Consider the following 72,089-nt stretch of genomic DNA (forward strand, 5'->3'; position numbering starts at 1 on the left):
TATCTGATGAAGCTGTCGGTATTAAAGTTGCCGAAGGATAGTAAGCCATTGATTCTATACTTGGCCTTAGAAAAGAAAGCCATGGGGGTAATGATAGCGCAGTGTGGGCCTAATAACGTGGAATATGCGATCTATTATCTCAATAAGAAATTACTACCCTATGAGTCGAAGTATAACCTTGTAGAGAAGATGTTTTTGGCCATTATATGGGCTATGAGGAAATTGAGACACTATTTCTACTCTTATAGGGAAGCTAGCTAGATGGTTAGTGCTCTTAACAGAATTCAACATCGAGTACGACACTAAAAAAGTAGTCAATGGTAGGGCTATAGAAAAATTCTTAGCACATAATACAATCGAGGGAGATGATCCTTGGGATCTAGAGTTTCTTTATAAAAATCTAGGGGTAATCAGGATTGAAGAATGGAAGATGTACTTTGATGGAGCAGTGAACATAAGAGGTACATGATTAGGAGTAGTCTTGATCATGCTGGAAGGAGAAATGCTGCCAATGGCCAAGAGATTAGACTTTAAAGTAATATGGTGGAGTACAAGTGGTCATGATAGTAGAAGAAAAGCAACTAATGGTTTATGGGGACTCCATGCTGGTAATTCAACAAGCCATTGAAGAGTGTAAAGTGAAAGAAGAAAGGTTGAAGCCATATGTCAACTATCTCAAGACTTTGGTTTGTAACTTCTCCAAGTGTTCATTTATAAACTTGCCATGAGATGAGAACCAGATGGCAGATGCACTGGCTATCCTATCTTCTTTATAGGACAACCCCTTGCATATTTTGATGAAGCCGTTGGTGATTGTGAAATCAAGAGCGCCTTGTTATCAAGGAGACTAGATAATGCAAAGCCTTGGTTTTATGATTGGAAGAAGGAATATTGGGAGGAATCAATTCAAAGAAAAGTATGCATTGTGGATCTAAGCCAGGAACTACTTCAACCATAAAGGAGTGTTCTATAAAAGGATGACTCCAAGTGTCCAGCTTTGGTGTTTTACTAAAGCGAAAGCGTAGGTTGTAATAGAGGAGATGCATAAAGAGGTATGCGGGCCTTACATGAATGACATCGTATTAACCAAAAAGATTATACGTCAAGGTAATTACTAGTTAACAATGGAGAGAGATTATATAGCTTTGGCAAGGAAATCCATGAGTGCCAGCTCTACAATGACTTGAGTCACATACCTCTTATTGAACTTCTCAACCTGACATCCCCATGGGCCTTTTACAGCTTGGGGAATTGATGGTTCTTTATGCAACCTACACCTAAGGCAGTGAACCTACCGATGCAGCCTAGCACTAGTGAGTATCAAGGTCGTATCCCTGGAGATCGAGTGAACCTAGACTTACTACTGTTTGCTATGTTATCTAGTCTGAAATAGGGTGTGAAAGTTCTAACGTACCAGCTAATGGTTATGAGTGCAAATAAGTAAATGAAGAACAATGGATAATCAAAAGACAATTGCAAAGAGAGAAACAAACCCAAAAGGGAGCCTAAGTGATGGAATTCTAAAGATGGATTTTATGGATTGCCAATCCTGCTACCCGTGCCTAAATCCTGAATTGAATCCCGGTTCCTCTCTCGAGCTTACCGGATTCCTAACCCTGCACTAACCTAATGGAATCTCTTCCTATCAGATTACTACAGATTAGCATTAAGTATGATTTAAAACTATTAAGAGTTATTAGTTCTTAATCCGGCGAGTAAATCAACCTTATCTCTAAGTGTTAACTACCGCCTACTATTCAATGTCCAGTTGTAATAAGCATTTCTCAATGTCAAGAAACAACCTAATAAACAATTAATCCAACGTCTCAAATTAACTGAATCAAACTTTTATTACTGAATAGCAAGAAGATTGCAAGAATGACAATTATAAAAACTAACAATTAAGCATAATCCATCAACAAAGGTGAACCCTAAGGGATTCAAAAGATCTAGCTACTCATGTTCATGGTTAAAGCAATTAGGGAACAAAATAAGGAAAAACAAATTAAAGGCATGTACACCCTTTTCTTTCAAGCTGAATGAGAAACCCTAAAATTGCAAAATTTGAAATCTCAAACCCTAGTTGCCTCTTGAATGCTCCCAAAGTTTGTCTTGATCTTCAATTTGATGTTGGAACAAGTGAAATCCCCCCTTTAATTGATGAATTTTGATCTCTCAAGGTCTACAATTGAGGTATAGGAAAATAATTGATTAAGTGTGTGTCTTGGAATTGAGTCCAAAAATCATCTCTCTTCAAAAAGAATTCAAAATCGCCTATATAGTTGATTCAAGATGGCCGAGTCCAGTTTGATGATTCAAGACGCGAGTCCAGTCAGGTCAACTGCGGAGTCTGTCAGGCCGACTCTTCCAGCCGCGGCCTAAGCTCGCTGATCCATCACAGTCGGCCGGAGGCCGTGGTGGCTACCAAGTCGTACGAAATGGCACAATTGGGGATAGCCTCTTGTAATTCAAAGACGGCCGAGTCCAGCCGGCTGGTGCTACCTCGCCTAACTGATGGATTTTGGTCCGTAATTACACGTATGTCCCTTGATTACTGATGATGTCCTTCGAAAATGACCTGAAATGAGAAAGGAAACAAAAGACAGGTGATTCTAGCATAAAACGGGATAATCATGCATAAAAAATGTAAACAATCGGGCATGAAAACATGTGTATTATGATACTTATCAAATTACCCCATACTTAAAATTTTGCTTGTCCTCAAGCAATTTACAACTCACTCCTCAAACAGATACCAAATAACTCAATCAAATGCATTGCAGGAGGTTAGCTCAAAACAAATTTCAAAACTCCGTAATGATTTTTCCCAAAATCCCCAAATCACTAAATCCTTAAGAGAGAGAACAAACTTAATAAAGTTGCTAAAGTTAAAATGATAAACCATCTAAATTGAGAAATTGAGAACCATGCCTCACAAGATGTCACTCAAAACACACAAGTGTATATAGGTGAAAGAAGATCGCCAAGCTCTTAACGCAAAAATACAGAAAAAGTGCTTACCATAGGCTTACTTATGGATTCAATCTCCACTACTACGAAATAATCAATAATCATGATCAAAGGGTCTTGAGCCAGGTTGTAATGGGGTTAAGGTAAGGTACGTATAAATATGGAAAGTAGGCTACAAGTTGCTGGAAGTTAAGCAAGTAATGCAAGAAAGTAACGAAGGATCAAGTGCTGTACCAAAATGAACACTAAGTTGCTCTAAAAATAAGATGATGCTCGAATTGAACTAAATTAATACTTTCTTCTTCTTTTTTTTATATAATTATATATATACTATGTATATATATTACAACAGCTTATGTAGGAGTTGTTGGTTATTGACACATACAATAATTGAAGGGAGCATCTATGAAAAATCTAGCAACTTAGTGAAATATCTGAATGCAGATTGATCCAAAGTAAAATGCAGCATAACTTATATAATTTCCAGTAACAATGGTAGAAAGAATGGTCAAATGAATAGAAGTGATACAATGAGTGTCACTGTTATTATTGTCACGAAAGGAATGGCTAAGGCTCAAAATTGGTTCACTAAGGGAAAAACAGGGTTAGGCTTTTTGGCCAAATTGTGTAAATCCTAAGTGCCCAAATCATCTCACGATTATTGACAATTCATGTAATCTCAACAGACATCGAAAGCAAGTTCTAGAAACAGAGATTCTCATAAAATGCTCACTAATGAAAGAAAAGGGAGCATAATAGTGATGCACCAATTGGCTCAAAATCTCACCATTTGAGTGGGTTAAAATTGCATGAATTCTCAACCCAAAGTTTAAACAGTCAATCACAATAATAAGCAGCAATATTAATGTTGTTCTATATCTAAGATAAAGTAATATGGAAGAATTAAGGAAAAATACCAGTTTTACCTGGCTGGATTGTAGTTAAGAGATTTATTCATTGCTTTCTTCCCAACAAGGTTCGATAAAAGCTATAAGGGAATCCATTCAAAGGAGAAAAAGTCATCAACTACTTAATTAAAACAAAACTCAAGATAGGCACAACATCGGTAGGTACCTACCCCACATTTAAGTATAACACCGCCCATGTTGTTAGAGATGAAGACCGAGGAAGCATATGATTCACACATTATGGTTATAGAAGATCATGCTGATTTTTTTTTTAATTAAAAAGGCATAGTGTTCTACTTAACATAAACAGACAAGTGCAAGGAAATAACATAAAATTAAGCAAGCTACAAGCAAGAAAGTAAAAGGAGAGAATAAATTGAAAGAAAATAAATAAAAATAACAATAAAAAAAATAAAGAAAAGGAAAGAGGAAAATATCACAAATTTTTTTTCGCTAGGAGTCTCAACATGGTGTATCCTCACCGGTTGGATCTCACTGGAAGTTGAAGGTGGAAATTTGCCGAGGAAGGTGGCGGTGGTGGATCAGGTCCGTGAAGCATGTTGCCAAATCGAACTCCATATCATCAATGAGCCGATTTTGTGCTCCACCGCCATCTTTTGAATCCGCACTACTATGAAGTCCGTCTGGTGGCCTGTCTTTCTAAATCACTCAGAACTGTTGAAGTATACCGCTCAACCGCCTAACTGCGTTTCGCTTCTTCTTAAAACCGCACAAACTCAAAGATATCGTCATAGATCGCAGACTCGATCTAGACGGCCGGCCATAGCACCGATCCGAATGCTCGATGGCCCCGCCGAATGAGAGGATGAGGCTCCGGATGAGGGCATAAACACTCTAGTCGGGTTAGGAATCCTAACATCCGGGATCCCTACCGACGGATGTTGGACTCCTCTACCGCCTCTCTAGCTTCCCCCGACTATTGTGCTCACGAGCCTATATTCAATACCATGTGGATGTCTAGTGGCCATGATCATCCGCATGTTGATCATCCGTCTGATCCCTAGTGGTGTCATGTCACCAATATTTGAAAGTTCGAGAGACAGTCGTCCAATACATCCAGTCTCTTAGCTAACCTAGTCACATACGGACCGAAACAAAATGCATCTTCTTCCGGCCTACTATAAATGAACGGACTTGGCGAGCCAATAAATATCCCAAGTCTAGCTTCTTCCGATGTTGCATAGCCCGTAGAATAAAGACATTAGTCTGTTATCGCCCCAAACCGCCCCTCACCGTAATGGTGTAAGCTAGTAGGGTATGAATGTAGCGGAGATGGTCCTAGAGGCTAGAGGCCTTAGACCGCTTGGGTAGTATGTTTCCGGCCTCATTACCAATGAGTCCCACATGGCGTCATATGAAATTGGGTGGATGTAGAGACATCCCCGATACTCCTCCCCCGAGATTTCTTGTTCACCCATAATCCCAAATGCATGCCAAATTGTGGGACCGACATCGAGAACTCCCTTCCCCAAGCCCCGAAATAAATTGCATCAGTCGATGCCAATTTGTGATCCGCAGGAAGAAGGTGCCGAGGAACTCGATCGTAAGCTCACCAGTAGGTTGGCTCAATAATGTCAAAGAATCTCGCATACGGCAGTAGTCTCGAAGGTATGCATATCTCGAGCCAATCCCACTCTCTAGGGATGTGAAGTCTATGCAACGGCTCGCCATCACTTGCTTCCATCTCATGACTTGGAATCTACTTTCATTGTCTGCATTAGGGAATGTCCACAATGGATGACGGCCAGTGTGGATGGATTCACAGTAGTGCTTCCGAGGTCGGACTATTTGGCCGTTGTGGTGGAGGTGGAAGTGTCAGCCGGTTCCGCGCTCGCGGAGTAAGACGTTCCTTCACCACGCGATCGCCACGGTAGCGATGCTTCAGTTGCTTTCTACGAGAATTATCGCGGCCCGTCATATCACCTAATGCAACGAATTATTAGTTTTTGTAAGAATTCAAGTTAATGAAAGAAATAATCTACCGAATCAACAAAGTATAATGATTATACTTCCGACTAACCAAAACTTGTATAAACTAATAAACCGATACATACCAATCTAATTTATCATGAACCAAAGAATTGTAATTTAAGTCTAAACATTATTCATGCTTTGCATGTCAGAGGCACATTTTATTTCCACCAAAACCCCACACTTATCATTTCATAACCGACTACACCACAAACATAACAACTAATGTAAATTAACCTAACCAAGGTCGTATGGTTACAATATAAAGCCACCAAGATATCCTAGCATGTCCTAACAAGAGTATATGTATAAAATGGAAGTCAAATCATAATAAAAAAAATATAAGGCAACAAATGAAGGGACTTACCCGAGTTCACGAGGAAAGTGAGAAGGGTGAGATAAGGGTATAAGAACAACACCTTTGAGCTAAGAAAACAAAAGGGAAGCAAAATTTCGGAGGCCTCCCTTCTTATAGGCACGTGTTCAAAGACGGGTGAGGGTAAGGCCGAACCTTTAGCCTTCTTGTGATGCACCTTGGCACGGGCAATGGCATGCTAATGAGCATGGCATGGGGTTTTATCCCGTGATGCCTTCAAGCCGTGACAAATTATTCTTTATCCTTCAACACGGGCTTGACTCGGCCGTTCTTAGCACGGCCTGGTGTTCTAGCCCGTGATGGCCACGGAAACCGTGGTGAAACGGAGTGTTTCTGGGCTTTCCTTTGCCATCTCGAGTCGCCTTGCCCCCTACCTGTAATTAACACATATATGCATGTAATTAGATCATAAAATAAGTAAATATGGTCAAATGGAAGAGTCCGTCCTCTCCGATTATATAAGTCCGAAAATTAAAAACCCTAATTCATCAAGTAAGCAACTATAATAAAGTCAAATGAAAATGATGAAACAATCACAACTAATTAAAAACATAAAAGTATAATCCAAGTCGAATGTACAGTAAGTGCTTATTTGCGAGTCTTAAGCTTGACTCATTCGGATCACCCTTCCTGCATACAAAGCCAGTCAACTCGTTGCTCACTATCCAACGAGTTACAATGGTATCGCTTTAGCCGATGGCCGCTCACTTTGAAGTTTCCCTTCTCCGGATGATGCAACTCTACCACTCCATATGGAAAGACTTGTCCGATCCGAAATGGTCCGGACCAACAAGTTTGCAGCTTCCCGGAAATAGACGAAGGCGAGAGTTGTAAAGCAACACTCGATCCCCAACCCCAAACTCCTTAGGCTCACGAATCCTTTGATCATGCCATTTCTTAGTCCTTGCTTTGTAAGTTGAGGAGTTTTGTCACGGGCGCCACTCATCTAGCTCACTCACCGCCATTGCCGCCTCCTTACCGCAGAATCAATATCAAAGTTACAAGTTCTAAGGGCCCAAAGTGCCCTATGCTCTAACTCAACAGCAAATGACATGACTTTCCATAAACAAGGCGATAGGGCGTAAAACCTATAGATGTCCTAAAAGCAAATTCTAAACGCCCATAATGCATCATCTAACTTAAGAGTCCAAATTCTTCCCACCGGTACTAATAGTTCTCTAAAATACGTTTAATACCCCTATTAGTTACCTCAACCGCCCCACTAGTCCGGGGGTGATAGGGAGTAGAGAATCGATGAGTAACTCCGCATCGCTTAAGTACTTTCTCTAATTGGGTGTTGCGAAATGTGTTCCCCTATCACTAATAAGCGCCCCTAGGTATGCCAAACCTAGCAAACAATCGCTAAGGAACCCGCAGACAACCCCGGCATCTTCATACACCGAGCTCGTGCCACTTAGAGAAATATTCAACAAAGAACTGTGAATGTACTTATTACCATACCAAGAGGGAAAGGGTCCCATGAAGTCGATGCCCCAAACATCAAAAATCTCAACGACTTGCACACCAAATTTTGGGGCATCTTATCACGAGAAGAGATATTACCGTCGGCAAGGGTTACAAACCCGAACAAATTTCCGTGCATCTTGGAAGAGCGTAGGCTAATAGAATCCCGCCTCTAGCACCTTCCCTCACAGATGGTTTGTCGCTTGATGACCTCCAGTGGGTCCCTCATGGCGTTGCTTCAATATTTGGAGAGTCTCCTCGCCATATACACAACGGCGAATCACCCGATCTACACATACTTTAAACAAAAGGGATCTTCCCAAATATAGTATTTCAAATCAAGAATTTCTTCTTTCACGATAAGTCATACCCTTTGGTAGAACCCTAGCAACCAAATAGTTAGCGAATCAAAACCAGGGAGTATCGTATACACCGAGTGACATATAAATGTTCTTCCGGAAATCGATCGTCTATGGCCGTCTCATCAAGTGCATCCAAGTGAGGATTTTCCAATCTCGATAAATGGTCCACGCCAGATTCTCACTTCTTATCCCTTGATCTCGACATCAAATTCCTGTAATAAAAGAATCCACCGAATCAATCTCGGTTTCGCATCATTTTTCGTGAATAAGTACCTCAACGCCGAGTGGTCCGTGAAGACAATGGTTTTGAGAGAACGAGGTATGATCTAAACTTATCAAGGCGTAAACAACAGCCAATAACTCCTTCTCCGTGGTGGTGTAGTGTTCCGGGCTCCCGTCAAAGTCTTGCTAGCATAGTAAATGGGTTGGAACTTCTTTCAATCCTCCGTCCAAGCACGTACCCAATCGCATAATCACTAGCATCGCACATCGCTTCAAGGGAGCCCCCAATCGGGAGAAACCATGATCAATGTAGTTAGAAGTTTCTTAAGTAACTCAAAAGTCGCCAAGCATGCATCATCTAAAATAAAAGGTACATCTTTAACTAACAATTGAGTGAGAGGCCTAGCAATCTTAGAGAAATCTCTAATAAATCTCCTATAAAACCCTGCATGGCCCAAAAACTCCTAAATTTTTAATGTGAACTAGGAGGAGGTAGCTTAGATATTACTTCTACCTTAGCTCTATCCACCTCCATCCCACCGAGAGATCTTATACCCCAAAACAATCCCCTCTCTCACCATGAAATGGCATTTTCCCAGTTTAGTACCAAGTTAGCCTCAATACACCTAGCTAACATGCGCTCAAGGTTTGCCAAACAAAGAGAGAAAGAATTACCAAAAACAGAGAAGTCATCCATAAATACCTCCATAGACTCCTCAATCATGTCCTAAAAATAGCCATCATGCACTACCGAAATGTAGCTTGCATTGCACACCGAATGGCATCCGTCTATAAGCAAACGTCCCATAAGGGCAGTGAAGGTAGTCTTCTCTTGGTCCTCAAGTGCAATAGAATCAAAGTAACTCGAAAAGCCATCAAGAAAACAATAAAACATGTGACCCGCTAAACGCTCAATCATCCGATCAATAAAAGGAAGAGGGAAATGGTCCTTCCGAGTTGCATCATTAAGCCTACGGTAATCAATGCAAACTCTAAGCCTGTTACCGTCCGAGCCTGATCACCATCCTTCTCATTCCTTACCACTGTGATGCCTCCCTTCTTGGGTACAACTGCACAGGACTAACCCACGAATCGCCGGAAATGGGATATATTAAACCTGCATCAAGAAGTTTAATTACCTCCTTCTTTACCACTTCTTTCATGTTCGGATTGAGTCGCCTTGAGGCTGAACAACGGGCCTAAACTGTCCTCCAATGAAATCTTATGAGAGCGTAAACTTGGATTTATGCCCGGGATATTTGCTATATTGAAAGCAAAGGCCTTCTTGTACTTCCTTAGAACTTCCAACAAAGATGGCTTTTTCTTCAGGAGTTAGATCTACCGCTATGATTACCGGTAAGCACTTCTCTTCATCCAGAAGGCATAAACCAAGTGGCTCGGTAACTCCTTCAGTTCTAAGACTGGTGGGTCCTCGAATGAAGTCTTTACTGCACCCTGCACTGGCCAAGAAAAAGATAGGGATCAGTTGACAAGCTCTACCGGCTTAATAAAATAGCGAGTTGCTCCAACACTTGCTCGTTGGACAACTCCTCCTCATCCTCGCCTATTGCTACTTGCAAAGGGTCGAACATAAAATTTCTTGTAAATGGGACTTAACCACATCATCAATCACATCAATAGAATATACAGATTATCATAGTCCAAAGGATCGCCCCATGGAAGTGGCTAGGTCAAAGGTAATGGTCTCATCATCAACTCTAAGCTTAAGCTTTCCATCGCTTACATCGATAGCCCTCGATGTAGCTAGGAAAGGCCTACCCAGGATAAGAGGCACAAAGGCTCTCACCCTCCATATCCATTACCATAAAATCCATAGGAAAGATAAATTTATCTACCTTTACAAGTACATCTTCAACAATACCTCTAGAATTTTAACAGTTCTATCCGCTAACCGAACACTCATCCTAGTAGGCTTAGGTTCATGCAACCCTAATTTGGCAAATAAACTAGTGGGCATTAAGTTAATGCTAGCTCCTAAATCAGCCAATGCACCACTAATTGATAAATCACCAATCATACAAGGGATAGTAAACTCCCCGGATCTCGCCGCTGAGTGGCGCTTGCCCGAGAATAGTCAACACTCCTCATTAAGCACCACCTAACCAAGATCCTCCAACTTCCTCTTGTTGCTCAAAATCTCCTTTAAAACTTGGCGACTTCAGACCGTGAAATTGCCTCAACAAAAGGTAAGTTAATTTTCACCGCTTAAATAAGTCAAGAAACTTATCAGATTGCTTGTCCACCTTATCCCGCCTCAACCTTGCAGGATATGGAACCGGGCCGATGCTCCGCACAGGCTCTTTTGCCCGTATTCTCTCATTCTCTCATTCTCTACCACCTCAAGGTCCGGTCCTTCCTTACCGGCTCGACCGCACGATTGTATTATCCTTATCACCAAAGGCGAAGAACTACCAATTTCTTACCCGAACGCAAGGTGATAGCCTTGCAATGCTCCCCTGGGTTTGACTCTATAGTGCTAGGGAGCGATCCTGGAGGTCTCTCCGAAAGCATCTTAGAAATTTGGCCAATTTGAGTCTCCAAGTTCGAATCGAGGCCTCACCGATTCCTAAGTGCACTATCACCACTGAATCTCGCTTCCAGACGCTACAAACTTCATCATAAGCTCCTCTAAATTTGACTTCTTTCTTGTGGAGGAGGAGCTTGTGCAGCCCACCGGTTGTTGCCGTGGTCATGATGAAGTCTTTGAAAACCGCGACCCTAGGCATTATTGTTCCTCCAATCGAAATTGGGATGATTGCGCCATCCAGGTTGTATGTATTGTCAAGGGTTATTCTCACGCCTTGGGGCATTCCCCATATAATCAACCCGCTCAACATCGGAAGATATAGCGAATTAGATGGAAAACTAGTAGAAGATGAAGAACATACCTCCCGCAGACAACAGACCGAATGCGGCCACTACAAAACTCGCACCAACGCTCACCGCATGAACCAAAGATCCGAGTTGGTCGATCTTCTTGGCTAGAAGCTCCACTTGAGCTCGCCAAGGCTACTGTAGAGTCCACTTGGTTGACCACTCCCTATCTTCCCCGGTCGGCTCTAGAGGATTGCCACCGATAGTTGTTCATGGCCATTTCCTCTATCAAGTTCGAGCCTACCGGCCTTATCGCTTAGCGCCCGATCCACCATCGCCTCGTTGCAAGGTTCAACCCACTGTAAAGGTCCGAACTGCATCCACACCGGCAATCCGTGATGTGGGCAGATCTCAAAAGATCTTTAAATCTCTCCCATGCATCGACATGCTTTCATCATCAAACTACACAAAAGAAGATATGTCATTTCTAAGTTTAGCGTTTTAGCGGGAGGAAAATACTTATATAAAATTTTTCTACCAACGCCTTCCGGTGTAGTGATCGTCTGTTGTGGAAGAGATTGCAGCCATCTCTTTGCTCGCTCCTCAAGGAAAATGGAAATAATCTCAAATGGCATCATCGGTTGTTCCATTTATTTTGAATGTGTCACAAATCTCCAAAAAGTTGGAGATATGTGCATTGGGATCCTCGCTGGGCAATCCTCCAAACTGCACGCTTTGTTGTATCATCTGGATAACATTGGCCTTTATCTCAAAATTGTTGGCCGCTACAGCGGGTCTAACTATACTCGTTTTCATCCCATCTAAAGATGGTCGAGCAAACTCGTACATCGTCCTCTAATCATCGTTGGCCTAGGGGTCATGGTTTTCCATCGTGTCTAGTCTATCCACAGGTACCTCAACCTCAATCTCCTCCTCTTCTAATTGCAACCTCTTCCTTAAGAGTCTGAGGGATCGTTCGGATCGGAAGAGGCTCTATAAGATTCGAGTTTGAGCTCCCGGTCATAAACCACCAAACCGAAAGTCCACACAACCACCAATCAACAAAAACAATATAATAATAAATAATAAATAATAAAAAAATAAAAAATAAAAATAAAAAATAAATAAAGAATAAATGAATAAACAAATAATGACTAAATTAACACAAAACAATTCACTCTAGTTCACCACATCGGTTTCTCAAGAACGCGCCAAAACTTGATGGTTCTTTATGCAACCTACACCTAAGGCGTTGAACCTACCGATGCAACCTAGCACTAGTGAGTATCAAGGTCGATCCCCGAGATCGGGTGAACCTAGAGTTACCACCGCTTCCTATGTTATCTAGTCCGAAATAGGGTGTGAAAGTTCTAACGTATCAGCCTAATGGTTATGAGTGCAAATAAGTAAATGAAGAACAATGGATAATCAAAAGACAATTGCAAAGAGAGAAACAAACCCAAAAGGGAGCCTAAGTGATGGAATTCTAAAGATGGATTTTATGGATTGCCGATCTTGCTTACCCGTGCCTAAATCCTAAATTGAATCCCTTGCCTCTCTCGAGCTTACCGGATTCCTAACCCTGCACTAACCTAATGGAATCTCTTCCTATCGGATTACTACAGATTAGCATTAAGTATGATTTAAAACTATTAAGAGTTATTAGTTCTTAATCCCGTGAGTAAATCAACCTTATCTCTAAGTGTTAACTACCGCCTACTATTCAATGTCCAGTTGTAATAAGCATTTCTCAATGTCAAGAAACAACCTAATAAACAATTAATCCAACATCTCAAATTAACTGAATCAAACTTTTATTACTGAATAGCAAGAAGATTGCAAGAATGACAATTATAAAAACTAACAATTAAGCATAATCCATCAACAAAGGTGAACCCTAAGGATTCAAAAGATCTAGCTACTCATGTTCATGGTTAAAGCAATTAGGGAACAAAATAAGGAAAAACAAATTAAAGCATGTACACCCTTCTCTTTCAAGTCGAATGAGAAACCCTAAAATTGCAAATTTGAAATCTCAAACCCTAGTTGCCTCTTGAATGCTCCCAAAGTTTGTCTTAATCTTCAATTCGATGTTGGAACAAGTGAAATCCCCCCTTCAATTGATGAATTTTGATCTCTCAAGGTCTACAATTGAGGTATAGGAAAACAATTGATTAAGTGTGTGTCTTGGAATTGAGTCCAAAAATCGCCTCTCAAAAAGAATTCAAAATCGCCTATATAGTTGATTCAAAGATGGCCGAGTCCAGTCGTGATGATTCAAAGACGGCCGAGTCCGTGTCAGGTCAACTGTGGAGTCTCAGGTCGACTCCTTCCGTGCCATGCCCAAGCTCGCGGCCGATCCATCACAGCCGGCCGGAGGCCGTGGTGGCTACCAAGTCGTACGAAATGGCACAATTGGGGATAGCCTCTTGGTAATTCAGCACGGCCGGAGTCCAGGCCGTGCTGGTGCTACTCCTCGCCCAATCTGATGGATTTTGGTCCGTAATCACACGTATGTCCCTCGATTACTGATGATGTCCTTCAAAAATGACCTGAAATGAGAAAGGAAACAAAAGACAGGTGATTCTAGCATAAAACGGGATAATCATGCATAAAAAATGTAAACAATCGGGCATGAAAACATGTGTATTATGATGCTTATCAGGAATCGATATCATCAGAAAGATAAAGCCTCCTTTTACATGTATATAATCATGGTAATCGACTACTTTTCTAAGTGGGTTGAGACTGAGTCATTCACTACTATAGGGGCAAGGTGGATGGCTAGGTTTTTAGAGAGAAACTTGATCTGCAGGTATAGGGTCCTACATCACCTTGTGACAGATAACGACGTCCAGTTCATGGGCAAAATAGTAGACCTGCTAGTAGAATACAAAAGCAAACATCACAGGTCCTCTTCATACAAACCTCAAGAAACTGGAGCAGTAGAAGTAGCCAATAAGAACCTAAAGAAAATATTGTCGAAAATGGTATAGAATCACAAATATTGGTCTTTTCAGTTACCCTTTGCACTTTGAGGATATCAGACAACTAAGTGGACGTTGATAAGATAGATTCCATACTCTATGGTTTATAGGATTGAAGCAGTCTTGCTAGTTAAGTTGGAATTGAAATCTTTAAGAGTTGTATTGGAGGCTGAAATATCAGAGTACCAATGGGTCAAGCAGAGATACCAACAGTTGGCTCTGATCGATAAAAGAAGGATGAAAGCCCTTTACCACATGCAATTGTATAAAAAATTGATAACTAGGGCATTCAACAAGAAAGTAAAGCTATGGAAAATTAGAGTCGGTGACTTGGTATTGAAACATATGAGACCTACTGCATTCGACCCAAGAAGGAAGTTCAGGCCTAATTGGGAACACTCGTATGTGGTGAAAAAAATCTTGCCTAAGGGTGCTGCTAAGATCTCAAATTTGGAAGGAAACTAGTTCTCCTAGCCAATTAACCTGGATCATCTCAAGAAATACTATATGTAAAAATAAGAATAAAAAATAATAGAAAAATAGCCTGTTGATCAAAAAACTTGAAAAGGCTAGTCAGGCAAAAATTAGGGTAATAAGAGAGAAAATAATCAACTAGAAAATCTTAAAAGACTGGCTGATGATAGAATTTGTATCATGAAAATCAAAATATACCCATTTGGACCTTTACTAAATGAATAAATTGCTTTGAATTTTTATCAAACATATATATGTCGGTTTATTATTCTACGCAATAACTAAAAGAACACTAAGTTAAAGTCGTAAGCAAAAGAAATGAGATCTAAACAAGTAGTATGTTTTCATCTTCTCCTTTTTTTGTATCTGCATTCCTAGATTCAACAGCTAGCTCTTGAGTTCTATTAAGCCTTGCAAATCCAAGAGAAATGGTAATTTGAAGCTTAAGCCAAGGTTTGAAGTTGTCATCCGTGGTCAGATCGCCTTCAGAATCCAAGTTGCGCTCTATATCTCGGCGAGGCTAGAGTCTCTCTATCTTATCCAGGAAATCTTGTCTCAATGCTAAGCCTTCAAATTCAGGAGGGAGTTCCAAAATCTGTTGCTTTTGCCCGTATTGACAGTAAAGCCTTCCAAGTGTGTAGAAAGTGGATGTCCGTAATATAGGTAAAGGTACGCAGTCGTCGTACACCATGAGCATGACGTACTTAATTCTCCACTAGGGGCAAGTCCAGCAAATGTGTGTCCGTAATACCCTTCATTCAAGAAATCCAGCCATCATGGTCCTATCGGGTAGTAATCGATCGAACTTGTACATGCTTTAGTTCATTCTTGTTGATGTTCTACGAGATGGTCAGTATTTGAAGTTTCTCGTGCAACTAAATCTACAAAAGAGAAAAGAAAAAGAAAAATAATGAAAAAAGAAAAAAGTCAAATACTCGGAAGGGCTGCTTAGGAAAAAAATAGCCTGCTAAGTTAAAAACCTGAAAGAGGCAAAATTTAAGACATCAGCTTGCTAAGTTAAAAACCTAAAAGGGCGGCTTAAGCAAAAATTAAGGCAAATATAAAAAGAAAAAAAAGAGATTTGATTATATATCGCATATGGAGAAATGTGAGGTGTTCATGCATATTTAAAAGGTTTTGTACATTGTCCAACCTAATGATGGTTTCAGCTAGGATGATTGGAACTAGATCAACTTTGTGCTCCACCTGATCAATGATACTAGCAATTATGATATCTCTCCCTTATTGAGAAAGAATTAGCAAAAATTTGGGCATAAAGGCAAAAGCCTAGCATCCTAATCTAAGTAGGTGTTCCTCTTTCCTTCTTCTTACAACAAGAGATCAATGAAGTGAGAGTAATGTACTCACCAATATAATGAGAAAGTACCTCAACAGGCAGCATGTTGAATAACTCTACCAATTTACCAGGAAAAAGGATCATCAAGCCTTGATAAAGTAATTACATGAGTAGATTCTATAGGGACTCCAAGAATAGGAAAGACTCTTCAGTCATGGGATATAGCTCCTGCCCATTGAATCGAAAACATGGTCTCTTGGGCACCAAAAGTTGACGGCAGAATGAAGAAACCTATAATCAAGTTTGATGTGTTGCATGGCTTTGAAGGAGGAAATGTGGAATTTCCCAAGTTTGATCCATTCATCACCATTTGAGAAGAGTTTGGAGGGCTTTGGCACCTTTTATAAGTCATGGTTTTTCAATTTTGAAGTTAATATCGCATATGGAGAAATGTGAGGTGTGCACGCATATTTAAAAGCTCAAAACCAGAGTTTAATTTGGTCTTTGCAGTTGCAGAGTTGAATCGAATGAGCACACAGTCGATTGGTTGTGCATAGAGCCGAATTAGCTTAGCACATAGCTGAATCTGCTGTGTGATATCATCATATGATTTTGCAACTTTTTAAGGCTTTTTTAGCATTTTCTTGGGCCCTAGTCATGTATAAATCCAAAATATACAATTTTGGGAAGGAATTAATGTTAAAGCATGGATTTAGACATCAAAATGCAAAATTTTATATTTAAAAAGTTCAAGTTTTACATAAAAGCAGCAAAAAGAAGAAAATACATAAATAGCAGCAAAATCAAAGGTCTGGGCTCTCTCCTGAATCCCCATCCCCTTATCAGAGTCAGTATCCATTCCCTGAGTTCGTATAATGAATAACTGGAGTGTGAGAGTATCGATCATGTGTTGTTGAGCCTCGATTTGACGTTGGCGATCTTCCATATGCCCTTGCATGCACTTATGGCCCTTCTGAATAAAACTCAAAGGAGATTTGATTTCGTATTACATATATGCATACATTTTACATTTCATAATTTATTTTGATTCTTACCCCACCAGTCCTCGCCAAGGACGAAGAATTGCCTCTTCACAGCTCCGACTAATCGATATATATGCTCGAACTGATTTCTCTGTACTTATATGATTCTTTATGTTACTAACATTTTAGGAAAATAAAAGATGCAAAGTCTTAAGAGGAATGCAACTTACGTGCGTGCAAGTACTTGGAGTGAACTCCGGAAGGAGACAATGCTCCATGGCAAGCCTAGCAGGACTCTAGTACGATATCATTAGGTCTGGGAAGCACCATGTCTAACATCATCGTAGGAGGTGCCTCAGATGTAGCACTCGCAAAGGAGCCCGAGATATAAGAAGGCCTAGAGCTGTGAGCGAACCGTCCCTTTGTCGGCTTAGAAGCCGTAGGGGCACGACAAATGAACTATGGCAAAACAGCTAAATGAGTAATTCAGCAAAAGAAAAGAGATAATGAAAACTCAGCAAAGTTAAGAATAAAACTGAGCCATGGTATCAGCATCCAGTAGGACAGGCTCTAGTAGCTGAGGGATAAAGGAAGTATAGTTTGTGTTTTGAGACTGGATGGTGAGGTCCTTGAAGTCATCATATCCATCCCAGTTCCTTGCCATCCGACAAGGTTAGCTAACTAAAAACATGGAAAGAGGAGCATACAAAGGAGCCAAGCGTCTTCTAGGCCCCCTCTCCTAGTCGTTGATCCTCTTGCCTAAGAACCAGGGTCGATAAGCGGGGCTAGCCAAGAGGACCCTCATATGATCGAGATCTACAGCGGAGAGCATGTAGGAATCCAAGTGACGGTGCTCGCGCTTGCTAACCCAGTTATGATAGCCTGACCTAAAGAAGCGGTCCAACAAGGGCGGGAAGTGAACATCGGGGCAAAGATAGGATGCCTGGACAAGGAGCAGCTTCTGGCAGGCTTCTAGGATGGCAGTACTCTAAGGTATGGGGGTACATGAATGAATCGAATTGCACATCAAAATGGGGCGAGGAATGATTGATAACATATATGTAAGAGTTGGAACTAATCACATAAGGCGCATTTTGGTTGTTTAGCTATGGAGTTGTAGGAACTTCAAAGTTAAACGTGCTTAGTTCAGAGAAATTCCAAGATGGGGGACCTCCTTTGAAGTTCTAGAACCCACCAAAAGGACAAAACCGTGAGGCCAGTAGGGGCCAAAGCGGACAATATCTCATGTGATATGGTTCCGGGTTATTATACCGGTCGTTATGGATCTGCAGATTACAAAGGTAAGTAACTAAAACTTGTAAACTAAGAATATGACTAATGAATCTTCTTTTACCTTATTCCAGGTCAATGAGTTGATCCACATATGATGCATATAGACCTAGGCCCACTCTAGAAGGACGCTCTTGCTCAAGCCCAAGCGGTTCAAGCGCGGGAAGGCTCGGGATGTGCTGATAGGCTGAGAGCCCACCAGAAGGTCGATCTCCAAGGCCTAAACTTGCAAATTAAAAGTTAGTAATTGCCATGTAAGTACAAGAAAGTGGAAAATGAAGAAATAAAAATGAATAGAACTTACATGAACGCGTGCCAGAAGTTGCATATTCTCTTGCTCCCATAGACAGTAATGTCTATCTAATGGTACAAGTATGCAATAGTCGCAGATCCCCAATTAAAGGAGGAGATCTAGTCCAAATCCTACAACAGGGCTAAATAATGGAAGTTCAGTGAGTTCTCCAAGTCACTAAACACTGTAGTTCCGAAAAGGTATACAAAGAAGGCCCGAGCCATATGATATACCTCCCGAGCATTTCGAGGTACGAAGCCCCTATAATGGAGAGGAATGCTCTGATAGGCCAAGCACCGAGCATTCTTACACACCGGTAAGAATCCAAGCAAATCAATGATGTAACAATCTTGGACATTGTAGCGTTGGTCATAGATAGCATCGTCAAAAGGTACATACATACTTGTGAAGTCAATCCCCGTGATGGCAGTAATGAAAAGTAGGGATATGGTCAACTCACCAATTAGGGTGTAAACAGGTGTGAGTGGTGTCCATCCACCTCTTGATTAATGTGTAGACCGAGGTATGGTCCATCCTTCTTGTAATAGATGGTAATGTAGCAATGAATCGGCAAAATTCGGTGTGAACCATCCCTGCCTGCAAAAAATTCGGTAACTCAATGAACCACTTGCAAGCACCATAGAAATTTCTAGCAAACAGGATCGATACAACATTGGTTTGAAAAAGTACAAATACAGGAAACACGATTTAATGCAAGAAAAATACCTCTTTGATAGCCAAAAATATCCGATGAGTGTTCAATTTTACCAAAATAGGGATTTCCTCTTCTTTAACAAGCCCAAGGTCATTCTAGCAAGAAATTAGTGGTGAACACTCCTAAATTGTAGGGACTGGGATATGTCTAATAAAAGATGAAGAGCTAGCATTTCAAGACTGATTTCGCAGAATTTGGTTGAGAAATGAGTGAGAATCAAAGAAAGAGCAGCGAAGGGTTTAAGAGAAAAGTAAGGAGAAATAGATATAAGTGAGTTATAAATAGATATAAGGATATATATATATATATGTCCTAAAGAAGGCAAAAATGATGCTTTGGTCCCTGACCTTCCTAAAAATTACACTTTAGTTTTCAAATGGGCTAGTTACCAGTATAGTCTCCAAAATGCATCTGTCATGTTGATTGCATCCTCAAGTGGGGATTTTTTTAGAAGAATGCCATTTTGGTCCCTGACCTATTAAAATTACATTCAGATGGGTCAATACGAATATAGTATTTATCAACTGAAATTGCACCTTGAAGTGGAAATTTTCAACTAAAAGTCAAATTCAGTATCCAAAAGATGGTAAGTCAACTAGAAATTCAAAATTTCGAGCAGGTGAAGTCCTTAAAATTCCAAGCAGGTAAAGTTCTCAAATTTCAAGCAGGTAAAGTCCTCAAAATTTTAAGTAGACAAAGTGCTCAAAATTTCAAGCAGGCGAAATCCTTAAGAATTGAAACAGGCATAGTCCTAAAAACTCAAGCAAGTGTGGTACCCATATCAAATGAAATCTTTTTTACATCAATTCGGGCTTACAAGGTATGGCTTCTACAACTTATTAAAATATTCTTTTACCATATCCTTGATATTATGATTTGTCTCAATTTATTTAATTGTATAAGTGCTTATAAATTACGAGAAACTAGGGGCAGTTGTTAGTACCTATTTTTCGAATCCAAATATCGAGAGAATTATGAAAAATTCTATAATGAAAGTTACTACCTTTATCCAGTCTCGAGTGATTGAGGATGACTAAATCTAAGTTGGATTGAGAATAATTGAATCAAAATTACTTTTCTAGAATCAATTTGGACTCAATTGTTGGAAAAATTAAGTTTAAGGGTTGAAATGCCAGTTTTCTACAAGTATAGGGACTAAATCACTGAAATTTTTCAAACTTTTTACCTAGAGCCAACTAGCTTTGCATACAGTTGAATTGGCTCTATGCAGAGCTGATTGGATTAGCGTAGAGCCAAATCGGCTCTATGCAGAGCTGGTCGGCTCCATACAATACCGATGGATATTTTCCGAAATTCGATGCTGTTTTAAGCATATTTTGACTTAAAATGCCAAAATTGATAAAAAGGAGTTTCTAGAAGTGAATTGTGATAATTAGTGGAATTTTTAAATATGTTTAGGGATGATTATTTGAATTTAAAAGTTTTTATTTTATTTTTCAGATATTAATCTAATCAAAGGAATGATAATCAGTGGTTTTTTAATTTAAAATAATTAACACTTATTTACTTCTTTAGAGTTTCCTAAACCTGTTGCTATAAATAGAATAATATGCCCAAGGTCTAGGGTTAGCTACACTCATTAATTACTAGAGCAACATTCATTAGGTAGAGATTACTAGCAACCTAGGTGAATTGACTATGTTGATTCGAAGGTAGAAGGTTTTTGCTAATTAGATATAAGCCACTAAGTAAGAACCTTAGGTTTAGGAGACTTTTTTGGAGAACGACAAAAGATTTTCCAAAACTTAAGCAACACTAGATTTTCAATCGATTCTTGATTCAACAGTGTCATGATCTCTAGAGACTCATAGAACAACAATCTACAGTAACAACCTGAGTGTTCCCCCCACATCCAACATCATTCACATCTTTTCCTTTTAACTGGTTCTTTTGTTTTATGATTCTGGAAACATAATTAGAATGTTTGTTTTTCTTTTTTAATTTTTTTGTGTAGTTTACATGATTAGATTAGGGTTTATCATGAATTTACATGTTTTTGGCAATGCTGGTTTTTGAATATGATAATATTAACATGTACGATTTTGAATTTGATAATATATCTTTTCATTTTCATAGAGTTCTGAATTAGTAACTCTTAGACACCTATTGGGCATGTCTCTCACTCAAATTTCACTAAAAAAAAAGAGGCAACTGGTATCATCTAGCCTCACTTGGCCTCTTTATAAGCCAAAATTTGGTCTAAGTCCACACAAGCTTAAGCTTAGCATAAGTGGCCTTAGCTTAGTCCATGCAGCCTAAGCCTTAGCCCATGTTGGGTAAGCATGAATAAAGGAAAGTTGAGGGCTTTTATGACCCCAAAAATAAAAAATTGAGGAAAACTTGCCCTCATGCTTCAAGTTTATGGACAATTCAATCCTAATTCATAAAAATTGATTATTCCCACTAACCCTAACTAAGACACCACTCTTGAGGCACAATTTCTTTGCAGATGATTGCTTTATTTGAACTCACAATCTCATTCTCTAAAGCAAGAGGGCAAAACCGTCCGTGCTAAAGATAAAATCATTATACAAAAATAAAGAATCTAAAGAATGGTGAGATGGTGGCTCCCAAATGGTACAAGAACAGAGAGGTGGTGCCTCCTATGATAATGACAAGATGGTGTCTTCCCTATAAAATGTAATAACGAGATGGTGTCCCTTACAACTTTAATAAAATCGGCAAGATGGTGCCTTCCTTTAATCTGAGCAAATAGCGAGTTGGTGCCTCCTATATTGGGGGCAAAATGGTGCCTTCCCTACAGGGGCTCATTTAATAGCAGCCAAGTGGTGCTTCTTGCTTTAAGAAGAGTAGCGAGATAATGTCTCCCACGATTCCAACAAAACCAGCGAGATGGTGTCTCCTAGAAAGTATTCAAGTAGTAAGGTGGTGCCTTCTGCTTCACAAATCCAGTAAAATGGGGAGATGGTCTCTCCCATAATAAAGATAAATCCTTTAAAAGCATATACAGAGGCAAGATGGTGTTTTCTTCGAATAAATGGAATCCTAAAAGAAAACCAAACCTTTGCTCCGGTAATATCTAATCATTTTTGCTTTGATTCAAACTCATTCTTATCAAAAAAATTAATTTTGCATGCAAAACCAATTTCAAAAGGACTCGTAACTTTTGCTCATCTGTTACATAAGCCTAATGTCAAGATTAGGATAAGTCCAAAGGAGCGAGCTTTGAGGTAAAAAGGAAAATGCTATAAAAGACACCAAAGGACGCTTAGAAGCTCTTGAATGGATTGATAAAATCCTAAAATCGAAACTGAAAACTCTATCAACCTTGAAATAGAACCTTAAAATCCTACAAACCTTAAAACAGAACCTTAAAACCCTGCAAAAGCTAACTAAGACCTCAAAACCCCAAAAGCCCTGACAAAGGCCTCAAAACTCCTAAAATCATTTGAGAAGGTACCTTACACCACGTAGGACGATGATTGCTTCACTTATTAGATTAGTATTAGCCGCCTATTCCAGAATGAAATGGGATGGAATAGAAATAATATAGCTTTCTTTCATAGGCAGGAATTGCTGGCCATTCATCTTCAATTTCATTTCCTTTTTGAAAGGAGAAATGAAATTCATAGAGCCCCCAAGCTTTTTTCCATGGATCGCCAAGTTAGTACACCGTAAAGGCCCCTTGTTTCTCCATCTTCACTTGTAAGCCGTCGCCAGTCATATAGAGCGATTCGAATAATGATTTCATAATCAATCATAGAGGTGTGAAATGGCATCTTTTCAGAAGTCAGAAAAACCATTGGAAGGTGTTAGCGCACATCATTTTTTCTATAATATAAAAAAAGATTTCGCTCCGAAAGCCAAGTCCACATGGGCTTAGCAAGATCAATATTGGCTAAGCCTTGCGCTAAGCCCACGTGGAGTAAGGCTAAGCTCACGTAGGCTAAGGCTTTATAAGGCAATCTTCTTAGAAATTGGAAACCCAGGTGGAATATTCCCTCATAAAGACATGTGCCACTATCTCCCTTTCAAAAACATAAATATTGATCCATTACCCTTAAAATACTAAAACCAATCAATACCTAACACCTAAACCCTCCCAAAATCCTAAAAGCTCCATATAAAAACATTCTTTTCTCTCATAAAACGTCCTAGCTACCATCATTCATCCTCAATAACAAAAAGAGAACTACACACAATATTCCTCTAGTTTTCTTCTTCCCTCAATCAAGAATACACAGAAACCCTAAAACATATAATACCTTGCCAAAAGACCTAGCCTAGACAAAAATTTCCAGAAAGAAAACCCTTATTTTCTCTTTCATAAGTTCCTACTTTCATCTAACCTAAAAACCAAAACTATTACTTTTTAACTCATATAAGCCATTTCACTAAAAACTACCAAAACCCATTATTGCACTCACATTTTCTTATTTTGTAGGTCCATTTCGTATATATTCTAGACGTTTTATAGTTCTTTTAGTGCATAAGGACTCTACAAAAGTCCTTCACCCTTATAGCCTTTCTTTTTCCTTTCAATCATTAGAGGTTTAACTTTGAGGGCCCAAACTCTGGATTAAATTTGCTTGGGTGTTTACTCATATTTGTTTTATCATATTTGGTATTTATATCACATAAAAGTTAATTTTTTGTTAAGAAAACCCATTAAAACTGAAGCTTGAAGCTATTGTGATCTTACCTATACAGGCTTTCGCTCAACCCACGTGGGCTAAGGCTTTCCCCATGTAAGGTAAGCTCCTAGAAGCTTCAAAAATTCTACTTTTTAGCATTTTTGAGTGACTTTTTGGGGTATGAAATATGTGTTCATTTGATGTCCATGATTTTTGAAGCATGTGAATCTTCTATCCAACATGTTTAGGTTAGATTTAAAGTCTATAAGTATGTTTTAAGTTGTGTTTGAGATTAATACATGCCTTTAAGCTTAAATGTGCTTAATTAGAGTTTACATGCATTATTAATGATATCTTTAAGGTTAAATGAGTAGGCTTATTTTCTATTTCATTTGAAATGAGTAGTTTTATATCTTGAATATAAAGTTTGCATTTTTACCATTTTATAGGTATCTTAAGTGGTAAAGTTGTCATTTCTAAGTTGAAAATATGAAGTTGAAGAGCTTCGAATTTAATTTCTAAGTTCCACAAAGGGAAGGAGTCTCTTGATGCACTAGTAGTATCTCAAAGACATCCACTTATGAGACATGGACTATAACCTTTGTTAAGGCCACTTAACCTTCAAAGGTTGAAAGAAACTCTAAAGGAGTTTTGAAGGGCAAAGCACACACTGACCCTCTAACTCAAATCAAGAAAGGGATTGCATCATAACTTCTAAAGAATAAGCCTAAAGGAATAAAACATGCATTCATGTATAAGGAACAAACCTTCCCATATTATAGGCTCCTCCGTTGGTACTACGTTCGAAGCACCTCCTATAGCTATTTCCGATGTGGTCTAGGAAGTGTTTCATTCCCTCTAAATTCGATGGTCTCGTATTGGAGCCCATACGGTATGATGGAGCACAGACTTGCCATGGAACAATGCCTCCTTATGGAGTTCACTATGAGTACTTGCACTCATGTAGGTTACTCTTCTTTTTATGTGTTATCACATCATCTTTTCCAAAAAGGTTAGTAACATATTATGCATATACATGTTCAAAGAGATCAATTTGAGCATGTACATCGGCTAGTTGATAATGCGAGTAGGCAATTCTTTATTCTTGGTAAGGATTGGCGGGTAAGAAAATGATTTATGCAATGCAATATGTATGCATGTATGAAATGCACTAACTAATCTCCTTTGGGTTATCATCAGAGGGACCATAAGGGCTTACGGGGGCAAGTGGAAGACCGGCAGTGTCAGATAGACGCTCAGCAACATCAGATTGACATGCTGATACTTCAGTTATTGGCCTTGCGGACCAAGGAATGGACACCGACTTGAATGATGGGATGGGGATTCGGGAGAGAACCCCGATTTCTGATCTTCTTTCGACTCTCTCTTTTATCATTGCTTGACTCTTAAAACTCTTGTAAACTCTTAACTTTCCAAAGATATAAAATCGTGATTTTAGTCTTTTGAATTCTACTTTGCTCATTTCTCTTTATTATTGCATTTGTATAAGGTTGGGTGCACCAAAAACCAAATGTGCGCCCGAAAAATGGCTGAAATTGGCCATAAATTGCACTGGAAGGCTATACAACCGATCAGCTGTATGCTCACTCGATTTGGCTCTGCACACAACCGATTGATTGTGCATAGTGCCGATCGGCTCTATGGTTGTAGAGTTTGAATCAGACCCCGATTTGGGTGGAAAGTCATATGCATTTGTTATTATTGATGACTACTCTAGATTTACTTAGATTAATTTCCTTGCTCAATATGGGCGGCAGTTTCGGGCGTGCATCCAAGTGTCTTTAGTGACTACGGCATTGTAAGGCTTTTTAACCTAATCGGGAACATGCTAACTAGTCATTGAGACTAGCACGGAGATGGGAGTCGCCACCTAGGTAATTCACCTGAACACCTTTACTAATAAGTGGCATTTCTCAAATTTCAAAAGAAAGCTTACGCCACAAATCTAGAGATTGATCTGAAAGCCAACTTTCTTATCTTAGTCTTTAATTTTATTGTTTAATAAATCATTCCCTATAAATACAACAGTTCATATACAAGCATACCAAACAATACATATAGTTCACTTAACTCTAGCCAATTTTTATTAGGCCTAACCCATGTTAAGACTATTATTTTAACTTACTAGTTAATTGTGTGCAAGTCCCTCCTAGTCTAGCCCAATTATAAGTTATGTTTTACCAAGTCTTTAACCCTAGATGGACTACTTATTATGGCAAGGCCCAACTGTGTGAACCTAAATCTAATATGGCCCAACTGACCTAACTAAAGCATGGTAAAGCTCACCAAGTCTGCATTAATCTTAGAAATTAAACCCAGTTAACATTGACTAGCCTAATGGACTACAGTTTTCATGTTAAGTTCAATTTTAATCTAAAGTGTATGTGTCCCATTTCAATTAAGAAGTCATGTCATAGTTATTTGACATGCATTAAAACAAAAATAAACAAAAATAAAGTGCAAAAAGTAAATCTAGTTATTACAACCCGGCCTACAACTGAAAAAGAGAAATAAAAGGCCTAAAACCAAGTACAGTACATGAATAACTCAAGAAATACATTATAAATTTATAAAAATCTAAATATCAAGGCTTAAGGGACCTAAGCCGATCGACTCAGGGCATAGAGTCGATCCGTTCAAGGGCTTTTCCAGGCTGGTTTCTATAGTTCCTTTGCTATTCTCACATCTTAGAGCCAAATTCACATGTACAGAAGGTAAGAAAAATTAATTAGAACACGAGAAAGGCAAGATAAAAGACATAAATAATATCATATTAAACTAGAAACCCAAAGAAAGTCATGCAAACCCTAAAAAGTTTGAATATACAGTGGACAAACATGGTAGATTTCATATTTCAATTATGTAACCCTAATAAACTAATATGATGATAAAATTATTAAGAAAATGTGAATCTAATCATATAATCCTGATCATTTAACTAATTAAAAATCCAAAGGCAAACATATTATCATATTTAAAACTCTAGTGTTCTTATTATCAGATTCAAAATCCAATGAAATCAACAATATATTAATCCATAAGAAGTTCTATTATAATCTAATCACATCAAACATGGAAAGCAAGAAGAAAAAGGAAACCCTAATCATGTTTCTAAGAAAAAACATAAAAGAACAGGAAAACTAGTTTAATAAGAGATTGATGTTGATGATGATGGATGTAAGGGAACCCTTAAATTGTCACCGTAGTTGATCATTCTGCGAGTCTCAAGGGATGATGATGCAATTGAATTGAACATCAGTTGAGAATCTAGTGCTGGATGAGGTGTTGAAGAATGTTCTATCATTTCATAAAAGTTTCCAAATCTTGAGTTCTTTCTCAGTGACCTTGCTCCTCAGTTACCAAAAACATTTTCTACTTTAAAATGAACATAGTTTTCAATCATAATCTTCTAATTGATGTTGTTAGCGCCTTAACCCTAGATCATCACTTTCTATTTATTGAGGTAGGATTTTAAGAAATTCTAGGGGAGCAGATACACTTCAATCACATTTAAAACTCTTTAAAAGAATCAAATTTTCTTTATCATATATTTATTTAATAATATCCAATAAATAAATCAAATATTCAAAATTCAAATAAATATTATTAAAATATATTAATTATCATTAAATACCTTCTAGAAAACTATTTTTTGACGAAAAAGTACTCAAAATGACATTGAACCAAGGAAAAACACAAACCGGCACTATATGGAGCTGGTCGGCTCTACACAAGAGGAAGTAATAAGTGCTAGAAGCACTTACTTTTGAGTCTTGCTTGATCTTGATTTCACCTTAAATTGAGTTTAATTTGTTGGTTAGAGTTTGTTTCAGTTCTTTTTAGGTACTCGGCAAAGCTTGCATGACAAGAAGAAGTTTTGGTATCAAAATACATGAAAATCAGCCTAAGGAACACTTGTTTATCAAGAGAAGGAGAACCACATGGGCACGACATGGGAAGAACTTGCCCGCGTGGCCTTCCCGTGTGAAGTTCAAAAATTGGTAGATTGAAGGAGTGAATGACACGGGAAGCACATGTCTGTGTGGCTCTCCTATGTGAGATGCAAAGAATGGCATCCAAGGCACGACACAAGAAGAGGACATTGCTCGTGTGCCCTTCCCATGTGACTAAAGGATTGTTTCAAGAGCGATTTTGAGCTAAGGACGTCACATAACCGTATGGTGCCTGCGTGGTCCCTTGTGGAACATAAAAAGACACTATTTAAAGGAACTTTTGGGATTGTTTTAGGAAAGTCCTATCATATTTTCATTTCTAGGGAGAGAAACACTTAGACTTTTCATTTTTCTTTCATTTTTAGGGTTTTGATTAGTATTTCTCTAGGAAGAACATCATTTTATTCATTACTTTCTAAAATTGAAGATTCAAGATTGAAGCTTTTCATCTATACTCTTCCATGAATAGTTTGAGATCTTCTTTCATTAATTTTTATTTCTCTATTATGATGTATAGGAACTAATTTTCTTACTATTTGGATTTTCATGAATCTTAATTTGTTTTGTATTGATTGGTTCAAAATTAATGCAATTAATCTTTTCTATGAGTTGTTTTATCTATTTGATTGCTTAATTTATCTATTTCAATTAATAAGTCGACGTATTTATTGGGATTTATTTTCCTAAACTGATTAGAAATGAATTTTTATGAATTGATCACATCTTAGGGATTGAGGATTGATTGGGATACTAGAGATAGATTTACAAGATCCTTTAGTTTTAAAAGTTCTTTAAACTTATTGCATGACCTAAGTGAGTGGGTTTGAGAAGAGATTCCTCTCCCTTCTCTTAGGAATTAGAGGTTTAATCACTTGAGAAAGGTTTAGATCTAATTTTATGGAATACCAACTCAACTCTTGATTTTAATTAATTACTATTTGTTTCATGAAATACTTAACTTATTAGGGGGATTCACTACCTAAATAGGCTTATACTTGATTAATTTACCAATTGTTTTAATATTTATTTTTAAAATTGTTTTACTTTTAAATATTATTACACCTAAACAACATTTTGATTGCTAAAGGTTAGTGTATGATTGAAGGTAGTACTCATAATTAGATCCCTAATGGAACGATAGTCTTATTCATCATTATATTACTTAATACAATTGGTGGACTTTCCCCTGTGTAGATAGCGCGCATTAAGTTTTTGGCGCTATTGCCAGGGACTTCTTTTCTATTATGATATTATTAGTAATTCAAAAGCTAGTGATTTAGCATTTTTATTTCTCATTTGATTCATGTTTGTTGTGTTTGTGTTTTCTCTAGGTACCTAAATCTGTGTATGACTCGAGCTAGTTCGATAGAACTATTCGCTTACGAACTAGAGTTGAAAAGAACTTTGAGGAAGTAGTGAAGAGAAGAATGAGAATGAGCTTTAGCTGAAATGATGGCCGAGTTATTGAATCAAAATCAAGAAGGAGAGCCAAACCGAGAAGGGAAACAATTAAGAATGGCAGCTCCACCTAGGGAGAGAACCATGCAGGAGTATGTGTGCACAACTCTAAATGGGGCTACATCGCGTATTGTTAGACCGAATGTTGCAGCAAAAAGAGTTCGAGATCAAGCCCAACATTATTCAGATGGTGCAAAACAATTGCATTTTTGATGGTTTTCCCAATGAGGATCCAAACACCCATTTGGATAACTTTTTGGAGATTTGGGATATCTTCAAGATTAATAGGGTATCAGATGATTCTATTCGATTGAGGCTATTCCCATTCTCATTAAGGGATAAGCCAAAGAAATAGTTAAAGCCATTCCCAGCTGGGACATTTACGGCATGAAATCAGTTGGCCGAGAAATTCTTGGAGAGACATTTTCTGCATTCTAAGATGACCAAGTTAAGGAATGACATAGCAGGGTTTCTTCAATAAGAGAATGAGACCTTGTACGATTACTGGGAACGTTTCAAAAATTTACTGAGGAGCTGTCCACACCATGGTTTACCTTCATGGTTGCAAACTCAGACATTCTTTAATGGACTGAATTATGCAAGTAAACATTCTATTAATGCTGTAGTAGGTGGATCACTAAACAATAAGACTCATGAGCAAGGTATGGATCTTAATGAGGATATGATAGTCACAAATTATCAGTGGTAGAATCCAAGAAAGCAAGTTCAAGTCAGAGGGAGCGGAATCCATACAGTAGACTCTATGGTAGCTGTAAATGTGTAGTTAGAGGTCATGAGAAGGAAAATGGATGCTTTGACTATGTCTTCATCTAGAAGACAGGCACAAGTTATGACTTATGATTGGTGTAGGGGTGGTCATCAAAGTCAAGATTACCAAAACAAAAATGCTTTCGCCTAAGCTAGAGCAGATTGATTATGTGGGAAATGCTCCTATGCAGCAAAATAATTCCTACAATAATACCTATAATCCGGGGTAGAGAAATCACTCAAATTTCTGTTGGGGCAACCAGAATCAGCAAAGACCTCCACCCCTAGGATTTCAGCAGCAAAAACCAGCAGTAGGCTCCTCCTAGAAGGAGTAATTTAGAGGAGATGATGAGTAAGTTCATCTCAGCATTCGAAACAAGGTTTCAAACTACTGAGACTTCTCTTAGAAACCATCAAGCTTCGATTTAGACTTTGGAGAATTAAGTGGGGCATATTGCAAAGAATTAACATCAAAGTCTGCCCCTATTGTGAGAGTATATCAACTAAGAATACCCTTTCCAACCCGTCTTCAGAAGGACAAGTCGGATGCGCAATTTAGTACTTTTTATGGAAGCTCTATTGAAGATGCCCAAGTTTGCTAAGTTCTTAAAGGAACTCCTCTCTAACAAGAGGAAGCTTGAGGAAGTATCAATGATACAACTGTCTAAAAAGAGCTCGGTGATCATTCAAAGGAGACTACCAAAGAAGCTAAAAGATCTAAGGAGTTTTACTATTCCTTGCTTTATTGGTAATTCAAATGTTTATAATGCACTTGCTGATTTGGGGATAACATTAGTGTTATGATTTATAATTTTTTTCCATAAACTAGGGCTTGGAGAACCTAAACCAACACTCACGAGTATTCAACTAGCTGATAAATATGTTGTATATCCTAGGGGTATCATTGAGGACTTGTTAGTAAATGTTCAACAATTTATTTTTTCATGTGGATTTTATAGTTATAGACATGGATAAGACTGTTGATGTTTCCCTTATTTTAGGAAGACCCTTTCTTGCTACAGCTATGACCATCATTAATGTTCATGATTGTAAGCTTATTCTTAGGATAGGGGAAGAGTGAGTGACTTTTCAGATCCCTAACACTATGAAACATCTGCTTGTACTTCATGACATGGATTTTAGTAATGATAAAATTGAGCAGGAGATTGTGAATTGTATTTCATCTGTTGTTGCTAAAGATCCTTTAGAGTTATGCTTGGTATAGGAACAAAAAAAAATGTGGAATGCCAGGAGCTTTAGAACAGTTAGCCTACCTTGAGGCGGCAAGGCCGATGAGAAAGCAATCATTCAAATCTATTGAGATACCAAATTAGGAGAGGATGAAACCTTCCATTGAAAACCCTCCTTCTTTAGAGCTCAAGCAGCTTCTGGATCATTTGGAATATGCCTTCCTGATGGAAGGATCCAAGCTACCAATAATAGTCAGTTTTGCATTATTGGATGACCAAAGGCTAAGCTATTAGAAGTCTTGAGATGGAGGCAGAGGGAAATAGCATGGAAAATTGCAGATATAAAGGGAATCAGCCCTTCCTTTTGCACACATAAGATTCTTATAGAAGAAGAGTTCAAAATATGGTGCAGCCTTAAAGGCGTCTAAAACCTAACATGAAGGAAGTAGTAAAAAAGGAGGTGATCAAGCTTTTTGATGCCAGGATTATCTATCCCATTTCGGACAGTTCTTGGATTAGCTTAGTACAAGTAATGCCTAGAAAAGGATGCATGATAGTTGTGGTAAATGAAAATAATGAGCTAATCCCAACAAGAACTGTGATAGGATAGAGGGTGTGTATCGACTATAGGAAGTCGAATGATGGCATGAGGAAAGATCATTTCCCATTACCATTCATTGATAAAATGCTAGAGAGATTATTAGGGCATAAGTACTATTGTTTTCTAGATGGTTTGTCCGGATATTTTTAGATTCCAATAGCCTTGAGGATCATGAAAAGACTACTTTCACATGCCCTTATGCAACCTTTGCGTATAGAAGAATGCCATTTGGATTATGTAATGCACTAGCTACATTTTAGAGGTGCATGATGGCTACCTTTGATGACTTGGTTGAGGATATTATGTAAGTTTTCATGGAAGACTTTTTTGTCCATAGAAATTCATGTGAAGAATGTCTAGAGCATTTGGAGAAAGTATTGATAAGATGCGAGGAGACCAATTTAGTTCTAAATTGGGAAAAATGCCATTTTATGGTACAAGAAGGCATTATGTTGGGACATAAAATCTCTAGTAAAGGAATTGAGATGGATAGAGCAAAGATTGAGACTATTGAAAAACTACCACCTCCTTCCTCCGTCAAAGCTATTAGAAGTTTTCTTGGACACGCAAGTTTCTACCGTAGGTTCATTAAAGACTTCTCCAAAATAGCTAGACCTCTTACTAGACTTTTGAAGAAGGATGTTGACTTTATATTTGATGAGGAATGTATGGCAGCCTTCACCTCCCTAAAATCCAAGCTTGTTAACGCCCCAATTATGGTAGTATCAGATTGGAGTCTCCCTTTTGAGCTAATGTGTGACACAAGTGACTTTACAGTTGGAGCTTTCAGAGGAAAGAGAAGTGCTTTCAGCCCATCTATTACACGAGTAAAGCGATGACTGTCACGCAGGCAAACTACACTACTACTGAAAAGGAATTGCTTGCAGTTATTTTTGCTTTTGATAAATTTTGATCATACTTGATTTTGTTAAAAGTGATAGTATACACTGACCATTCAACATTGAGGTATTTGTTGTCTAAAATTAATGCAAAACCAAGATTGATAAGATGGGTTTTACTTTTGTAGGAATTTGATTGGAGATACAAGATAAAATAGGAGTAGAAAACTTGGCAGCTGACCATCTATCACGTCTTGAGAACCCCTATATGGAGAAGTTACATGAGAGAGACATTAATGATCACTTTCTGGATGAACAATTGTATGTTATAGCAAATTTAATAGATAGTTCGGATTTTTCAATACCATGGTATGCTGACTTTGCAAACTATTTAGTTGTGAGGTAACTTCCAAAAGAATACTCTTATCAACAATTGGAAGAAACTATTTGCAGATTTGAAATATTACTTTTAGGAAGACCCTTTCTGTTTAAAATATGTGCCGATAGGATAATAAGGAGGTGTGTGGCATGGCAAAAAACTATGAGCATTCTTAGTCATTGCAATAGTGGACCAGCTGGAGGACATAATGGGGTGAGTAGAGTAGCTCAAAAATTCCTAGAATCAGGATTCTATTGTCCAACTCTGTTTAAGGATAACAAATCATTTATGCGAGAATGTGACCATTGCCAACATACAAGTAATATTTCATTTCATGATGAAATGCCCCAACATGGTATACTTGAATGCAAATTTTTTTATGTGCGAAACATATATTTTATAAGACCCTTTCCCAGTTCCTTTGGCAATAAATATATATTGGTGGCTATTGATTATGTCTTTAAATGGGTCGAGGCATAAAATTTGCCTCATAATGATGCAAAGCTACTAGTGAAATTCTTGAAAAGATTTTTTGTAGGTTTGACATCCCCTAGGCCATTATTAGTGATAGGGGTACACACTTTTTGTAATGCTCAACTAGAAAAAGTGTTAAGGAGGATTGGTGTCATACATAAATTTGCTACCCCTTATCACCCTTAAACTAATGGCCAAGTAGAGAATACGAATAGAGAGTCAAAGAGGATCCTTGAGAAAATTGTAGAACAATATAGGAAGGATTGATCCATTAAACTAGATGTTATGTGGGCCTACAGGACTACGTTCAAAACAACCTTGGGAACAACTCTTTATAGATTAATATATGGAAAATATTTTCATTTACTTGTTGAAATTGAGCATAAAGCTTTTTGGGTGATTAAACAAGTTAATCTTGATCTAGCCAATGCAGGTTTGAAGAGAAAATTGCAAGTTACTATATTGGATGAATAGAGGCTGCATGAGTATGAGAATGCCCGTCTAACCAAAGAACGCACAAAGAAGTGGCGTGATGCTTGGATTAAGCCAAGGAGAGAGCTTCAGGTTATAGATAAGGTGCTTTTATTCAATTAGAGACTTTGACTTATTTTTAGATAAGTTAAAGTCACGTTGGTCAGACCCATTTTGCTGTTAAGAAAATCTTTCCATATGGAACAATTAAGTTGACCCATCCTGAAAAGTGTGATTTCAAAATTAATGGCCATAAGTTGAAACCATATTTTGAAGGAGAGTTTGATTTAGGAAAAAGAAGTTTATAACTTCTCGAGTCAATGTGGGTAGATATAGATCTATCTAACTAACAAGATGTTAAAGAAGGCTTGGCAGGAAGGAACCTACTATTTACTTTTAATTGGTTTTACTATTATTATTTTCTTCCTTTTGTTTTAGGTCTAAGGATTTCAGCCAATTCCTTACTCCTACTGGGTTTTAGTTTAATTTTTCATAGGTTCGAGCCCGTTTTAATTCAATTAAGTCCTATAAGAGTTTAGAGTTTTAGTTAATTAGAATTAAATTAGTTGTTGATTAGAGTTGTCTTTCTTTTCTTTTTCTTTAAGGAATAAGAGTTTAGTTTCACTATGATAGCTAGAATCCTGATATTATTGCAATAAGCACTATCAACTTCAATTAGGACTAAAACTCTTACAAGTTTCTTTATACATAGGGCCTCCTTTATCTTCCCTTTAAAATTTTTCATTCTTCCTACTTCTCTAATAGTCACGAGCACTCAAAAAAACCAGGTACATTATGTTCCGTCTCCACCTTCACCATCACCACCTAAACATAGGCATAGATCACGATTACCCACACCACGCCCAAATAGGTTTGTGAAACAGGATTTTCCCTTACCTCATTCAACATCTCCTAGAAGATGGGTACTATTTTATAAGAGCAGAAGACCAAGGGATCTAAGGCTAGAGGAGATTACTGGCATATTAGCTTATTAAAGAACATATCCCAAAATCAATGAACAAGTTTACACTTTGGAGGAGATAATGGAGAATGAGCGCCGGGAGAGCGCTTACCAAGAGAGATATGTTTATGAAGATTATACTATGGATGAAGATTCAAATTCTGATACAAGCATAGGGAGTGATCCTAGCAAACCTAGTGATTGGAAAGGTCGAGAAGCCACCCCACCTACCCGAAGACCTCAAGGTCGTCCCAAGAAGCGTGATTGTGTTATCTCGACAACCAAAAGAGGACGAGGCCATCCAAAGAAGGTTTCGCAACCCCCTAAGGTTAAGAGAGGGAGAAGGCGCCCAAGGAAGCCATTGGAATAGTTTTTGGTCTTTTAGTTCTAGTTAATAAATTTTTCTATTAGTTAGATTGTTCTTTACTTTTTGTTTAGGGTTTAAAGACGAGTTGTTTTAGTTTTGGCTAGTTATTTATGCTTTTTGATAAATTTAATTTCTTTCAATTCAAGTTTCATTTATGAATTAAGCATGTTTGTATGAATTGTTGGTTTGTCAATTTATTGTTAATTGAATAAGGCATATTGGAGTTGGTTGCATGATTCCATTCAAAGGAAAATTAGGAATTTATTTAAAATTCTGCGCCTCATGGGGAGCCACACAGTTGTGTCTCTTCCCATATGGAGCAGAGGGAATAGGTTGAGAGCAAGCGCATATGATATGGGGAGGGGACACGCCCATGTCCCTCCTATGTGGAATTGAGACAACTTTGTGAAACTAACTGAAGCCACATAGGGAGATCAGACCCCCGTGTAACGTCACAGAACATCCCAAAGTCTTTCCCATATGACATGGAGAGGTGACATGCTCATGTCACTCCCGTGTGAATCCAATACTGTAGTTCTAAAGATGCCACAGAGGGAGTAACACGCCCGTGTCTCTTCCCATATGGAACAACAAAACGAAAAATATAAAGCCCTTTTTTTCATTTTCTTACTTAATCATCAAACAACCATAGTCGCCTACCTCTTCTTTTCTAAAACTTCATCATCTTTCCCTCATATCCTTTCATTCCTTTCCTTCTAAACACCATTTTTCCTCTAAACACACTTTTCACCCCCATCTTTTACTCTTTCTCTTTCACTCTTCTTCCTTCCTTCTTCTTCATAATAGGACCTAAGAAAAGTGCATCTAAAAAGCGAATTCCTACCCAAATCCTATCAAACTGTCCTCTGAGTGGAAGTTCTTAGTCTCAAGCCCCTTCTTTGGTCATTCTATTGGTTTTTTTTTACCACGATCATCCATCCATGCAATTTAGCGACAACGTCTCCCAAGGACGATTTGGAAATTTAGCCAACAAAAGATTTTGCCCAACTCGTCACTTTAATTAGGAGTTTATATGTTCTATTAGCTTTGAGGAGCAGCTTAGAGGATGGGTAAACCAACCGGCATGGAAGATATTTTTCGAGATTTTGGAACCAGCTTTTAGAGAGATCACCCTTGAGTTTTTGTGTACTTTATCCATCGAGATCGGCTCAAGGATTGATTGTACGGGTAAGACTATGAAGTTTCGATTGAGAAGAAAGTATTTCAATATGTTGGTGAATGAGTTCGCCATTATTATGGTATCTACACGGAGGAAAAAGTAGCATTCGATGAATATAGGCATGCACCTTTCAGGTTCTTTGGAAATCACGCTCCTAGAAGGGGTGATAGGCTATTTGTGTAGCTAAATTCTAAGGTAGTGAATCTATTGATGCAAACTAGCACAAATGGTGAGTATCAAGGTTGTATTCTCAGGAAAGGGTGATCCTAAGAACTACTGCAGCGTCTTATGTTATCTAACCTTAACAAAATCGATGAAGTTATTATGCTATGATTAAATATAAACAAGCGGTTAAGTAAGTGTCAAATAATCAGAAAGGATCTATGAAAACAATCAAAGGAAAAAGAAAACCCAAGGGGACATAAGCTAGTTGGATTTTGGTGAAGGTAGAGATTTTATTGATTACCAATTGCAATTACACGTGGACGAATTCTTAACTGAATTCTGTCTCCCTCTCGAGATAACCGAATTCCTAAACCTAATAACCTAAAGTTGGAATCTCTTCCTAACAATCAATTATTAAATTAGCATTAAGCTTTAACCCGCCTCTATTAAGCTTTGTTAATTCTTAATCCGGCTAGTCAATTACCCTAATCTCTAAGTGATTATTAACCAGTTATTGCTATTCAAATTTCCAATTACTAAATGAATTTCTCAATTACATAAAGCAATCTAAAAATACCACAACTCAGAACGTCTTATGAATAATGTGATTTCTTATTAATAATGAAAGCAAGAAGAGACAAGCATTGAAAAATTAGAATCAATCCAACAATATAGGAACCCCAATGGGTTTGACAAATTTAGTTACTCATACTAATAAGCAACACAAAGTAAAGAACAAATTCAAAAAAGTAAATTGAAGGCATGTACACCCTTCTTCTTCAAGTTGGATGAAAAAACCTAATTTCCCAATTCAGAATGATGAACCCTAATTTGCCTCTTGAATGCTCCAAATCTCCTCTTGATCTTCAATTTGATGTTAAAACCAATGTAATTCTTCCTTCAATAGATGAAATGGTCTTCTAAAATCGAGTATTGAAGTCTGAGAAAAGATGGCTTATGCTTGTATATGTGAAATCAAGTCAGAAAATCGAACACTAACTCAATAAATCGCATTTGCCTATATAAATCTCCCAACACAGCCGTGGTCAAGCCCGTGCTGATCAGCACGGGCGGAGTCTAGGCCGTGATGGACCTCCGCATCCCGCAACTCACGACTTCTTCCTGGTTGTGCCCTGACCGGTGCTGAGCCACCACGGGCCATGGTGGAGGCCGTGGTGGCTTCAGGAACCATGCCAAAATGGCACTCTTGAAGGTCAACTATTTGATGGTTCAGCATGGCCAGAGTCCAGGCCATGCTCAACCTTGGAATGCCAGTCCTTGCTCAATTTTGATGGATTCTAGTCCGTAATTGCGCGTATTTCCCTTGATTATTGACAATGTTCCTCGATAATGACCTGAAACGTGAAAGGAACCAAAATACAGGTGATTCTAGCATAAAACAAGATAACTATGCACAAAAATGTAAACAATTGGGCATATAAACATGTATAAAATGATGCACATCAAATCACCCCACACTTAAGCTTTTGCTTGTCCTCAAGCAATCAATAACTCAATACATGCAAAAGCAACAATCATCCCTCAAAATCCATGCTAAAGTTCACAACTCAACCTTATTCAACATATAAAGAATGAAACTTAAATAACTAACAAGTTATATACCTTTAAAGAAAAACTATAATAATACCATCTCGAAGTACAACTTATGTAACAATTCAGCATTAAAGACTAAGAACCATTGCCTCACAGGAATCTCTTAAATCACTCACAGTGTTTACAGGTAAATAAGAAAATTCCCTCAATGCAGCTGTACACAACCTGTTTACCATAAGCTCGCTTATCAATCTCATCTTCGCTACCGGGAATAAATGAATACCAAAATCAAAGGGTCTTTATAAGGGTTGGAATGTGGCTAAGGTAAAGGTAAGAATATTTGGATAGAAGTGTAAAGTATACTAAAAAATCTTGCACTTATTTAAAATGAATGCTTTAGGAGCTGAGTGCCAAAACAACAAAAATACTCACTAAGCCTTATTTGAAGTAAAGGATGCTCACAAGAATTAAATTTAGAAGAGCTAAGAGCTAAGAAATAAGTCAGAATTTTTTTTGATATATACTATGTATATATATTATAGCAGCTTATAGAGGGGCTGCATGATTAGTGACATAAACAATAAGAATAGTTATCCAATTTGGATTGAAGGGAGCATCAAAGAATGACTAAAAAGACTAAGTAAATTTAGAACAACGTTAGGCACTATGATTCCATAAATGAAGAAGCATAACACATAATTACTCAGTATACAAGGTGAAAGGAAAGATAGATGTATAGAATGGTGTATATGTAGTGATTAGGTGTAAATCATGAAGAAAAGGTTAAGGCTCAAACTGGCTGACTAATGGAAATAAAGGGTAGGCTTTTAGCCAGATATGGTGAAATCCTAAGTTGTCCAAATCATTTAATGGTATTCAAAAATTCATGTAACCTCAACAAGCATTACAAAGCTAGTTCTAGAAACAAAATTAAGTATAGCGCACCTTCAAACAAGAAAGGTCATGAGCATAATGTGCAATAGATGCTTAAATTTTGGTTCAAAAACTCACGTTTGAAGTGGCTAAAATTTGCAATTGGTTCCCATACTTATCAATTGAATCATCACATAAATTGAATACGAGATTGGCATAATCAAAGTTCAAAGTCAAAGGTTGTAAATTTGCAAGGAACTCAAGTAACATCGGTTTAACCCGACCAAATTGACATATTGAATACAGTGAAATTGCTTTCAAGAACAAAAGATCAAGAGGGACAATCAATTACTAGTATGTGAATTAAGTCATTAATCACGAAAGAACAAACTAAACTTAAATGTCATGAAAAACCTAGGTCCTAAGATCCTAAGAATAGTCCATTATCATTGCCTTAAACAATTAAGGGATAGAGCCACAGATACCTACCCCACACTTGAGTATAACACTGTCCAGTGTTATAAAAATTAATACTGGGTATAGCACATAACTAGCACATCATAAAAAAATGAAGATCATATTAAATGTACATATCAAGACGGCAAAGCAAAGTGTTCCACTAAATTGCAGACTCGATCGCAGACTTGATCTAATCGCAGACTCGATCTAATCGGTCAGCCAAAGCACTAATCTGAGCACTCGATGTCCCTGTAGAATAAGAAGAGGAGGCTCCAGATATAGGCATAAACACTCTGGTTGGGTTAGGAATCCTAACATCTGGAATCTCAGCCGTCGGGTCTTGGGCTCCTCTAGCTGCTGCCTCTCTAGCCTCCCTTACTATTGCGCTGACGAGCCTGTACTCTATGCCATGTGGGTGTCGAGTAGCCATGATCATCTACATGTTGATCATCTGTCTAAACCCTAGTGGTGTCATATCACCAATTTGTGAAAGCTCTGACAGACAGTCATCCAATACATCCAGTCTCTTAGCTAACCTAGTCACATACGGACCAAACAACAATGCATCTTCTTCTGGGCATCGACTATAAATGAATGGACTTGACGAGCCAACAGATATCCCAAGTCAAGCTTTTCTTACGATGTTGCATAGCCCAGAGGATGAATACATCGGTCTGTGTGACCGATCCAAAACTATCTCCCCTGCCTATAATTGTGTAAGCTAATAAAGTATGGAGATAGCGAAGATGATCCGGAAGGCTAGACGCCTTAGACCTACTGGGGTAGTATGATTCTGGCCTGAGTATTAATGAATCCCACATGGTGTCGTACGAGATTGGGTTGACGTAGATGCATCCTTGATACTCCTCGCCCGAGGTCTCCTACTCAGTCCATAATCCCAAATGCATATGCCAATTGTGGAACTGACATTGAGAACTCCCTTCCTCCAAGTCTGAAGTAAACTGCATCAGGCTGATGCCAGTTTGTGATTTGTTGCTGTAGAAAGAAGGTGCTGAGGAATTCAATTATGAGCTCACGGTAGGTTGGCTCAATGATGTTAAAGAATTGTGCGTATGGCAGAGTTTCAAATAGGGCACGCACATCCTAAGCCAATCCCACTGTCTCCAGGTATACAAAGTCGATGCAACATCTAGCCATCACTTGTTTCCATCTCATGACTTGGAAGCGGCTCTCCTTATCTGCATTCTGAAATGTCCATAAGGGATGTCGACCAGCTGCGGGTGGATTTGCAACTGGTGCTCTTCATACTCTGACTAGTTGCTGTTGTGGTGCTAGTGCTGGTACTGGTACTGGTGCTGATGAAGGTGAAGTGGAGGAAGATGTTCCTTCGCCATGTAGGCACTTGCTGGTAGCGGTGCATTGCGGTTGCTTTCTACATGATTGATCGCGGTCCCTCATATTGCCTAATGCAGCGAATCATTAGTATTTGAACAAGAAATCAAGTTAACATAAATTATACCGAAAATTAAACAGCATAATGCTTATAATTTGAATAACAGAAAACTTTAGACTTAACACTAAGACTAAAGCCTCAATCTCCTACAGAAAACTAATTCACAATTACATTCTAGCCCACTTTATTGCGCACCAAATAAAGAAAAATTTATGTTATTAATTTTTCATAATAAAATGCCATAAATAAACTTTATTGCTGCCAAACCCCACACTTAACATTTCATTATTCAAAATCACATAAAAACAGCAACTAGTCTTAACTAAATCTTATCTAAGTCAAATTTAAGCAGTGCAACAAAACAAACTACTAAAGCATATCAAAATGTCCTAAATAATAAAAACTGCATAAAAGAAAAATCAAAGTTAGTCAAATAAAAGCAAAAGGCGAAGAGACTTGAAATTGTCGTGACAGGTAAGAAAAATCAAAGATAAAGAAGAAACGACACCTTAGAGCTTAGAGAGGGAAAGGTAGGAATTTTTTTAAAAAGGCATGCTTATATAATCACGAGGGTTAGAAAGGGCGAGGGCAAGGCCGTGCTGGTCAGCATGACCAGGACTCAGCCCGTGCTGAACACTGAAGCCACATCCTTGTGCCAATCCATCACAGGTGAGGGCATGGCCGTGTTGGTCAGCACGCCTGGTGTTGCTACCCGTGGTACCTTTGGAAGCCGTGGTGGACGTTTGGTTTTGCTTTGTGCTTTACATGCATCTCCATCACGGGTTAAGGGCAAGGGCGTGGTGACTGGAATGGCCTGGTGTTGCAGCCTGTGGTGGCCTCGGAAGCCGTGGTGGATGGCTATTTTTCCAAACTCTTTATGTGCATATTCATCACGGGTATGACTTCGGCCGTGCTGATCAGCACAGCCTGGTGTTGCAGCCCATGATACCCACGGAAACCGTGGTGGACGGATGAAGTCCAAGCTTTCCTTCGCTATCTCGAGTTGCTAAACTCCTTACCTGCATTTTTAACACATATATGCACACATTTAGGCTGTAAATCAAGTAAAATATATCAAACAGGGAAGCCCGTCTTCACTAATTACCAAAAATCTGACTTAAGTTACTTAAACCCTAGATTCATACAACTATGTTTAGTATATAAAGTAAGTGTTCTAAAGATCATCAAGCATGCAAATGATTGATGATATAAAAGTAAACCGAAAAACACAAAACTAAAAATGGGAATGCCTCCTAAGGGCGCTTCTTTTTGGTTCTTGAGTCATTTAGCTGGACTTGACATGGATAATCCTTGCAGATACAAAATCATGTTAACCCGCTACTCAATCTCCAACGAGTTTCTATGATACACCTTGAGCCTATGACCATTGACCTTGAAATCACCCTTCTCGGGATGATGAAGCTCGACTGTGCCATATGGGAAAACTTGCTTAACCACGAATGGCCCCGACCATCAACTCCTGAGCTTCCCTAGAAACAAACTAAGATGTGAGTTATATAGCAATACTTTATCTCCAATCTGAGACTCCTTGGGACCTTTTAGCCTATGATCATGCCACTTCTTTGTCTTAGCCTTGTAAATTGAAGAGTTTTCATACGCCTGTTGACGCCACTCCTCCAATTCACTCAGTTGCCACTGTCTTTCCTTACCTGCAGAATCAACATCAAAATTGCAAGTTTTAAGGGCCTAAAGAGCCTTATGTTCTAATTCGACAGGTAAATGACAAGACTTCCCATAGACAAGCCTATAGGGCGTAAAACCTATAGAGGTCCTCTATGCAGTTCTAAATTCCCATAATGCATCATCCAGTTTCGAGGCCCAATCCTTCCTACTTACACCTATAGTTCTCTCTAAGATGCGTTTTAAACCTCTATTAGTAACCTCAACTTGCCTACTAGTCTGTAGGTGATAGGGAGTAAAGAACTGATGCGTTACACCATAGCGCCTGAGTGCCTTCTCCAATTGAGCGTTGCTGAAATATGTTCCCCTGTCACTAATTAGCGCTCTAGGTGTGCCGAACCTAGCAAATAACCTCTTAAGGAACCTGCAAACAACTCTGGCATCATCAGTAGGTAAGGCTTGTGCCTCAGGCCATTTGGAGAAATACTCAATAGCCACGAGGATATACTTATTGCCTTTTGAAGAAGAGAAGGGTCCCATGAAGTCAATACCCTAAACATCGAATATCTCAACAGTCTGCATACTAGTTTGGGGCATTTCATCATGGGCAGAGATATTACCTGAGCGCTGACAAGCGTCGCAAACCTGAACAAATGTCCTAGCATCCTGGAAGATAGTTGACCAATAAAAGCCTACATCCAACACCTTCCTAGCAGTATGGTTTGCCACTTGATGGCCTCCTGCGGGTCCTTCATGACAGTGCCTCAAAATCTGGAGACTCTCTTTACCATAAACACATCGGCGAATGACCTAGTCTGCACACACTCGATATAGGAAGGGATCTTCCCAAATGTAGTATTTCAAATCAGCAAATAATTTCTTCTTTTGTTGATAAGTCATATCCTTTGGTAAGACCCCAGCCACAAGGTAGTTAGCATAATCAGAAAACCAAGGAGAATCGGAGTATACCTTCAATGAATGCAAGTGCTCCTCTGGAAATCAATTATCTATCGTGCTCTCGTTAAGTGCTTCCAAGCTCAGATTCTCCAATCTGGATAGGTGATCCGCTGCCAAATTTTCTGCGCTCTTCTTATCTCTGATCTCAATGTCAAACTTCTGCAATAATAAAATCCATCTGATCAATCTCGGCTTAGCATCATGCTTATTAAACAAATACCTCAAAGCTGAATGGTCAGTGAAGACGATGGTCTTTGATAAGATGAGGTATGATCTCAATTTGTCGAAGGCATAAACAACAACAGATAACTCCTTCTCTATAGTAGTGTAATGTTTCTGGGATCCTGTCAAAGTCTCGCTAGCATAGTAGATGGGTTGGAACTTTTTATCAAACCTTTATCCAAGCACAGCTCCAACTGCATAGTCACTAGCATCGCACATTAGTTTAAAGGGTAGCCCTCAATCAGGCGAAGCCATGATAGGGGCTGTGGTCAAAAGTTTCTTCAATAACTCAAAAGAAGATAAACATGCATCATAAAAAATGAAAGGTGCATCCTTAACTAGTAATTGAGTAAGAGGCCTAGCAATCTTAGAGAAATTTCTAATAAATCTTCTGTAGAACCCAGCATGGCCTAAGAAACTCCTAACAGCCCTAACAGAACTAGGGGGTGGTAGCTTAGATATTGTTTCTATTTTAGCTCTATCAACTTCCATCCATGCATGTGAAATCTTATGCCCTAGAACAATTCCCTCTCTCACCATAAAATGACACTTTCTCCAATTTAGCACTAAGTTAGCCTCAATGCACCTAGCTAACATGCGTTCTAAATTTTCCAAACAATGAGAAAATGAATTACCAAAAATAGAGAAGTCATCCATAAATACCTCCATCGACTCCTTAATCATATCATAAAAAATGGCCATCATACACCGTTGAAACGTAGCCGGCGCATTACATAGGCCAAAAGGCATCCCTCTATAAGCAAAGGTCCCGTAGGGGCAGGTGAAAGTTGTCTTCTCTTGGTTTTCAGGTGCAATTGGGATATGAAGATATCCTGAAAAACCATCAAGGAAACAGTAAAACATATGTCCTACCAATCTTTCTAACATCTGATCAATGAAAGGAAGAGGAAAGTGGTCCTTCCGAGTTGCATCATTAAGCCTCCTGTAATCAATGCAAACTCGGAATCTCGTAACCGTCCATGTAGGTATCAACTCATCCTGCTCATTGCAAATTACTGTCATGCCTCCTTTCTTCGGCACAACCTGCACAGGGCTTACCCAAGAACTGTCAGAAATAGGATAAATCAATCCTGCATCAAGGAGCTTAATTACCTCATTTTTCACTACTTCCTTCATGTTCGGGTTAAGCCGCCTCTGTGGTTGAACTAATGGTCTATAACTATCCTCAATAAGAATCTTGTGAGAATAGAAACTAGGGCTAATCTTGGGAATATCAGCAATCTTGTAGGCAAAGGCCTTCTTATACCTCTTGAGTGAATCTAGAGTTTTTGCTCACTCCTCAAGTGTCAAATCTGCTACAATAATCACCGACAACTTTTCTTCCTCATCCAAGAATCCGTAGCTTAAGTGCTTAGGTAACTCCTTCAATTCTAAGGCCAGGGGGTCCTCAAAAGAAGACTTTACTTTCTGCACTTTTGACCTGTCAAGAGAAAGAAAAGGGTCAGTAGAATAGTTAGGCTCAATAGCCAACAAACTAGCGAGCTGCTCCAACACTTGCTCGTTGGACAGCTCCTCCTCCTCTCCTTGTAAAGCTACCTACAAAGGATCATCAAGCAATATTTCATGTAAATGAGACTCAACCAAATCATCCAGAATATCAATAGAAAACACAACATCATCATGGTCTAAAGAGTGTCTTATAGTAGTAGCTAGGTCGAAGGTAATGGTCTCATCATCTACCCTAAGTTGAAGCTTTCCATCATAAACATCTATAACAGCCCTAGATGTTGCAAGAAAGGGTCTACCTAGAATCAAAGGCACAGTACTCGCACCTTCCATGTCCATAACTATAAAATCCACAGGAAAAATAAACTTGTCTACCTTAACAAGCACATCTTCAATAATACCCCTAGGAATCTTAACAGTCCTATCAGCTAACTGAATGCTCCTCCTAGTGGGCTTAGGTTCATCCAAACCTAACTTATCAAACAAACTAGTGGGCGTCAAATTTATACTAGCTCCTAAATCAGCTAATGCACTACTAATAGGCAAATCAGTAATAATGCAGGGAACAGTAAAACTCCCTAGATCTCTCCTTTTGAGTGGCAGCTTATTCTGAAGAATAGTCAAACACTCCTTATTCAGAGTCACTAGTCCCAAATCCTCCAGCTTCCTTTTGTTACTCAAAATTTCCTTTAAGAACTTGGCATACTTTGACATCTACAAAATAGCTTTAGCAAAAGGTAGGTTAATACGCAGTTATTTAAATAAGTCAAGAAACTTACCAAACTGCTTATCAAACTTCTCCTGCTTAAGTCGAGCAGGGTAGAGGACTGGTGGCTGGAACTCTCTCACAGGGCTCTTCTGCCTGTCTTCCACCTTCTCTTCTTCCATCGCCTCAAGCTGTAGCTCCTTCCTAGCTGGCTTATCCTGCATGGAAACATCATCATCATTAGCTACTGGTAGAGAGCTAGATAACTACTTACCTTATCGCAAGGTGATAGCCTTGCACTGCTCCCTTGGGTTTGACTCTGTTGTGTTGGGGAGCGATCCTTGCGGCCTCTCAGACAGCATCTTAGAAATCTACCCAATCTGACTCTCCAAATTCTGAATGGACGCCTGCTGATTTCAAAAAGCACTGTCTGTCTGCTGGAACCTCATCTCAATCGACGTGACAAACTTCATTATCAGCTCCTCCAAGTTAGATTTCTTCTCGGCTGGTAGAGGAAGCTGTGATGGTATAGCTTGTGGCTGTGATGGCTACTGATGCAGTATCTGAAAGCCTGGTGGACCCTGGGCGTTATTGTTGTTTCTCCACCCAAAATTTGGATAATTACGCCAGCCGGGGTTGTATGTGTTGTTGTAAGGGTTGTTCTGCTGTCTAGATGCATTACCCATGTAGTCTACCTGTTCAATATCAGCAGAAACAATAGAAGATGAAGAATTAGTAGTTGAAGCAAACATACCTCCCGCATTATAGTTTACAATCAGAAAAGGGCCACCACAAAACTTCGCATGACTTATCTAGGCCGCATGAACCGCAAGATCTGTCGGTCAAGCCTGCCGATCAAGACGGGCGAAGTCCAGGCCGTGCTGGACCTCCACGTCCTGCAACTCATAACTTCTTCCTGGCCGTGCCCTCGCCGATGCTGAGCCACCGCGGGCCATGGTGGCTTCGGAAACCGTGCCAAAATGGCACTCTTGAAGGTCAACTATTTGATAGTTCAGCACGACTAGAGTCTAGGCCGTACTCAACCTTGGAATGCTAGTCCTTGCTCAATTTTGATGGATTCTGGTCCGTAATTACGCGTATTTCCCTCGATTATTGATAATTTCCCTCGATAATGACCTAAAACGTGAGAGGAATCAAAACACAAGTGATTCTGGCTTAAAACAAGATAACTATGCATAAAAATGTAAACAATTGGGCATATAAACATGTATAAAATGATGCACATCAAGGGGTTTGGCAAAGTTGGCGCCAAAAGCACCTAAGTATATGAACTTTAAATCTAAGGCCTCCACTTTCGATTCTTTTCCACTACATTTTATGCATTTCTTATTAACTACTACAATCACGAGTAGAGGAGAGAGTGGAGCGCATTGCACTCAACATGACCTATTTTATTTGATGCGTTTAGAGGAGGGTATTTGGTGCAATGTGGCCTTGATTTTACTGGTGTATTTGGTAGAGGAGGCCAAGAAAATGGACAAAGGGTGTTTATGTGGTGGTATGTATACAACAAGGCTAGCTAAGGATTTACGAGTTTTTGATGGACTTTCAGCAATGACGTTGGATAGATTGCCAAAGGTGATGGGTCTTAAAACCTTATAGCACATGGACAAGGACAAACACATTCTGCCTAACATACCTCAACCCCAATATGATTTTTAGTTTGACTTGCCAACTAGGTCACTAGCATTCACTACCGATATCCCAATTGCGTCAGCTACTCCCCAAGCAGATAGACCATTGTCCTCTTCTTTTTATCCCCCGCCTTGTAGAGGTAAGCCATATAAAGATTGGATGGCTATAACTTTTTGCGGATGGACAGGGATTGGAAGCTAACAAAATTTCAGCAACAAATTTGCAGATTAGAAATGCAATTGTATGGGCTTTAATGTTAGGACAATAAGCTGCTCAATGATCAAGTTCAAATGCTGGGGATGCTTCAGAATCAACAAGAAATGATGTGTCGTCAATAGATGAACATGGACTAGCTCTAAAACTCCATGGTGCATTATTGGCAATCATAAGGATATGCCTCACCGTGACCTCCACCGAGTTTTTATCAATCTCATCAAGTGCACTAGATGATGGAGCGGTTCATGAAATTGATTTTGATAACAGTGATAAGCAAGTAGACGAGGATGACAACGATGATGGAATGGTGGGCTAAATGCCAAATTTATTTTTATGTTATTCATTATGTATTTTGAACAATTTAGTTGCTTTACTTTATTTTGTTTTTATTTTATTGTGCTTTGAATTAGAACGATTTTAATTTCTGCACAATTTTTGTTTTTCTTTTCAATACCTTTTACTAGGTATTATTTTGAAGTAATTTTGATTTCCTAATTTTATGTTATTATGATCTCCTATTACCTTTAGACTTGCCATTATGTTTAGCGTGTGTTACTTGAACAGGTACCTCAAAGTTTTAGACTCGGAATTATGAAATCTACTTACATCCAGGAAAGCAATTATTTTCTCATTATTTCTTTCAACTTTTATAGACAAATTGAGGACAATGTGTCAAATAAGTGTGGGAGAAGGTTTTGTTGTCTTTTGCTTATTTATTTTTGTTTGATCTCCATTAAGCTTATTGAATTCAATTAATTACTTTGTATGGTTTTCTCTCCCTCGAATTCATAGGTTCAAAATAATGAATTTAGTTAATTGTTTATTAGATCGTGATTTAGTTGATTTGGCTATGAAGTTTGCATTAAACTTAGTATCCATGCCAGGGTCTTTTATTGATATCTGTCACATATCTTTTCTTCTATCTTGAAGCCTTAGTTATATTTATGAGCATCGATATTTTTCAAATTTCTCTTGATTTTATTAAGTAGATACATCTAATACCCTTTTGCATTTTCTTATTCTTTTGAGATATTTGAAAGAATACAATATGAAAGTAAAGTAAATAATAATATGATAGTAATAGTTTCTCGCTCTATTCCGCTATTCTCAAAATAAAAGGGTCCGAAACAAAAAAGGAAATAAACTAAAGGAAGCCTGAGAATGTGAGTAGACATTTGAATTTGTGACTCTAGTTGAGTAACCACGGGTAGGCATCACAAATATCCCCATTCGCATCAAAAGACTGGATTGACCATCTCAAATATGCATGAATTTCTGAAAAATAAATAGCTGTGCTTCATGAGAATATGTTTGTGTTTATGAGGAAAATCTTTCTCTATTTTCTTCAAAATTTTGAGTTGTTAGGAAAGAATGCTCATTTCCCTAACTTTGGATGTCAAGTATTTGATTGCTTGTGCTCCTAATTATGAAATTACCTTAGAAGTTAGTATTTGTTTAAGAATCAAGCCCTGGTTAATGATTCTAGACTGTGATGATAAAATGATTAACCTCTGAATTATTTCACATCTATTTATTGGAAAGAAAGAGTTTGTCATCTCTTTGATTTTGATTCTATTCAATTTGCTTGAGGATAAGCAATTGCTCAAGTGTGGGAAAATTTGATAAGTGTTAGAAGCACTTACTTTTGAGTATTGTTCTATCTTAATTTCACCTTAAAATGAGTTTAATTTGTTTGTTAGAGTTTGTTTTCAGTTTCTTTTTAGGTACTTGGCAAAGCTTGCATGACAAGAAGAAGTTTTGGTATCAAAATACATGAAAATCAGCCCAAGGAACACTTGTTTATCAATGGGCAAGAGACGGGAAGAACTTGCCCGTGTGGCTTTCCCATGGTAGATTGAAGGAGTGAATGACACAGGAAGCACACGCCCGTGTGGCTTTCCCATGTGAGATGCAAAGAATGGTATTTGTCTAAGGCATGACATGGGAAGAGGACATGCTCGTGTGCCCTTCTCGTATGACAAAGGATTGTTTCAAGAGCAATTTTGGGCTAAGGACGTCACACGACCGTATGGTGTCCATATGGTCCCTGTGTGGAACATAGAAAGACATTATTTAAAGGAATTTCTAGGATAGTCCCGTCATATTTTATTCTAGAGAGAGAAACACTTATAAACTTCATTTTTCTTTCATTTTTAGGGTTTTTATTGGTATTTCTCAAGGAAGTACATCATTTCGTTCATTACTTTCAAAGATAAAGGATTCAAGATTGAAGCTTTTCATCTCTACTCTTCCATGAATAATTTGAGATCTTCTTTCCCTAATCTTTATTTCTTTACTGTGATGGTTAAGAACTAATTTTCCTACTATTTTAGGTTTTGATGAACCCTAATTTGTTTTGTATGGATTGATTCAAAGTTAATGCAATTAATCTTTTATATGAGTTATTTTGTCCCTTTAATTGCTTAATTATCTATTTTTCAATTGATAAGTCGACATATTGATTGGGATTGGTTTTCATAAACTGATTAGAGATAATGTTTTATAAATTGATCACATCTTAGGGGTTGAGGATTGATTGGGATACTAGAGATAGATCTATAAGATCCTTTAGTTTAAAAGTTCCTTAATCTTATTGCATGACCTAAGTGAGTGGGTTTCAGAAGAGATTCCTCTCTCTCCTCTTAGGAATTAGGGGTTTAATCACTTGAGAAAGGTTTAAACCTAATTTTGTGGAATGCCAACTCAACTCTTGACTTGAATTAATTGCTATTTGTTTCATAAAATAGTTAACTTGTTAGGGGGATTCACTACTTAAATAGGCTTTATCCTTGATAAACTTACCAATTGTTTTAATCTTTGTTTTCAAAATTGTTTTACTTTTAAATATTATTACATCCAAACAATATTTTGATTGCTAAATGTTAGTGTATGATTGAAGGTATTACTCACAATTAGGTCTCCAGTGGAACGATACTCTTATTCATCATTAAATTACTTGATACAATCGTTGCATTTTGTTGTGTGCGGATAGCGCGCATCAGGAAGTTTATGAAAAGGTTACAATTTAGTCCCCGAACTTGCAAAATTCTTTACTTTAACCCTCAAACTTACCAATTGTTTTAATCTTTATTTTCAAAATTGTTTTACTTTTAAATATTATTACATCCAAACAACATTTTGACTGCTAAATGTTATTGTATGATTGAAGGTAGTACTCACAATTAGGTCTCAAGTGGAACAATACTCTTATTCATCATTAAATTACTTGATACAATCGGTGCATTTTGTCGTGTGCGGATAGCGCGCATCAGGAAGTTTATGAAAAGTTTGCAATTTAGTCCCCGAACTTGCAAAATTGTTCACTTTGACCCTCAAACTTCATTTGCCTTGACAATTAACTCCAAATTGATTTAAAAAAAAACGTGATGTTGGTTGGATTAACCTCAATCCTATCCTTTGATTTTCTTGTCCTTCGTTTCTCGAGACCCAAGAATGAAGTAACATTCATCGCAAGATTTTTTGTAATTCCCTCAATATTTAAATCTGGAAAATGGGTGTCGACAGCCGCCCTCGGTTTGTCAAAATTTATAAGCATGCAATGTGCGTTTACATAAATTGACATAAATTATAAATATCAAGGATACTATGGGTGGCGGCTTCAAGCACGCACCCAAGTATCTTTAGCGACTACGATACTGTAAGGCTTTTCAATCGAGAACATGCTAACTAATCACTGAGACTACTATAGAGATGGGAATCCCCACCTGGGTAATCACCAAGACACTTTACTAATGAGTGGTGTTTCTCATACTCCATAAGGAAGCTTACGCTACAAAATCTGGAGATAGATCTGAAAGCCAACTTCCTTATTTGTGTATATTAGCCTTTAATTTTATTGTTTAACAAATTATTCCCTATAAATACAAGCAGTTCATACACAGACATACCAAATAGCACATATAATTCTCCTAGCTTTGGCCCATTTTATTCAAGTCCAATCCCTATTTATTAGTCTAATTTACTAGTCAATTATTTTCATATAGTGCACCTAGTCTAGCCCAATTACATATTATGCTTTTAATTTTCAACCTTTAGACCTAATTGACTAATTATGATAAGGTTTATTTTGTTGTGAACCTAATTCTAATAAAGCCCAATCCTAACTAAAACATGTCAAGGCCTACTAAGTCTACTTCAATTTTAGAGTTTAAGCCCAGTGAATGTTAATTAGCCTATTGGACTACAGTGTTCATGTTAGATCCAATTTAACCCTAAGTCTTTATGGCTCGTTTTAATTAATCAATCACATTGTTGACCTAAGGTGCAATTGATCTCTATTTTGATCTTAACACCCAAATTGAATATTGCTAACCCTATGTCTGAGTGTATACATAATAGAGCTCCAAAGGGAACAACCAAAGTCTAAGCATTCTTAAGCTTTCACGGAAGTCATGCAGAAAGACCCAAGAAGCACGAGGGCGCTTTTCATATGACCAAAATTATACAAGATGTTGAAATAGTCTACTTGACATCTTGCCAATTGCATCGCGACACCTGTCAATCAAAGTGTCAAAGCTTCAAGAAGCGCGAGGGCACTTAATATTAGATCTTGAGAATAAAAATGGCAGACGATAGTGCGATGAGAAGCGCGAGGGCACTTCTAAGCGCGGACAAGTAGGCACGAGGGCACTATTGTGGCATAGGGGCAGTTTTTACAATTAATGCGATGTTAGTAATTGTTAAGATATCAGCCATCCCATCAAAGCCATGTGTCTAGAGCCGTTGGAGCCCCAACATCTCTTTTTAGAAAGCACGAGCGCGCTTGGAAGTGTGGGGTGCTTTTCAGGACTTTAGGCAATTTTTGCCAAGTCATCAATCTTGTAATTAATGAGTTTTGGTCCTATAGTATCGTCTCCAAGAGGTTGGTATGAGTATAAATACCTCCCTTAAAGACTCAACAGATGTGTGATTTAGGTGTACCAAAACTCTTACAAATTCATTCTCAACTTTCTACACTCAATTTTTTCTTTGTAAAGTGTATTAAGTTGAAAGTCTTTGTTCAACTAAAACTCTAAAGGGTTGTTGTGTGAGCCTATGTAATAAAAATACAAGAAATTAGTTGTTGAGTAACCATTAATACTCAAGTGTTAAGAGACTTAGTGAGAGATTGGTTCATTACGGAAAGAGGTTTAGTGTTAACCTTGAAAACACCAAGTTGTTAGTTGAACTTATAAAATCCAAAGGTTGTAATCTTAAAGATTATAGTGGAATACTCAAGTATGAGCTTGAGGAGTAGATGTAGGAAGGATTGTTCTGGAACCACTATAAATCATTGTGCCATCTTCTCTAACTCTTACTTTCTTTAAATCATCCTTAATCCTTCTTAAATCCTTGTGTTTCACCCAAAACTATTTAATTCCACAATTTGAGGTCACCAATTCAAGCCCCCTTCTTTATTCTAAAGGACAACACATATTACACATATTTAATCAATTTTACAGAAAGTAAAATAAATAAAATAAGATGTAGAAAAAAAACCTAACTGTTATAACTTGGCCTACAACTAAAATTGTAATGGAAAAAAACCATAACAATTTGATACAGTACATAAAATACATCTAATTCGACCAAAACCAAAAATTTGGGCCAAAATATTGCACAACCGATCGGCATTAAGCATAGAGTAGATCCGCTCAACGCAGAGCCAATTGGCTCTGCCTTAAGCCGATTGACTCTAGGGTTCCAGGTAGGTTTTTTGTCGATTCATCACTATTTCTCGCATCCCTAAAGCTTAATTTCACATGCACATAAAGTAAAATTAATTAGATATAAAGAAAATAAAATGAAAAGAATAAAATAAAAAGAAGAGGAATCAATTGATTGATCAAAAACCATAAAGACTAATAAAAATCCTATAAACTAAAAGTCAGTAAATAATAAGATGGCAAATTAATCATGCAATCCTATTAAACATATTTAATACTGAATCATAATAAAAATATAAATCTAATCATTAATCCTATTGCATGTGTCTAATCAGATTCAAAACCTTAATTGGCAAAATTATTAGATTAAAAATCCAAGGACATAAAAGTTATTTGTTTCAAAACCGAGGAAACATGCATATCATAAGAATATGGAAATCATACAAGAAATCTAATTCTAACACATATAAGATTAAAAGAAATATCAATCATAGAAAGAAACCACAAACCCTAATATATTTTAAAAGAAATAAGAAAAAGACAATAAAAGAAATTAGAGGAGAAGGGAAAGATGATGATGTGGATGCTTTGAAACCCTCAGGTTGTCACCGTATTATTCAAATCCTTGACTTTCAAGAGTAGAGGAGGAAGTTGATCCAAATGGGGTAGGAATCTAGAGTGTTTAATGGGTTTTCTATTTACTTTTGGAAAATCATAGTACGCATATGCCGAAATCTTACTAATCGTTCTGTACTCAGTTACCAACCCTAAGCTTAAGGTTTACTTTTCTATTTATAGGGAAAGGTTTAAGGAAATCGTAGAGACTTAGATAAACATTCTATTTTGTATGATAAATATCCATAATAAAAAACTTAATTTTTGGAGTTATTAAAAATATTTAATGATAATTATCCCTAAACCCTAAACTCTAATGCATATAACTTTAAAAGAAATCATATAAAGAAACCACAAACCCTAACATGTTTTTGAAAAAAACTAAGAAAAAGACAATAAAAGAAATTAGAGGAGAAGGAAAGATGATGATGTGGATGCTTTGAAACCCTCAGGTTGTCACTGTATTATTCAAATCCTTGAGTCTCAAGAGTAAAGGAGGAAGTTGATCCAAATGGGGTAGGAATCTAGAGTGTCTAATGGGTTTTCTATTTACTTTTGGAAATCATAGTACGTATGCCGAAGTCTTATTAAACGTTCTGTACTCAGTTATCAACCCTAAGCTTAAGGTTTGCTTTTCTATTTATAGGGAAAGGTTTAAGGAAATCGTAGAGACTTAGATATATATTCTAATTTGTATGATAAATATCCATAATAAAAAATTTAGTTTTTGGAGTTATTAAAAATATTTAATGATAATTATCAATAAATATTGAAAATAATATCAAAACCATTAAAAATCCAATAATAATCAATGAAACATTTTAGAAGATGTATTTTTATTTATTTTATCATTTTAAATTGAAAAATACTAAAAAATGATGTGTAATTCTTATTTTTTGACCAATCGGCAATGCATAGAGCTAACCGGCACTATGCAGAGCTGATTCGACTCTTTGCTAAGCCGATCGACTAAGGATACAACCAATTCGGTTGTACACAAAGGGGATTGGCTTAGGGAGTAAAAAGTTCTGAATTACGGTTTAGTCCCTAAACTTATTAAAATATCGTTTCACCCTTCAAACTTAATTTTTTTTCTGTCAATTGGGTCCAAATTGATTTTAGAAAAGCAAATTTTGTTCAATTATTCTTAACTCTAACTAGGATTCTCTCGTCCTCAATCTCCCGAGACTCGAAAAGGCAATAACTTTAATCATAGGATTTTCTATAATTTTCTTGATATTTGAATCCGGAAAATGGGTACTGACAGCTGCCCCCAGTTTGTTGAGATTTATGCAAATGAACTTTAAATAAATCGAGACAAGACATAAATATCAAGGATATAGTAAAATGATATGAATGAGTTTAAAAGCTACGCTTTGTAAGTCCGAGCTGGTGCGGAATTTCTAACTTTGATTTAAGGACCACGCACATAGAATCTTGAAGACCTCCCCTCAAGATAATTGTAACTATATAAGCTGTAGAAACCATGCTTCGTAGGCTCGTACTGGTGCAAATTTTCTATCTGGCTTTGATTTAGGGACCGTGCTAGTTACATCTTGAAGACCTCCCCTCAAGATAATTATAGTTGTATGAGCTGTAGAAGCGATGCTTCGTAGGCTCGAACTAGAGATTGTTGAATTAATGTAGGGACCATGCTCGTTTGAGTTTTGAGGAATACACCTGCTTGAATTTTTTAGGACTTCACCTGCTTAAACATTTGAGGACTTTGGCTGCTTGATTGTTTGAGGACTTCCCCTGCTGATTTATGGACCACACCTATTGATTTCAGAACCACACCCGATGATTTAGGGACCATACCCAATGGTTTGGAACCATGCTCGTTGATTTTGGGAACCACGCCCGATCATTTTAGAATCACACCCGATGATTTAGGGACCACGCTCGTTGATTTTGGGAATCACGCCCAATATTTGGGAACCACGTCCATCTGATTTGTAGTTGTAGAGACTTCCCTCTAACTTCTTGATTACTTTCACCTTTAGGATGCAATTATGTTGTGATTTTTGCTTCAGGTTGTGATTTGTTATGTACTTTACTCTCTTGGATAACTTCCACTTCAGAATCTATGCTGATTCTCCAGAAGTTAAATTGATTCTCTACTTTCAAAAAATAGGACGATGAGCTTTCACTTCAGAAAGTAAACTAATGATCTTCCACTGATTGTATTCTACTCTAGGATGATGATTATTCTGCTTCGGGATATAAATTGATGATCTTCAAATTCATAGAAATAAGCTTGATAATCTCTACTTCAGGAAGTAAATTGATAAAATTTTGCTTCGAGAAGTAAATTGACACTTTCTAAAAATCATCCTTTAGTTTGGATAGAGGCATTATAATGCCGATCAACATCAACACTTTGAGAGTTCAATCGCCTAGTCTTCGGCACATGTAATTAATTCACATTAAAGATTTGGAAGTCATGGTGATGACAAGAAGTGTAGATCTAGAGATAACTCAAACATGCAAGGACTGAATATTTTTACCTGGGGATCGTACTGATACTTGTACAATGACAATTGGCTTTGCGAAAATCTCATGCAGATAGCAACCAAATCTCTTTTCTTTTCTTACTTTGATGCCTTAGTTACAACCTTGATAACAACAAGGACCTTTGAAGATAGAAGTGATTAAAGATTAGTGTTCTAAACCTGAAACATATAAGATTGATTGCATTTGACTCTAAAAAGAAATTTAGATCGAGCTAGAAACTTTCATATCAAATAAGAGAAATTATGCTCAAAGATGCTGAAATCTCGGGGGTAATAAATTCATAAATCAATCTATACTAGATACTACCTCTGAGAAAAAAGAAAACAAAAAAAGTGAAAAGGAAAACAAATCCTATTGACCAGAAGATCTATATAAGTTAGTCAAACAAAAATTAAGGAAATAAAAAGTGAGAAAAAAAAAATTCGACTAGAAAATCCGAAAGGACTAGTTGATAACAAGAGATGTATTATGTGAAATAGAAAATGTACCCGTTTGTGCCCAGATAAAATGAACAAAATTTGATTAGAATTTTTGTCAAACTTGCACATCAATTTTCATTGCTTGTGCACTACCAGAAGAAGAAAACAGAATAAGAAGTGGAATCTATGAGATGTAGATGGAAGCAAGATCATTTTCTTTAACTGTCTTGCAGGAAAAACCTAAGAATTTATAGCATTCAAGTCTCCATCAATCTTGATATCATGTTAAATGAATTAGTAAAGCTAGAGTCTTTTAGCCTTATCTCAAGAGAAGTCTTGAAAATCAATAGAATCATCTGTAAGCATTGATAAAAGAGACTATAAGTACTATAGTAACCAAATATGCAAAAAGAGAAAATAAGAAAAAAGAGATAATAAAGAAAAATAAAATGCTAAGATGAAAACCCGAGAGGGCAACTTAGGGAAAAAAAGAGTCTGCTAAGTTGAAACCCTAAAAGCGCAGCTAAGGAAAAAGTTAACACATCAGCCTGCTAAGTTGAAAACTTGAAAAGGTGGTTTAGGCAAAATTTAATCATATTGTAGCAAATACTATCTCCTTTTTCTCTCACTTTTTTTCTCTTTTCAAGAATTATAGTATATATAGTAGAAATGTATCTAGGATTATCATTTATGCCCTGATGTGTGCTACTTGTATTAGCTACAATCTAAGGCAGTGTACCTACCGATGCAGTCTAGCACTAATGGCGAGTATCAAGGTCGTATTCCTCGGCAAAGTGAAAGCCCAGAGTTACTCCTTTGTTCTTTGTTATATTAACCTAAGATGAGAGATGAATACTTTCTAAACTAACTAATAGCTACAAGCTAAGTTCTAAGGGAGATGCAGGAGTAATTTATAAGTAAAATAACTAAGATAGGAAAGCAAACCTAAAGGGAACCTAAACTAGTTGGCAATCAAATAAAAGATAAAGGATTGGTGAGTCTAATTATGCTACCCGTGGATGAATTCTTAACCGAATTCGGTTTCTCTCTCGAGATAACCGAATTTCTAAACCTAATAACCTAAAGCTGGAATCTCTTCCTAACGATTGATTCTTAAATTAGCATTAAGCTTTAATCCGCCTCTATTAAGCTTTGTTAATTCTTAATCCGGCTAGTTAATTATCCTTATCTCTAAGCGATTATTAACCAGTTCTTGCTATTCAAAATTCCAATTGCCAAATGGACTTCTCAATCACATAAAGCAATCTAAACACACAATTCACAACGTTTCATGAATGATGCATTATTTTATTAATACTGAAAGCAAAAAGAATACAAAACTAACCCAAACAATCCAACAATATAATTCTAAGCCAACATAGTAAAGAAAACCCGATTACACCTTGGATGAGAGTAAACAGCCCCAATTCCTCTTGCTCGAATTGAATCGATTCTTGTTCCTTTTGCTCGATTTGAAAACCAATCAAAGAACCTCGCCCAATCTTCAATCTTTGATGGGAATCCGATTGAAACCTTGATTCAAGTCTCCTTTTCCCTTGGTTTCAGCTCAAAAAACCCTTAGAGAGAGAAAAATTAGGGTTTGGGACGTTTTCCCCCGCTCTTCTTTTTTTCTTTCCTCTCTTCTTTCTTTTAACTAATTCCCCCTGTCGCCACCAACACGGCCGTGTTCCTAGCCGTGTTGGGAACATGGTTTGGTGTTCCTGGCCGTGTTACTCTCTTGGTCGTGCTCCTTAAGAACTTATTTTTCTTTTATGTTTGATGACACCCAACACGGCCGTGTTGGTGCCCGTGTTGGGAACACGGCCAGTGTTGAAACTGACACGGCCATGTTCAGCTTCCTTATGCTCGTACTTAGCTTGTTTCGGCAGCTTCGACGTCCAATTATGCTCCAATTCTTCCCTTTATCATCCTTTGACTTCTTTTAGACCTAATGCACACAAACAGACGCATAGGGTGAGTGTTGGGCCCAATTCACATCCAAATGTCCATAAAATCAATCTTAAAAACCCCATTTAGATTTGTGTATTTTACGCATATCAAATAACCCCACACTTAGCTCATTGCTTGTCCTCAAGTAATCAAAAGTAAAATAAGGAAAATAAACCACTAAGGAACAACACTTAAACTGATAAACAAGCTAGAGAGCTCCTGGACATATCCTTAACAAGCGTAAGTCAAACAAAAAGAAACGAAGCAATCAATTCAAGTATCATAACCAAGATGCCAATAATTCGCAAAATACTGTCTCAATGAAATTATTCAGAACCAACTCCTTATCAGATTCACTCTAAATCACTCAAAGTGTTTAAAGGGTAGTGTTTAATCGCTCAATGCATCAACTACTGCCTTACTTACTATATGCTTGCTCTTAAATCCTACTCCTACCACTTATGGAGAGTCAACAACCATGTCAAGAGGTCTTTATAAGGGTTGTAATGGGGATTAGGCAGGTAGGGGTAGGTAAATTTGGTAAGAGTTGAACCTATGGTGTTCTGCAATGAAATACATGACCTGCACACAAGCCACAATGATCACATAGGGTAAACAATGGACAGTAGTCCAAGGTGGGAAATAGGAAGTCAAAATGTTTAGCTCACTTACTTTCTTTCTTTTCATCACCTTTCCCTCTTATTCTTCTGTTTATTTTTTTTTTCTTTTTCTTTTTTTTATTTTCTTTTCTTTTCATAAGGGAAGAAGATTCACATAATAGAGTGAATTTTTTTTTGGATTGAAGAAAGCTGCTATAAGATTCCACACTATTCCCAAGGCAAAAATTTCCAGTAAAAACAACTCATGTGCAGAATCATAACCCAAAGCAGAATAAAACTAAGTGGCAATGAAATATGATAAAAAAATGGTGAAAGAAGGGGTTATCTACAGAATCAATAAACGAATGAAGGCTATTTGGCTAGAATGAAAAACCTAAGTGCCTCTATCATACCAAAGTGTTAAACTCTCCTTGTGGCCCTCATAAGCATTACCGAGCAAGTTCTAAAAGTAAAGACAGTAATTGGCACTCTCAACAAGAAATAAATACAAGCATATAAAGTGTATGCTTACAATTTAGGCTCAATTTCTCACAAGTGTGCTTTTGAGTAGGTTCCAAACAAAAATCATCAAAACCGAATTAAATAAACTAAAGCAACTTAGTGCAAAACTCAAACTAATTATCTTACATTCTTCCGTAAAACTCAACATTATCGGTTTTACCCGATCACATGGACATAAACAGGATTTCAAAAGCAAGTAAACAGTAAGAGCATCGAAACAAAGTGAAACATTTTCAAAATTTTACAAAAAATTGCATAAAGAATAAACAAATAACTGAGATGGGATAAATGAAATGCGATATATACACTAAAAAAGGATCTGAATTTCATATACAAAACAATAAAAACACAAAAAACAAGCATATATAAATATCACCACCCCACACTTGAAGGACACACTGTCCTCAGTGTACAAAATATAAGAAATGAAAAAGGAAAAAGAACTAATACTGCCCTGACTATAGCTCCGGAGTGAAAAGAGGTGCATCAGCAGGTATATCAAGGCGTTGGCTTGTCTGTGGTAGAGGAGTGGCTGCAAATAATAAAATAAAGAATTAAAATCGAAACTGAAACAAAAATTAAATAAAATATGAAAACTAAAACTAATAAAATGTTCCAAAACAAAAGGTTAAAAGATTAGAGATTAAAGATAAAGTTTGGGGTGCCTCCCAAAAGCGCTTCTTTTTGATGTGATGAGTCTTCTTAGCTGAACTCATGGCGAAAAGCAAATGGTAGGGATTGACGACCATCCATCCTTCTTTCAAGCAAATGGCTTCAAGTATCCGCTTAAAGGGATAATCGTCGACTTCCTCTTCTGGACTGTCAAACAAGCTGCCAGTATGATGGGCAAAACTCGCTCCTCGTATAATTGAACGTAGTCATGATGCTGTAGGGGCTCTTCCAATTTGAAAGCTGGAGTTTCAACAATTGGAAGGATCAATGGTTGGGCAATTTCTTCAGGAGTGTCAATGGTTTTCTTTAGTCCTTGGCTTGGTTCACTTGCTAGAAGAAACTCGAGCTCCTCCAAGACTTCTTCATTGGATAACTCGTGCTCATCTTTCATCATCGAAGGGACTTGTAGAAAATCTACCAACAGTTCCTCTAACTGCAACTCAGCATCATCAACTGTACATTCTTGTTGATAGTCTTTCAGAGGAATTATGTTCGCCTTTTCCTTTACTGGTTCCATCTCCATGTTCAAGAAATCGTCCTGCACAGAAGCATCATCGTCAAACATAGTAGATAAACTAAAAAAATTCTCACCTGAATGCAAAGTGATGGCGCTCAAGTGTTCCTCGGATTCAGTAGCGTTTGATGGAGTTTCCAATTGCTCTTCAGCTAGTAACTTGAAGATTAAGCCTACTTGATGCTCTATGTTCTTAATCGAGGCTTATTGATCTTCAAGTATCCTCTCTGTTTGTTGGAATCTATCTTCAAGACTTGCAATAAACCTCATCATCAGCTCCTCTGACACTAACTCTTCACCTTGAGTTGATGGTGCAAGATTAGGTCAAATTCGGTGGTTCTTGGCCATCTAAGCTCCATCCAAAGGGTGAATGAGTGCTCCATTCTTGATTGTAGGTGCTTCCATACAAGTCATTTGGCCAACTTCCCGTATAATTCACCTGTTCATAGTTATAAGAATAATGAGCAACATCACTATACAATGGACAATCATTACTCAAATGTAAACCACAACAAAATTCACAAAAGACTTGAGATGAAAGGATAGGAGTGGAGAGTTAATCGGTAGCCCTGCAAAATGATTCCACTCAAGCTTCTAAAGATGCATGGGTATCCCAATTTTTAGCACTCTTTTGGTTCCTGATCCCATTTTCCAATGTGTCATACAAAGAGTTTAGCATTGAAACCTCCTTATCATCCACTATCTGAATCATAAACTTAACTAAATAAATATGTACAAACAAAACAGAAATAAATAGAAAAAAATAAAAATAAAAATAAAATGGCTAAATTAAAAAATAGCAAATTGCACTCTAGTTTTCATACATTCCCTGGCAACGGCGTCAAAAACTTGATAGGCTGCTTTGTGTTAGCTACAATATAAGGCAGTGTACCTATCGATGCAGCCTAGCACTAATGGCGAGTATCAAGGTCGTATTCCTCGGGAAAGTGAAAGCCCAGAGTTACTCCTTTGTTCTTTGTTATATTAACCTAAAATTAGTGATGAATAATTTCTAAACTAACTAATAGCTACAAGCTAAATTCTAAGGGAGATGCAGGAGTAATTAATAACTAAAACAACCAAGATAAGAAAGCGAACCCAAAGGGAACCTAAACTAATTGGCAATCAAACAACAGATAAAGGATTGGTGAGTCTAATTATGCTACCCATGGATGAATTCTTAACCGAATTCGGTTTCTCTCTCGAGATAACCGAATTCCTAAATCTAATAACTTAAAGCTGGAATCTCTTCCTAACGATTGATTCTTAAATTAGCATTAAGCTTTAATCCGCCTCTATTAAGCTTTGTTAATTCTTAATCCGGCTAGTTAATTATCCTTATCTCTAAGCGATTATTAACCAGTTCTTGCTATTCAAAATTCCAATTGCCAAATGGACTTCTCAATCACACAAAGCAATCTAAACACACAATTCACAACGTCTCATGAATGATGCATTATCTTATTAATACTGAAAGCAAAAAGAATACAAAACTAACCCAAACAATCCAACAATATAATACTAAGCCAACATAGTAAATCTAACAATATAATACTAAGCCAACATAGTAAAGAAATCCCAATGGATTTATTCAATCTAGTTAATCATGTTCATTATCAAAATACACAAGAATTCAATTACAACAATGAGTAAAGGTAGAGAAAACCCGATTACAGCCTTGGGTGAGAGTAAACAGCCCCAATTCCTCTTGCTCGAATTGAATCGATTCTTGTTCCTCTTGCTCGATTTGAAAACCAATCAAAGAACCTCGCCCAATCTTCAATCTTTGAAGGGAATCCGATTGAAACCATGATCCAAGTCTCCTTTTCCCTTGGTTTCAGCTCAAAAAACCCTTAGAGAGAGAAAAATTAGGGTTTGGGACGTTCTCCCCTGCTATTCTTTTTTTCTTTCCTCTTTATTTTAACTAATTCCCCCTGTCGCCTGCCAACACGTCGTGTTCCTGGCCGTGTTGGGAACACGGTTTGGTGTTCCTGGCCGTGTTACTCTCTGTGGTCATGCTCCCTAAGAACTTATTTTTCTTTTATGTTTGATGACACCCAACACGGCCGTGTTGGTGCCCGCATTGGGAACACGGCCATGTTCAGCTTTCTTATGCTCGTACTTAGCTTGTTTCAGTAGCTTCGACGTCCAATTATGCTCCAATTCTTCCCTTTATCATCCTTTAACTTCTTTTGGACCTAATGCACATAAACAGACGCATAGGGTGAGTGTTGGGACCAATTCACATCCAAATGTCCATAAAATCAATCTTAAAAACCCCATTTAGATGTGTGTATTTTACGCACATCAAATAACCCCACACTTAGCTCATTGCTTGTCCTCAAGTAATCAAAAGTAAAATAAGGAAAATAAACCACTAAGGAACAACACTTAAACTGATAAACAAGCTAGAGAGCTCCTGCACATATCCTTAACAAGCGTAAGTCAAACAAAAAAAACGAAGTAATCAATTCAAGTATCACAACCAAGATGCCAATAATTCGCAAAATACTGTCTCAACGAAATTATTTAGAACCAACTCCTCACCAGATTCACTCTAAGTCATTCAAAGTATTTAAAGCGTAGTGTTTAATCGCTCAATGCATCAACTACTGCCTTACTTACTATATGCTTGCTCTTAATCCTACTCCTACCACTTATGGAGAGTCAACAACCATGTCAAGAGGTCTTTATAAGGGTTGTAATGGGGATTAGGTAGGTAGGGGTAGGTAAATTTGGTAAGAGTTGAACCTATGGTGTTCTGCAATGAAATACATGACCTGCACACAAGCCACAATGATCACACAGGGTAAACAATGGACTGTAGTCCAAGGTGGGAAATAGGAAGTCAAAATGTTTAGCTCACTTACTTTCTTTCTTTTCATCACCTTTCCCTCTTATTCTTCTATTTATTTTTTATTTTTTCTTTTTTTTTGTTTTTTTTTTCATAAAGGAAGAACATTCACATAATAGAGTGAAGTTTTTTTTGGATTGAAGAAAGCTGCTATAAGATTCCATACTATTCCCAAGACAAAAATTCCCTACAAAAACAACTCATGTACAGAATCATAACCCAACTTGAAAGAGAAGGGTGTACATGCTTTCAATTTGCTTTTCCTTATTTGTTCCTTACTTTGTTTTAACTATGAACATGAGTAGCTAGAGCTTTTGAACCCATTGGGGTCTCTATTGTTGATGGATTGTTTGACTTGTTTTGATTATTAAGTTGCCAAATGTAATCCTTCTTGCTTATCAGTAATAAAAGTTAATTTCATTTCACTTGAGACGTTGAGTAAAATGTTGCTTAGATTGTTTAATTGGTATTGAGAAATTTGTTAAATAGTCGGAACTTGATTAAGCAAGAACTGGTTAATAACACTTAGAGATAAGGTTAATCGGCTAGCCGGATTAAGGATTAACAACTCTTAATAGAATTAAATCTAAGCTTCATGCTGTGCTGAGATAATTGTTAGGAAAAGATTCCAGCATTTAGTTCCCAGAGTTAGGAATTCGGTGAGCTCGAGAGAGGATCCGACTTCATTTTAGGATTCAGGCACGGGTAATCAATTTAGTAATCAAGATAATCACCTTTAGTAATTCCATCGCAATTAGGTCCCCTTTAGGTTTTCTTTCTTCCTGTGTTGCTCCATTATCCTTTCAGATTATTTGACATTTAATTAATTGTTTGTTCATATTCAATCATAGCATAACACTTCATTGAGTTGTTTAGGTTAAATAATATAAAATGCTACAGTAGGTCTAGGATCACCCTTTCCCGAGAATACAACCTTGATACTCATCGTTTATGCTAATCTGCATCGATAGGTTCACTGCCTAGGATTTTAGCTACATAAATAGCATATTAATGTGTTAAGAACCAATTGTAATTTTTTTATAAACTTCCATTTCAGGACGCTAACTAGCCTTCTCTGTGTGTATTAGGAATTTGTATCAGTACTTATCCCATTTAAGGACTAAAGTGTAATTTCAACTAACCATGGAGTTAAATGACATTGTCACCCCTTTTTGGACATATACACATTCTTCAACTCTATTTCATTCACTTCATTCCATTCCCCCCTTTATCTTCTCTAAAATTCCTTTTTTGCTATTTCTTTGATTTCTTAGTCAATTTCTTAATAAAATTCTGTGAAATCAGTCTTGAAATGGTGGGCTCTTCATCAAACTTTTTTGGACGCATCCCCAATCACACCAAATTGGGAGTTTTCACTCCAATTTCTCGCTAAAATGACCCAAGGCTTGTGAAAGGAGAGAAATCCCCCTTTTAGCGAAATTAAACACCTATCGGGCATTTTCGACCGTCGGAGAGGTACTTTTTGGCTCTGAACTTTGTTTCCTGTCACTTATATACTACATACATGCTTTATTTGCTCAAAATTCATGAAATATTTCAAAAAAATGTCAAAAAATTGCATGCCCTAACCTATAGACCGATCGGCTCTATGCTGAGCCGATCGACTCATCACAGTTCGAATCGACCATGCACGGGACGCAATAAGGTTTTCAAGGCATTTTTACACAAAATACCAATAAATAGACATATAATTACCCGTGATTTGATGAGCTCTCTAGCTCTGTCCAGGCTAGGATTGGTGATACTGGCTTCCGTCGGTTTGTAGCTACACTTCTGTCATTCACCAAGAGGACGGACCACGGCTTCATATATGCCTTGCTCAAGAGATCAATGGATACTACTCACACTTTCCATACTCTAGTTGATGAGCTGACACTCTCCCCTCTCTTATTTTCTGCCACCACGGGCATTCATTTCATTGGTACACCCGTGGCATTTGATGATGCGATCCCCAATCAATGCTCCAATGTCCAAGAGCGCTTCATTACTGATTTACTCGAGTTCTTATCGGCGTGCAAGAATACACGATGTATTGCTTACCAAAGCATATCGCTCCACTACCGGGGCTTGGCTCCTCAGAATGCTTAGGAGGTGGATCAGATGGCCCAAGCCTTTCTAGTGTATCTCTTTGGTACGACTTTGTTCAGTGACTCGGAAAATTCACTGAATTCCAATATTTAGCCTCACTACAGGATTTGGATCAGGTCTCTTCCTACAATTGGGGAATTATGGCTCTCGCCTACTTGTATGACTAGATGAACATTACTGTCTAGGCGGTAAGAGAATCTATGGCTTTTAGCATGTGATCCCGTAAGTTATGCTCTAACTTATCCTTTCTATTTTCTTTTATTGATATTATGAATGCCTGTTCTTATTTTGCATGTTTGGGCTGTAGAGATTGGCCTTCTAGTGGGTTCACAGTCCATCTACACTTCATGGGATTTCCTTTACTGGAGTTACTAGTGTGACACCTATAAAGGATGTCAGACATACATTGTATGCAAAGACTGATACATAACATATTTCAACTAACTACTAACTTTTAACTCACAAATTAATATGTATAACAAAAACTATTTATATGAGTCATACATATCACACACCAAAAAGCTCACAACATCAAATAGTACACTTTTTTTATACACATAAAATGCTCCAGATTTATACATGATAATGAAATCCACTAGACATGTCACATCCAAGAAAGAAAAACTGAGGGCGACCTCCTGCTGACCTACCTAACACAATGCTAGTGCGACAGATGTAAATGTTTTGTCAAAACCAATTATAATTCTTCTAATCCTGAAAAAGAAATAATGCAGAGGAGTGAGCCTGCAACTCAGCAAAAGAATAACATAATTTCCTATGAAAAATAACACAATCAAACGTGTAGTATTATCAAACATCAAACCATTCGATATTTAATTATGACTTTATAGTGTTTACATAAACCTTGTCATAGTATTTTCTTTAGGACAGCAATGAACTTGTGAATTACATTTAATTCCATAATAATATATATATATATTTTTATTTTCATGGATCCCCATACGCATGACCAACCATAATCTTATGGGAATTCCATATCGCATACAAATTCTTGCTTCATTCACAAGTAGTATTGCGTCCTTACAATCATCCGACCATAATTCTTATATATATATATATATATATATATATACCATTTAAATAACTAACATCTCCATAATTTATAAGAAACCATAATAATACCTATGATATACCAAAAATATACCATATTCCAACATGGCAGATTTAATAGTATGCATTCACAAATACACCAAAAATTCCACATTAGGAATTCCTAAACCATATTCTCCAGATCAGTAATATTATAAGTCTAGATTAATTTGAAACTGATTTTACATCAAATGGATGTGTGTAGAAAGAGAAACATCAAAATTATTCTACCATGGTCAAGCTGTCAATAAAATTAAGCAACAAAGAGTATGATCCAGATTGGCCATCAAAAAAAGCAAAATCAAGCTTCCTCTATTTCTATAATATTTGTAAAATTACATTACAAATTTTCTATAGCAATAAGTAGCACTCCATTTGGAGTCATAAAACTCCAGATATGGCTAAATCAAATATATTGTTCACATTATAACAGGACACCTGAATTCACCATTCAACATTCATATAGAACATTAAGTTATTCACTTACCTTTGTTGCTCCCTTCCCTTTGCTTGAGCTTACTTGGGTGTCACCCTCATTCCAAATTGGTTCAGCTGAAATAGATCATAATTCACTTATTTTTAAACACCCAAAGTTAATAGAACTTTATATAGCATGATAATATCACTACACTCTCTACATATGTGTGGCGGCCAACTATGACAGAATTAATAGGGTGAATTTAAAAATTCACCAAAACTTCTATACAACAAATTTCATAATAAAACTTTCCAGATCACTAACCTTATGTGTCTAATATAATTTAAAACTGATTTTGTTTCAATTGGAGGTGTATAGAGAAATATCCGTACAAAACATTCCACCTTACTCAGACCAAAGATGGAAACTGAACAATAAAATGTATTCTCTTATTATACTAACATAGAGCCTGATTCAGATCGAGCTAAAGAAATAAAAGTTTTAGATGACTCTTTAAAGTTTCTATATCATTAAAGAACACTCAATTTAAAGCTTTCTAGCTCAAGATATGATCAAAACAATAAGACTGAAAAACTAGGTCTTTAGAACTCGAATTCTATGTCTTCTAAACCTCAACTCAATTCAACAAAATATTAAAATTACTTACCAAATAAACCTTTAAAGCCTTTGTAGATGAAGATTAAGATAAAAAATGGATTCTAAACCTCCAAATTCCACTTGAAAATTCAGTTTTCTTTTTTTTTTAAAAAGAAGAAGAAGAAGAAGAAAGAAAGAAGAAGAAGAAGAAGAAAGAAGAACTACCACCTTTTCTTTCTTCTTCCCCTTTTCTATTATATTAATAATATTTTTTTTAGGTTCAATTAACCCCTTAATTTTTTACCATTAATAAACTCAATCCCTTAACTTTCTAATTCTTATTATGGACTTAATTGTAACATTTATAATATTCTTCTATTTAACATTAGCACTAATACCATACATATCTCATGCATTTCTCATATCTATATGATATGCATGTTATAAAAATAAATGCAAATGCATTAGGTAGGCATTACATTTTCTTCCCACCTTAAAGAATTTTGTCCTCGAAATTAAAGTGACTCACCATTCTCAGAAAATAAGCAAGGGTATTGAACTCTCATGTCTTTTTCCACTTCCTATGTAGCTTCTTTTGGTGAATGTCGACTCCACTTAACCTTTACTATTGGAATTTCTTTGTTACGTAACTTCTTTACCTGCCTATCAAGAATTCCAACAGGCTCTTCTTTATAACTTAAATCTTCAGTTAACTATATTTCTGACTCTTGTACTATATGGCTAGGATCAGATCTATATCTTCTTAACATGGAAACATGGAACACGTCATGTATCTGTGATAATTCCTATGGAAGTGCTAACCTCGGACTTAATTTTCCTTGCTTGCCAAACCGTATAATTCCCTTCCATGGTGACACTCTCAAAAATACTTTTTCACCCACTTCATACTCCATCTCTCTTCTATGCTTGTCCACATAACTCTTTTGACTGTCTTGTGCAGCCCTTAAGCATTTTTTGACTATTTGAATCTTGTCTACAGTTTCTTGTATCAATTCAGGACCTTCTAATTGTCGTAACCCATCCATATCCCAATAAACAGGACTTCTACATCTTCTGCCATATAGAGCTTCATATGGAGCCATACCGATACTCGAATGATAACTGTTATTATAAGCAAATTCAATCAATGGTAAGTGCTCATCCCAATTCCCTTTAAATTCAAGCATACAAGCCTTAACATATCTTTTAATGTTTGAATTTTCCTCTCCGATTATCCATCTAATAACATTGTAAGTGGGGTATATTGATGAGTATGAGAAAACAACCCTGTAAGTGGGGTATATTTTTGAGTATGAGAGAACAACCCCGTAAAAGGATATATTTATGGATTTGAGAAAACAACCCCATACGAGGGATATATTTGTTAGTATGAGAAAACAATCCCGTAATAGGGGTATATTTGAAAATATTAGAAGACAACCCCGTAACAGGGGTATATTTGTGCCATGAGAAAACAACCTCGTATGTATGAAAATCAGAAAACAACCCCGTAAAAAGGAGTACATTTGTTAATCTGAGTTAAGAACCCCGTTAGAGGGGTATATTTGTAAATATTAAAAAAAGACCCCGTAAGAGGGGTGTATTTATGAGTGTGAGAAAACAACCTCAAAAAATGGCTATATTTGTCAATATAAGAAAATAACCCAATAAATGGGGTATATTTGTGAGTATATGAAAATAACCCTATAAAAGGGGTATATTTCTGAATATGAGAAAACTATCTCGTAAGAGGAGTATATTTATAACTATCACAAGGAAACCACGTAATACTGTTTTATTTGTGTATATAAGTAAACAAACTCGTAAAAAGGGTATATAAGTATGAAAAAACAGGGGTACATTTGTAAATAGTAAAAAACAACCCCATAATTGGGGTATATTATTGAGTATTACAAAACAACCTCGTCTAAGGGTTATATTTATAAGTGTAAGAAAACAACCTTGTAAAAGGGGTATATTTGTAAATATTAGAAAACAACCCCATAATTAGGGTATATTATTGAGTATTAGAAAACAACCTCGTATAAGGGTTATATTTATTAGTATGAGAAAATAACCTCGTAAGAGGGATATATTTGTGTGTATAAGAAAACAACCCCGTAGACCCATAAGAACGGTATATTTAGAAATATTAAAGAAATACCCTGTAACAGGGGTATATTTGTGAATATGAGAAAACAACCTCGTCAAACGGATATATTTATGAGTATGAGAAAACAACCCCGTAAGAGGGGTATATTTGTGAGTGTGAGAAAACAACGCTTTAAAAGGGGTACATTTCTTAATATGAGAAATGAACCCCCGTAAGAGTGGTATATTTGTAAATATTAGAAAATGACTCCGTAAGAGGGGGTATATTTGTGAATGTGAGAAAACAACTCCAGAAAAGAGGTATATTTATCAATATAAGAAAACAACTCCGTAAGTGGGGTACATTTGTGAGTATAAGAAAACAACCTCGTCAAAGAGGTATATTTATCAATATGAGAAAACAACCCCGTAAGAGGGGGATAATTAGAAATTATAGAAAATAACCCTCTAACACGGTTATATTTGTGAGTATGAGAAAACAAACTCGTAAAACAAGGCAAATTCATGAGTGTGAGAAAATAATCCCGTAGGATAGGTATATTTGTAAATATGAGAAAATAATTCTATAAAAGGGGTTATACGGGAAAACAACCCCGTCAGAGGGGTATATTTATCAATATTAGAAAATAATCTTGTAAGAGGGGTATATTTGTGAGTATGAGAAAATAACTCCCGTAAAAAAGGTATATTTATGAATATGAGAAAATAACTGCCTACTAGGTCTATATTTTTTAGTATGAGAAAGCAACCCCGTAAAAGTAGTATATTTATGAATATAAGAAAACAACCCCGTAAGAGGAGTATATTTATGAGTACGAGAAAACAACCCTGTAAAAAGGGTACATTTTTTAATAACATAAAACAACCCAATAAGAGTGGTGTATTTGTATATATAAGAAAATAACCCCGTAAAAGGGATATATTCGTGAGTATGAGAAAGCAATCCTGCAAAAGGGGTATATTTGTGAAAGTTAGAAAACAACCCCATAACAGGGGTAGATATGTGAGCATAAGAAAAAAAACTCATAGAAGTGGTATATTTATGAGTATGTGAGAACAATCCTGTAAGAGTGGTATATTTGTAAATATTAGAAAACAACCCCGTAATAGGGGTATATTTATGAGTATGAGAAATAATTTTCTAAATCCTTATTAGTGTGAGAAAACAATCTCTCAAAAGGGATATATTTTTGAGTATGAGAAAACAACTCGTAAAAGGTGTATATTTGTTAATATGAGAAAATAACCCCTTAAGAGGGGTGCATTTAAAAATATTAGAAAACAACCCTGTAATAGGGATATATTTGTGAGTATGAGAAAACAACCTCGTAAAAAGGGTATATTTATGAGTATGAGAAAACAATCCGTTAAAGGGATACATTTTTTAATCTTAGAAAAGAACCTCGTAAGAGAGATATGTTTGTAAATATTAAAAAACAACCCCGTAGGTTGAGTACATTTGTGAGTATGAGAAAATAACCCCCGTAAAAGAGCTATATTTATGAATATGAGAAAACAATCCCACAAGAGGAGTATATTTGTAAATATCACAAAACAAACCTGTAACATGATTATATGTGTAAATATGAGAAAAAGAACTCTTAAAAGGTGTATATTTATGAGTATGAGACAACAAACCTATA

At 37.2% G+C, this 72,089-nt stretch overlaps 2 non-coding genes across 2 annotated transcripts; one reads left to right on the forward strand and one right to left on the reverse strand.

Moving 5' to 3' along the window:
• The first annotated feature begins 11,519 nt into the window (after window positions 1-11,519).
• LOC112536518 lies at window positions 11,520-11,624 on the forward strand. The gene has a single exon (XR_003080510.2). It is a non-coding gene; the product is annotated as a small nucleolar RNA R71 (small nucleolar RNA).
• Window positions 11,625-29,660: 18,036 nt separating this feature from the next.
• LOC112536520 lies at window positions 29,661-29,767 on the reverse strand. Its single transcript, XR_003080512.2, has one exon. It is a non-coding gene; the product is annotated as a small nucleolar RNA R71 (small nucleolar RNA).
• Window positions 29,768-72,089: the final 42,322 nt, after the last annotated feature.

This window comes from Ricinus communis, chromosome 4 (genome assembly GCF_019578655.1).
Source record: "Ricinus communis isolate WT05 ecotype wild-type chromosome 4, ASM1957865v1, whole genome shotgun sequence".
NCBI classification, from domain to species: Eukaryota; Viridiplantae; Streptophyta; class Magnoliopsida; order Malpighiales; family Euphorbiaceae; genus Ricinus; species Ricinus communis.